Source organism: Bufo bufo, chromosome 9, assembly GCF_905171765.1.
Source record: "Bufo bufo chromosome 9, aBufBuf1.1, whole genome shotgun sequence".
NCBI classification, from domain to species: domain Eukaryota; kingdom Metazoa; phylum Chordata; class Amphibia; order Anura; family Bufonidae; genus Bufo; species Bufo bufo.
Genome location: NC_053397.1, coordinates 22375289 through 22447377, shown reverse-complemented (window position 1 = coordinate 22447377; position 72089 = coordinate 22375289).

The window sequence follows — 72089 nt, the reverse complement described above, 5'->3', positions numbered from 1 at the left end:
CCGGGGTCCCATTAAATTGTGGCCTACTCCTGTGGTGGTTGATATGATGCCTGATTCTCTGATGTGGAACCTCTCTCCTCTGTTTGGGTGAAGGGGTCAAAGTAACTAAATGGTGGCTTCTCCTGTGGTGGCTGATATGATGCCAGAATATGTGCTGTGGGGCCTCTCTCCTCTTCCTGGGTGCAGGGGTCAAAGTAACTCAATGGTGGCTTCTCCTGTGGTGGCTGATATGATGCCAGAATATGTGCTGTGGTGCCTCTCTCCTCTTCCTGGGTGCGGGGGTCAAAGTAACTCAATGGTGGCTTCTCCTGTGGTGGCTGATATGATGCCAGAATATGTGCTGTGGGGCCTCTCTCCTCTTCCTGGGTGCAGGGGTCAAAGTAACTCAATGGTGGCTTCTCCTGTGGTGGTTAGTATGATGCCAGAATATGTGCTGTGGGGCCTCTCTCCTCTTCCTGGGTGCAGGGGTCAAAGTAACTCAATGGTGGCTTCTCCTGTGGTGGCTGATATGATGCCAGAATATGTGCTGTGGTGCCTCTCTCCTCTTCCTGGGTGCGGGGGTCAAAGTAACTCAATGGTGGCTTCTCCTGTGGTGGCTGATATGATGCCAGAATATGTGCTGTGGGGCCTCTCTCCTCTTCCTGGGTGCAGGGGTCAAAGTAACTCAATGGTGGCTTCTCCTGTGCTGATTGATATAAAGCTGATGGTTGTGCCATCTGACATGGTTGCCAGGGTCTGATTCAATGGGGGCCTACTCCTGTGGTGGGTGATCTAAATGCCTGATTCTCTGCTGTGAAACCTCTCTCCTCCGTCTGGGTGTAGGGGTCAAAGTCTTTCAAAGTCGCCTTCTCCTGTGCTGATTGATATGAAGCTGATGGTTGTGCCATCTGACATGGTTGCCGGGGTCCCATTAAATTGTGGCCTACTCCTGTGGTGGTTGATATGATGCCTGATTCTCTGATGTGGAACCTCTCTCCTCTGTTTGGGTGAAGGGGTCAAAGTAACTAAATGGTGGCTTCTCCTGTGGTGGCTGATATGATGCCAGAATATGTGCTGTGGGGCCTCTCTCCTCTTCCTGGGTGCAGGGGTCAAAGTAACTCAATGGTGGCTTCTCCTGTGGTGGCTGATATGATGCCAGAATATGTGCTGTGGTGCCTCTCTCCTCTGTCTGGGTCCAAAGGCCTAAATCACTGAAAGAGGCCTTCTCCTGTGGTGTGTGATATGATGCCTGAATATGTGCTGTGGTGCCTCTCTCCTCTTCCTGGGTGCGGGGGTCAAAGTAACTCAATGGTGGCTTCTCCTGTGGTGGCTGATATGATGCCAGAATATGTGCTGTGGTGCCTCTCTCCTCTTCCTGGGTGCGGGGGTCAAAGTAACTCAATGGTGGCTTCTCCTGTGGTGGCTGATATGATGCCAGAATATGTGCTGTGGGGCCTCTCTCCTCTTCCTGGGTGCAGGGGTCAAAGTAACTCAATGGTGGCTTCTCCTGTGGTGGTTAGTATGATGCCAGAATATGTGCTGTGGGGCCTCTCTCCTCTTCCTGGGTGCGGGGGTCAAAGTAACTCAATGGTGGCTTCTCCTGTGGTGGCTGATATGATGCCAGAATATGTGCTGTGGTGCCTCTCTCCTCTTCCTGGGTGCGGGGGTCAAAGTAACTCAATGGTGGCTTCTCCTGTGGTGGCTGATATGATGCCAGAATATGTGCTGTGGGGCCTCTCTCCTCTTCCTGGGTGCAGGGGTCAAAGTAACTCAATGGTGGCTTCTCCTGTGCTGATTGATATAAAGCTGATGGTTGTGCCATCTGACATGGTTGCCAGGGTCTGATTCAATGGGGGCCTACTCCTGTGGTGGGTGATCTAAATGCCTGATTCTCTGCTGTGAAACCTCTCTCCTCCGTCTGGGTGTAGGGGTCAAAGTCTTTCAAAGTCGCCTTCTCCTGTGCTGATTGATATGAAGCTGATGGTTGTGCCATCTGACATGGTTGCCGGGGTCCCATTAAATTGTGGCCTACTCCTGTGGTGGTTGATATGATGCCTGATTCTCTGATGTGGAACCTCTCTCCTCTGTTTGGGTGAAGGGGTCAAAGTAACTAAATGGTGGCTTCTCCTGTGGTGGCTGATATGATGCCAGAATATGTGCTGTGGGGCCTCTCTCCTCTTCCTGGGTGCAGGGGTCAAAGTAACTCAATGGTGGCTTCTCCTGTGGTGGCTGATATGATGCCAGAATATGTGCTGTGGTGCCTCTCTCCTCTGTCTGGGTCCAAAGGCCTAAATCACTGAAAGAGGCCTTCTCCTGTGGTGTGTGATATGATGCCTGAATATGTGCTGTGGTGCCTCTCTCCTCTTCCTGGGTGCGGGGGTCAAAGTAACTCAATGGTGGCTTCTCCTGTGGTGGCTGATATGATGCCAGAATATGTGCTGTGGTGCCTCTCTCCTCTTCCTGGGTGCGGGGGTCAAAGTAACTCAATGGTGGCTTCTCCTGTGGTGGCTGATATGATGCCAGAATATGTGCTGTGGGGCCTCTCTCCTCTTCCTGGGTGCAGGGGTCAAAGTAACTCAATGGTGGCTTCTCCTGTGGTGGTTAGTATGATGCCAGAATATGTGCTGTGGGGCCTCTCTCCTCTTCCTGGGTGCGGGGGTCAAAGTAACTCAATGGTGGCTTCTCCTGTGGTGGCTGATATGATGCCAGAATATGTGCTGTGGTGCCTCTCTCCTCTTCCTGGGTGCGGGGGTCAAAGTAACTCAATGGTGGCTTCTCCTGTGGTGGCTGATATGATGCCAGAATATGTGCTGTGGGGCCTCTCTCCTCTTCCTGGGTGCAGGGGTCAAAGTAACTCAATGGTGGCTTCTCCTGTGCTGATTGATATAAAGCTGATGGTTGTGCCATCTGACATGGTTGCCAGGGTCTGATTCAATGGGGGCCTACTCCTGTGGTGGGTGATCTAAATGCCTGATTCTCTGCTGTGAAACCTCTCTCCTCCGTCTGGGTGTAGGGGTCAAAGTCTTTCAAAGTCGCCTTCTCCTGTGCTGATTGATATGAAGCTGATGGTTGTGCCATCTGACATGGTTGCCGGGGTCCCATTAAATTGTGGCCTACTCCTGTGGTGGTTGATATGATGCCTGATTCTCTGATGTGGAACCTCTCTCCTCTGTTTGGGTGAAGGGGTCAAAGTAACTAAATGGTGGCTTCTCCTGTGGTGGCTGATATGATGCCAGAATATGTGCTGTGGGGCCTCTCTCCTCTTCCTGGGTGCAGGGGTCAAAGTAACTCAATGGTGGCTTCTCCTGTGGTGGCTGATATGATGCCAGAATATGTGCTGTGGTGCCTCTCTCCTCTTCCTGGGTGCGGGGGTCAAAGTAACTCAATGGTGGCTTCTCCTGTGGTGGCTGATATGATGCCAGAATATGTGCTGTGGTGCCTCTCTCCTCTTCCTGGGTGCGGGGGTCAAAGTAACTCAATGGTGGCTTCTCCTGTGGCTGCTGATATGATGCCAGAATATGTGCTGTGGTGCCTCTCTCCTCTTCCTGGGTGCAGGGGTCAAAGTAACTAAATGGTGGCTTCTCCTGTGGTGGTTGATATGATGCCTGATTCTCTGCTGTGAAACCTCTCTCCTCCATCTGGGTGTAGGGGTCAAAGTCTTTCAAAGTCGCCTTCTCCTGTGCTGATTGATATAAAGCTGATGGTTGTGCCATCTGACATGGTTGCCAGGGTCTGATTCAATGGGGGCCTACTCCTGTGGTGGGTGATCTAAATGCCTGATTCTCTGCTGTGAAACCTCTCTCCTCCGTCTGGGTGTAGGGGTCAAAGTCTTTCAAAGTCGCCTTCTCCTGTGCTGATTGATATGAAGCTGATGGTTGTGCCATCTGACATGGTTGCCGGGGTCCCATTAAATTGGGGCCTACTCCTGTGGTGGGTGATCTAAATGCCTGATTCTCTGCTTTGAAACCTCTCTCCTCCGTCCGGGTGTAGGGGTCAAAGTCTGTCAAAGTCGCCTTCTCCTGTGCTGATTGATATAAAGCTTATGCTTGTGCCATCTGACATGGTTGCCGGGGTCTGATTCAATGGTGGCCTACTCCTGTGGTGGGTGATCTAAATGCCTGATTCTCTGCTGTGTAACCTCTCTCCTCCGTCTGGGTGTAGGGGTCAAAGTAACTAAATGGTGGCCTACTCCTGTGGTGGGTGATATAATGCCTGGTTCTCTGCTGTGGGACCTCTCTCCTTTGTCTGGGTGCTGTGGTCAAAATAATAGTAAGTGACCTTCTCCATTGGTGGGTGACTTGAAGCCTGATTCTGTGCTATGGGACCTCACTCCAATTAATATTGTTTAATTTTTATTTATTTTATGTTAACTCATCATTTCCCTATCTACATTTGTTTGCAGGGGATTTAACTACATTTTGCTGCCTTTTGCAGCCCTCTAGCCCTTTCCGGGTGTGTTTTACAGCCTTTTTAGTGCCCAAAAGTTCGGGTCCCCATTGACTTCTATGGGGTTCGGGTTCGGGATGAAGTTCGGGTCGAGTTCGGATCCCGAACCCGAACATTTTTCGAAAGTTCGGCCGAACTCGTCGAACCCGAACATCCAGGTGTTCGCTCAACTCTACTACTGGCCATTCATCATTTTCTTGTAAAAAAAAAAAAAAAGATAAATTTAAAAAATGTAATTTATTCTAGATTATCCTCTCCTTGGCAAAATAATATTTTTGTTTAGACCGCGTTCTTTCACACACAGACCGCATAGTATTTTCCCTGGGCTTTTCGGTCTGCTTGCTTTTCCTGGTTTTTCGCTACTTCAGTCTCAGACACAAATTGCTGAGGTGATAAAATTGCCGTCCCGTGATGCCCCGCGCCTCCCGCCCTCAATGAGGCGATTGTAGGCTTAAACAAATATAAAGGAGGAATGGGCAGGAATCTCACTGAATATTTGATTAAATGTATGCGGTAATTTTACTAAATTAATAAATCAGTTCAGCATTGGAAACGTGTAAAGAGGCAAGGCATTTCCAGATGTGGATTTTAGTAAAGAAAACTTTTCTGTTCCAGGAGAGAAAACGTGTTGACGTTTCTTTGAAGTGTAATCTCATTTGTTTATTTGGCTTCTAATAGCTTCCAGAAGTTTGGCTGCATATTTTATCCGTGATGTCGCTTGTGTATTATATACATATTGTAGAGAGCTTAGTGTACCATGAACTTGGGCTCCAAAGGAAAGAAAAAAATCCATTGCGTGCAACGTATTTTGGCTCAAATGTCGCATTTGCAGATTCCCCAAAAAAATTTGGAGTTTATTTTCCTTTAGGCAGACAGTAACGTATAGAGATGCAGTTTGGTGCACAGGAGGAATGTGGTAGACGCCGATGCAGGAACCTGGCTAGTGTCGATAGTTGCCAACTTTAGCCTAATGCTGACAGGTTTATCTGTGCAATTTCAGAATTGAATGTTTTTAGGTCTACTGTGCTGGTTCATTTCATACTATATTACGAGCTGAGCTGTTTTTCCTGATACATCGCTCCAACTGTTGCCAAGGAAAATGATGCAATTCTAGCTGCAGGCAGCCACCACTAGAGGGAGCTTACTAAATACTGTGCCTGTACAGAGCTTAATAATGATTTAGTGTGCAGAAAATGAAGTGGTTTAGGAGGATGCACATAGAGATGACTAGTTATAGCCCCTTCTAAAGCACCTCTCCTCCTGTCCTGGGATGTGGAAGTGACATTCCAATCTGTAGACTAGACTGGAAACTTGGCATTCCAGGTGGTGGATGGGACATCGGCAGATGTGGTATTTCCAAAGAGAGGCGCGTCACTTGAGGTTCCAGAGCAACCAAGCCACACAACTTCAGGATACTAAGTAGAGGTGGGACGAATCCAATTTTTTTCAAATCCGAATCCGAAAAGGTTCTCGAATATATTGAATCTTTCGAATCTCGAATCCTACGAATCCTGTACATAATTGTGTGAACGGTGTAAGAAACAAAGTCAGACCGCGTCAGTTTGTCTGAACCTCCACCTCCCAGTCACGGTCGCACCCTATATGACCGCGATCGTTAGGCCCCTGCTCCTATCACTACAGAACATATAGGGTAATACAGCGCCACATACCTCTTACATCCAGTGACGTCTCCTTTGATGTAGATGTTCTCTTTCCTCATCTTCTCCTTTCAGACCTTCAGACCAGACCACCATTTTTTTGCTATTTTTCGTCTCTGCAGTTTGACAAAAAAAATCTTAGTTTACTACTTTTCCATCATCCTCCCATCTTCTGGACAAATCATCCTAACACCCCCAATACTGTTCCGCTGTGCTCCCCAATATTATACTGTGGAAACAGATAATACCCCTGATAATACTAGTACCACACAGAGCCCCCCATATAAAATACCCCTTCTTTGTGGCCTCAGTAGATGCCCCCATAGTGCCCCCCAATAATGTGCCAATAAGAAGTGGCCCCACAGTTCCACCCAATAATGTGCCAGTAAGTGTCCCCATAGATGCCCCCCTAATCATGTGCCAGTATCAAATGCCTCTCTCCTCCCCCCATGTGCCAGTATCAAGTGCGGAGTGCCTCTCTCCTCCCCCCCATGTGCCGGTATCATAGTGCCATCTCCCCCCCAATGTGCCAGTATCATAGTGCCATCTCCCCCCCATAATGTGCCAGTATCATAGTGCCATCTCCCCCCAATGTGCCAGTATCATAGTTCCATCTCCCCCATAATGTGCCAGTATTATAGTGCCACCTCCCCCCATAATGTGCCAGTATCATAGTGCCATCTCCCCCCATAATGTGCCAGTATCATAGTGCCATCTCCCTCATAATGTGCCAGTGTCATAGTGCCTCCCCCCCAATGTGCCAGTAGTTTCATAGTGCCATCTCCCCCCATAATGTGCCAGTATCATAGTGCCATCTCCCCTCATAATGTGCCAGTATCATAGTGCCTCCCCGCCCAATGTGCCAGTAGGATCAGTGCCATCTCCCCCATAATGTGCCAGTGTCATAGTGCCTCCCCCCCAATGTGCCAGTAGTATCATAGTGCCATCTCCCCCATAATGTGCCAGTATCATAGTGCCCCCCCCCCAATGTGCCAGTAGTATCAGTGCCATCTCCCCCCATAATGTGCCAGTGTCATAGTGCCTCCCCCCCCAATGTGCCAGTAGTATCATAGTGCCATCTCCCCCCATAATGTGCCAGTATCATAGTGCCTCCCCCCCCCCAATGTGCCAGTAGTATCATAGTGCCTCTCACCTCTCCCCCTCGCCAATGTGCCAGTAACAGATAAAAACTTATCTCCGCTGCGATGCAGGCCTCTTCTGGCCTGTGTCCCGCGCTGTACGGCTCAGGTCTGTAGGCTGCGGGCCTTGTGCTGGCAGCCTATCAGAGGAACAGGGAAAGGAAACGCCTCTCCCTCCCCTGTCGCAGCAGCGAAGCGCTCATCTTGCCCTGCCGCCGCCACCACCAGTCTGGGCACCACCGGGATTCGTCGGATTCGTATCCGGTAAATTACGTCGGGATTCGAGTCCACGAATCCCACGAATCCAGCAAGATTCGAGGGATTCGTGGATTTGACGAATCCCCCGTCCCATCTCTAATACTAAGTATATCGGAAACTTTCTTCTCAAGGCAATTTGTGATTAATTAAGGTGGGTGGGTGGGTCCTTTAAGAAGAGGCAGGGGTGCATCAAGCCTTTCTGCTGCCTGAGGCAAAAACTGAAACGGCGCCTCTCCTATGCAAATTTCTTAACTTAACCCCTTTGCCAGAATGAAAGTGCTCATTGCCCATGGCCTTTCCGCTGCCCCCTTCTTGCCCCTAGCTGGTGCTGCCTGAGGCCTCACCTGGTCTCATTGGTGGTGCGCCCCTGAGTACAGGGATATTTTCAAGAAAAAAAGGCCTTCACCAACCTCTATGTCAGACAACATGGAACAGGCACGTCTTAAATATGATGCTCGTTCTGAACACCATATTTCTCAATGTATTTACACCAGACAAATGGCATGAATACAGAGATATATCTCCCCCATACAGCTCTAAATCCTCTGATTCCCTTAATATAGTACGTGATAAAACTATCTGTCTGCAGCCGCCACTAGGGGGAGGTCCCTGCACTCAAATTTATACAGTTACTATTGAATGCAATGGAAGCTGTTTAAAATCTCTGTGCTCCCCCTAATGGCAACTGCATGATAATATGTTTTCATGTCAAGAGTAGAAGAAGGAGTTCAGCGCCCCTTGGGCTTCATAGTGGTCTACCTTAATGGCAAGTATACCACAGCTTTTGAACCTCTCTCATATTGCTACCCCACACCACACCAGGGTCAGACTGGGGTTCCTTGGGTCTACCAGAGGAAATTATTCTCAGGGCCCAACCTGCACATCATCAATAAAGTGTAATAGGATTTGATGAAAGAAATAGACCTTAGTGGCAGTTTATTGTCTCCAAAGGAGCTCCAGAACCTTTGGGGCTCGCTGTGGTATCAGACCTTGGGTCCACCGGAGGATGTTCTGGTACTCTGGTGGGCCAGTCCAATGCTGCCAGACACACCCATAAAAGATATGTCATGTAGTGCCCCAAATATTGAATTCATCTTCTATGAGGTCAAACATACCATCACTTATACCCTACTAGATGTTACATACCCTCCCCATACAATGCAAATTAGTGGAAACCAAAGCCTAATTAAACAAATACTCTAAGAGTAGATGTCTGTAACTGAGCAGGGACCTTTTGCACATTTGCAATAAAATTATTTTAAATGATGCTACTTGAAGGACTTACTCCAAGTACATTTTGCGATTTGCTTGCTTCTTCATATGTTTTCTATTAAGGAAGTCTGTGGTTGCCTTCCTGAATCTGCTGAACTGGAAAAACACAGCTAATATGGTGTGATCTGGAGTAAGCTTTGATGGGGGGGGGGGAGGCGCTTTACAAATAAATCTCCAGATGTCATGTGTTTTACATTCGTATCTCAATGTCTTTTCTATAAATGTCTTTTGAATATTCCATTGAAGGAACACATAGGAAAGTAGCATTGGGAACAATCTGGACCATGTTCTCCTGAAGTTCCTCAGGAGAACATTAGCATTTTCTTCAGCCTTTTGGCTGGAAATCTTATGGCCTGGAGAATTACCTTTGATCTAGGACACAGAAATAACACATTATACCATATAATTCATTAAAGGGACTCTGTCACCACTTTCTAACCCCCCCTTTTAAAAGTATTGTTATCTCCATGGCGCCCCTGTGATTACAAAGGTGTTGTTAGAAGATAAATTCGCCGTCTCCTTTTGATAAAAAGAGCTTTTATCTAACCTGTCAATCTTCTTGATAAGGTGCCCAGGGCGTTTCTGTTGGTTTCAAGCTGCCGCCCGCCGCCGCCGCTGTTGGTGCCCAGCTCCTCCCCTGATGCTTTCAGCGCCGCCTGAATATAATGAAATACGCCTCCGGCTCTCGCTCAGTGCCCCCTCCTTTTAAAAGATCCCGCGCGTGCGCACAGGCCTGTGCCTGATGCGCCCGTGCGGACATTTACAATCAGCCTCATGAGCGAAGTGCGCATGCGCGCACTTCGCTCAACCTCCTCATCAGACGAGCACTGCAGCCGGCCGGCTGCAGTGCTCGTCTGATGAGGAGGTTGAGCGAATATTTTTAAGGTGTTGTGTTATTTGGAAAGTTGAAAGAAGGATTTAGGCTACTTTCACACTCGCGTTTTGGCTTTCCGTTTGTGAGATCCGTTCAGGGCTCTCACAAGCGGTCCAAAACGGATCAGTTTTGCCCTAATGCATTCTGAATGGGAAAGGATTCGCTCAGAACGCATCAGTTTGCCTCCGTTCCGTCTCCATTCCGCTCTGAAGGAGAACACCAAAACTCTGCAGCGTTTTTCTGTCCGCCTGACGAAACTGAGCCAAACGGATCCGTCCTGGCACACAATGTAAGTCAATGGGGACGGATCAGTTTGATTTGGCTGCTTTGCCGAATTTATTTCAGCACGAAGCGCATTTCTTTGTAAGTAGTGAGCGCAATGACTGGGAACGGCGATTGCGCGGCCCTCTATCATTGACCGCGGCACCTGAGATTAATGCTAAGGCCTTTCAGGGGTTGATCATTAAAAAAATTAATTAAATTGTACTTACCTTATCCATTTGGGCGCGAAGAGGCCACCGAAGATCCAGCGCGATATCTCGCACAGTGCATGATGACGTCATCATGCTGGGCGGCGTGGCGACGTCATATGTCACTGTGCACGAGATTTCTTAAAGCAAGAAGCCCGCGGTGGCCTCTTCGCCCTCAAATGGATGAGGCGAGTATGATTGTTTTTATTTTTACCGCCATTTCAGGGAAAATTGATTCGTTACCACAAAGCACTTGGAAATTTGGCTTTGGGACAAATCGAATTTACCTTGAAATTCACATCGAAGTCCACCACGGATACTTCGATTTACTCAACACTAAAATCAATCATAAAAAAAAAAAGAAGTGTATTTATTTATTTTATGCACTTATATATATATAAATAAACAGGGAAAAAAGAATTGTAACAGTTTATGAGGAGCGACGTCAGGCAGCCTTACGTTCCAGGCTTTATATTTGGGATGCTCATCACATAAAAAAAAACTAAAAAAAAATGAGTCAGTGGAAATAACTGGAGAAGAAAAGAAAATATTAAAATAAGACCCATTCATCTATATTCAACTGCCTACTCCATGTACATCACATTCCTGGTTTTATGGCTCTTTCCAGACTAAAGAATTCATTTGGAATTAGAAGTAGCCACCCCCTCCATTTTTTCCAGCGATTTACTGTAAATAGATTTAAGAACAGAAATACAAAATACTATGATATATATTTCAAAATATAGACGTAGGCACGTTGAATTTTTCAGGTGTAGCAGAGCTCACTTTGTCATTTAGCACTTTTAAAGAGGTAGTCTGGGGGTTAAATAAATTATGCTAAGAGGAGGGATTTGCTGTAAAATAAAAATAAAAATTAAAAAGAGAACATTATGTGCTTGGTAAATCCCCCGCTGTTCCAGCGCCAATGTTCCACTGATTCCCAATGATCTTTGCTTATTTTCCTGCAGCCATGACATATTGTGCATCCACGTGACCGCTGCAGCCAATCACTGACCATAGTGTTCCCATGTCATACGGCCAGTAACTGGCTGCACAGGTCGTGTAGATGTATGGTGCGTCATCACTGATGGAAAATGAACAATGACCGCTATGTGGCAGGAGGATGCATTGCAGTAACTAGACGTGGCCACCACCAAGTGGATGAAGCTGTGTAGTTCTGGTGTCTGGTTGCGGCACCTGAGCTTCTGAAACTAACTGATTGGTGTGAGTGTTGGGAATCGAAAAGCCCCCAGAACTGATTATACTGCCCACCTGTGGGCAAGAACAAATTGACTAGGGTACTTAGGCCTCATGCACACGACCGTTGTTTTATTCCGTGTCCGTTGTGCCGTTTTTCGTGATTTTCTGCGGACCCATTGGCTTTCCATGGGTCCATTGAAAACTCGGCTAATGCACCGTTTGTCATCCGCGTCCGTGATCCGTGGTTCCAGTCTGTCCAAAAAATATAACCTGTCCTATTATTTTCGCAGAAAATGGTTCGCGGACCCATTCAAGTCAATGGGACCACTAAAAAACACGGAGGCACACAAGATTGTCATCCGTGAGTCCGTTTTTTTTCCTATCATTTGCACGGCAAACCTGTCTTACATTTTTTTTTACTTTCCTTCATGTCTGGTGGTCCTCCAAAAATAAAGGAAGACACACGAAAACGGAAACGGATCACGGAACAACGAAACCCCATTTTGCGGAACGGAACACAACAACGGTCGTGTGCATGAGGCCTTAGACTAATGAACAGAGATGAGAGAATTGATGAAACACAAATCGGATTCTACCAGAATTTTGTAAGAAATTTGAGTTGAATCCGAATTTTTGGTGATTCGATTTTTGAGGGAGAAAAATATTGTAAGGGTACTTTCACACTTGCGGCAGAGAATTCCGTCGCCGGAACTGCCTGCCGGATCCCACAATACGGACGCAGATCCGTCTGACAAATGCATTAAAACACTGGATCCGTCTCTCCGGTGTCATCCGGAAAAACAGATCCGGTATTAATTTCTTTCGCATTTTAAAAGGTCTGCGCATGCGCTGATGGGAATGCCGGATCTGTTTTGCCGGAACATTTAATGCCGGATCTGTTTTGCCGGAACATTTAATGCCGGATATGTTTTGCCGGAACATTTAATGCCGGATCCAGCACTAATACACTTCAATGTAAATTAATGCCGGCATTCCGGCAAGTGTTCAGTATTTTGGGCCGGAGATAAAACTGCAGCATGCTGCGGTATTTTGTCCGTCCAAAAAACTTAAGAGGGACTGAACTGATGCATCCTGAACGGATTGCTCTCCATTCAGAATGCATTAGGATAAGGCCTCATGCACACGGCCGTTTTTGTGGTCCGCATCCGAGCCGCATTTTTCGCGGCTCGGGTGCTGACCCATTCACTTCAATGGGGCCGCAAAAGATGCGGACAGCACTCCATGTGCTGTCTGCATCCGTTGCACTGTTCCGTGGCCCCGCAAAAAATATGTCCTATTCTTGTCCATTCTGCGGCTCAAAATAGGCATTTCTACAATGGGCTGCCCCGTTCTGTTCCGCAAATTTTGGAAGGCACACGGGCGGCTTCCATTTTTTGTGGATCCGCAATTTGCGGACCGCAAAAAAACGGAACGGTTGTCAAAAATGCTAGTGTGAAAGTACCTTTATTAATAAAAAAAAAATGCAAAAAGTGACAAATCAGAGAGAAAAAATATGAGTCCTAGGAGACCTCAGAGTGTCATACACAATTTTTTAGACCATCTAAGCCACTTTCGATTCAGGTAGATCAATCCTGGATCGTATGGGTTAACAGAATTCTGAGTGAGCAGTTCATCTCTCGTAAGAAACAGAACTATAGAAATATCTTTTTGGGTCACAAAAAGTGGTGGGAGCGGCCATGGATAGGCCATCAGTATCTGACCGATGGGGTCCAACACCCGGGACCCCCGCCGATCAGCTGTTTGAGAAGGCACCGTCACACGCCTTTTTTCAGCTCACCAAGCACAGTGCCATCCATTGTATAGTGGCTGTGCTTGGTATCACAGCCCAGCTCCATTCTCTTCAATGGGCATGAGCTGCACCTAGGCAATGTGACCGATGAACGTGACCTAGGCTAAACGGAGAGAAGGCCACAGTGCTACCTGAGGGCCTGTACCTTCTCCAACAGCTGATCAGTAGGGTCCCTGAGTGTCAGACCCCCTCCGATCAAATACTGCTGACCTATCTGCAGAATAGGTCATCAGTATAAAAGTCCCGGAAAACGCCTTTAGGGCTCATGCACATGGACATATTTTCTTTCCGTGTTCGTTCCTTTTTTTTTGCGGACCATATGCCGAACCATTCATTTCAATGGGTCCCCCAAAAAATGGAAGTTACTCCGTGTGCATTCCGTCCCCGTATGTCAGTTCCGCAAAAAAATGGAACATGTCCTATTATTATCTGCATGATGGATAAGCATAGGACTGTTCTATTAGGGGCCAGCTGTTCCGTTCCACAAAATACGGAATGCACACGGACGTCGTCTGTATTTTTTGCGGATCCGTGTTTTGCAGACCGCAAAATACATACGGTCGTGTGCATGAGCCCTTAAAGTGAATAGTTCAGTCCCTACTGCCTAGAACAGGGATCAGTAACCTCCAGCGGAAGGGAAACTACAACTCCCAGCATGCGACATTCATTTCTACGGGAGTTCCGAGTACAGACAAGCAAGTGTGCATGCTGGGAGTTGTAGTTTCACCACAGCTGGAGGTTGCTGATCCCTGGCCTAGAACAACATGAGAGTACGTACGGTATATATGTCGTGTCTCAGAAAAGCATGATGTTCGCAGAATTCAACCCCAAAGAGTCAAACATGACAAATCCAGCTCTGCTGCTCTCGCGCATGTAAAAAGCAATGTATTCCATTATTCGGTATTGTGTGCGCGTGCCAGCCGGGGATGGATTATAACAGCACGAAGCGGATACGTGTTTGTACCCTCGTGGCCGACAATCAATTTTCGTCAGATTGATTTGAAAACCCAGCTCCAAAGGGGCTATTTATCTGCGCAGAAATGATTGTTCACACAGCTTGGCGGATTCCTAATCACATGTAAATTATACAAAATAGAAGCAGTTTATGCAGATCCCGAGGACCTCCCCCAGAACAGCAATTATATAAAAGGCGACGTAAATAACATGCCGGGTAATGAACTTGTTATGATAACCGATTGACAATGAAACTCATAATGCATCTGTTAAGTGGGAAGATCAGGTAAAATCACGAGAAGCGGAATCTTCTCAATTTCCTTGTAATGTGGCAAATTACACACAAAAAATGGCAGCAGCAGTCGATGCACAATGCATGTCTATGATTAACTATGGGGGACGGCGCAGCGCCTTCCTAGGTAATTAAAAATGACAAATAATTGACTCATTGTAAAGTAGCGATTATTAGAGGACATACGGAGAGAAATCTATAGGCTCCATATCATCGAATACAACTGGTGCCTCTTAGTTCTGCTCGCTGATAATCGTAGACGGGCGCAGTGCTGGGAAATATTGCATTAAACGCCACCTACGAGGCACTGATGCTGCGATTAAAGGGGAATTCCCCAATTTTGAGGGATTGTCCTAAAGAGGGTGTGATTACCAGTAAACTGTTTAAACAACAAGTCAATGGTTCACACATTTTTGTTACATTGTTACAGTCTCAACACATTCAGCAACCCTTTTAATGGGAGAGTGAGTTCTGGCCGCTCATATTACCTGCAGCGGCCACTAGAGGACAAATGTAGCATTACATTTGGCCATTCCATTAAACTTGTAAGTCCTCCAAAGCAGTTCTCCACTTTCACTCATAAATGGACTCCCAGTTTGGCATCAAGTCTATAACATCGATCTGCCCTTATAGGCATATACGGGACTTCACAAAATAGCCAATCACAGGATTGACATCTGTTTGTTCTTTGATACTGAAATCCGTATGTAATGGCCTACAGCCAAAGGTAGGTCAGCCTGAGGGCCACACATAAGTCTCTAGTTGAGGAATTCTGCTCGGCATGTATTCCCATAGTGAAAGGGAGTGGGTTCTCTCACTGTGTGACTGGCTACCAGGGAGAACTGAGGGAGGAAGGGGTGGATCTACTGGGAGACAGATAAAATAACACCAAGGGAATGCAGGTCAGCATGCACGCCAAGCACACTCTGCTTTTAACCCCGTCTGGTGCCATTACAGCTTTCATCGGATCCAGGGATGCAAGTACCAACATGCACGCTGAGCCCACCATATACTTCTCCTGGAGCCAAATGGCTACTGGTAGGTTCTATATAAGCAGACTCAGTTTTATACTGACTTTAAAACCAGCCTCCAGGACAGATTGACTGGTCAGGTGTGCATGACTCGAAGGAGATCGCCACGCCTCCAATATATACTACAAAGAAAAAATGTGGGGGATTGAGTCAGCACAACCTGTATGTAGGTGCACATCACTATGGCGAAATACATATACAAACGGAAATACAAATGTGATCGCACTCTGCATCCAGCATTCTGCCCTGCCTCCATGCTGGATTAGGCATTGGTGTACATTTTGGCCAAAGCGTAATAAGCCACTCACCACGTCAAGGTCGCCTCTATGGAGTGGTCCCTAACACTAGTTCTTACCTGTTTATGGGCCATGACAGCCACACAAAGTCCAGGGAATGCAGGTCAGCATGCACGCCAAGCACACTCTGCTTTTAACCCCATCCGGTGCCATTACAGCTTTCATCGGATCCAGGGATGCAAGTACCAACATGCACGCTGAGCCCACTATATACTTCTCCTGTAGCCAAATGGCTACTGGTAGGTTCTATTTAAGCAGACTCAGTTTTATACTTACTTTAAAACCAGCCTCCAGGACAGATTGACTGGTCAGGTGTGCATGACTGCATGGAGATCGCCACGCCTCCAATATATACTACAAAGAAAAAATGTGGGGGATTGAGTCAGCACAACCTGTATGTAGGTGCACATCACTATGGCGAAATACATATACAAACGGAAAATACAAATGTGACAGCACTCTGCATCCAGCACTCTGCCCTGCCTCCATGCTGGATGAGGCATTGGTGTACATTTTGGCCAAAGCGTAATAAGCCACTCCACACGTCAAGGTCGCCTCTATTGAGTGGTCCCTAACACTAGTTCCTACCTGTTTATGGGCCATGACAGCCACACAAAGTCCAGGGAATGCAGGTCAGCGTGCACGCCAAACACACTCTGCTTTTAACCCCGTCCGGTGCCATTACAGCTTTTATCGGATCCAGGGATGCAAGTACCAACATGCACTGGGCAACCACTTTCATTTTTCTTTGTGCATCTATCTTTAAGTCTCATACACTTGACTAAGGTTAAGGTCTTCAAGAGTGGTCCAATATGTGGGGAATCAAATGTGGCCTATAAGCCATAGGCTGTAGACCGATGATCTATGTAGAAAAAAACAATATCTACACGGTGAGAGAGGAGACTGACCGAAAGAAATAAGAGAAGAAAGGGTGGTCCTTCTGAGTGACCAAGTGATAGATATGGCTGACAAAGTGGCTGTCAGGACCAGAAGGCAGGAATTTGGAGCAGAAACCCAAGAAAAAAACTCAACACATAAAGTTGCCCATGCACATTAGAGCAAATGAGGTCAAACCCATCAATGTAATTTATGTGTATAGTGGTTGTGCCAGCCCGCCAGATAAATAATGCCAGGGGAGAAAAGGATGGGGCACCTTGAATTTTAACAGAGATGTCTGGTAGCAGCTTACACCTGCACTCTCTGTCAAATGAGCTATAGAAGGTGTATTCCATTTTAAGAGTTACATTTTTATTGTTGTCCCAAAGATTTAAAGGGCACCTGTCACAGGATCAACACTATTAACTCAAGCATACTGCCTGGTAAGGTTGATCCTGCTGATTAAAATGCTGCCTTTCTCGTGAAAATTGGTTGCAGAGTTCCTGAGAAAAAAGACTTTTGATCTTTAGGCAACTGAGAGCGTTAATGCACTGAGGGGAGGGGCCTAGGCTTTTGGTGTACCCTTGCTGTCCAGTTATGGCCACACCCCTCAGTGCATTGAAGCGTTCATCTGATTAAAGCATAATAGTATTTTTTATCGGGAACACCACAGTCGGTTTTCACAAGACAGGTATCATTTTAATCAGCAGAATCAACCCTACTAGGCAGTATGATCCTCCAGACAGGTGCAACATTAACCCTCTAACTAAGTTACAACATGGCTCAGGCTTAGTTGCAGTTTCTGGTTTGTCTCGGATGACTAATATTATTCCAGCTGTTTCATCCGCCTCTCCCATTCGCAAGCCTGAGTCTAGTCTGATCACTATAAATAAAATTACTCTGCCCGGCGCATAAAGCAAAATTAAACATTTAGCCGCTCGTGGGCTTCACCGACGAAGACTGCTAGAAGCCGAGTGCCCACAATATGTTTGGGATCGTAGTTCATCTCCATCAAATCTGATCGCTGCCGAGAATGACATCCAAGTGCCACCTTGATGACTCAATTTATTACCCGTCATGAAGGCTTCTGAAATATGGAGCCTAAAAGCATCGTATCAGCAGCCACAAAGGCTAAACAGGCGAAGCCCCACAAATATGTACAAGCCATAAAACAAGCAGTCGGGAGATAGAAGAGAAAATAATTCAGCTTTAACGGCCATTCAAACGACTGAGGTAACGAAATGTTTATCTAATGCCTCCTTCCAGTTTGGTTCCACCACGGCTGGTCTTCGGTAACTCCCTCATTTAACATCTTGAACTTTGATGTAGAAAACAGAGACATTATTCAGATACTTAAATAGATGGAAAAAAAAAATTCCCTTCCTGTTGACTCTCGACCATAAAAGACATTTTACACGTATTTTCCACGTTATGATTACTAAATAGAAACTGCCAGATGCTCTGAAATATTTGAGAGCGAAAAAAATATTCTCGCTAAAAATCAGATCAGTAAGCAGAAACGTATGCTCGAAGCAATATCCAGACTAACTTAAGAGGATTTATTTGGTGCCTATCCCATGAATACATTTCCATCGAGGGCGTAGCAATTTTTTGAAAAAGCTTATTTAATGATATGGTGCAAATAACATAGATGCAATGTATAGTAATCTACAGCAAGTGAGTCATTACTAGGCTTCCTTCCAAGGATTCAGTACATCGTCCTAGACCCAGCCAAGGTGTACAAACTTGTTGGTGCTCCAGCCCCTTGGGTGAGGGTCAGGCTGGCCCACCAGAATAGCAGAGAAGCCCCACCAATGAGGATAGGCTTTGACATAGCAATGGGGACCTAGTGCAACAGAGCCCTGAAGGTCCAGCAGATGACAACACCATGAAGGTAGTCTTCATACGTGATGTGAACACAACCTTAGGGGGAAACGTGCCAAGGTCCCTAAATGACCTTGGGAAATCCATATTTTAGTCCAAGAAAATCCCTTTAAAAGTTAATTCCCATCTCAATATTTATGACATGTCGCAGGGAACCACTCTGGGAAATGCTCCTGTCTCCAGAATGGGACACCTATAGTGAACCTGGGGGGACCGGCCACCCTCCATTCCCCGCTATGGGAGTTCCAAAAATACCTGGTCTCCTGCTTTACTATTTCCAGCAGTCCCCTATCGGTGAATGGAAACCTAGTGCAACAGAGCCCTGAAGGTCCAACAGATGACAACACCATGAACTTAGTCTTTATAGGTAATGTAAACACAACCTTAGGGAAAAACATGCCAGGATCCCTAAATGACCTTGGGGAATCCAATTTTTAGTCCCAGAAAATCCCTTTAAAAGTGGATTCTCATCACAGTGGTTCCTAGCATTGTTGCTAGGAACCACTCTGGGAAATGCTTCTGTCTCCAGAACAGGCCACCTGAAGTGAAGCTGGGGGGACTGGCCTGGCCACCCTTCATTTTCTGGAAAAATACCCAGGCTCCGACTGTTTTCAGCAGCCCCATGGCAGTGAATGGAGAGGTGGCCTCACTAGCGCAACTTGCTCTCTGTTTAATAGCCAAGTATGCTAACTTTGCTATCTTCAAAAGCCCAATTACAGTGAATGAAAAGGATGTCGCACATGTATGGTGTGTTCTCCCTTACTTCCAGGGTCCTGCTCTGGAGATAGGAGCTGGTCCCAGAGGTGGGACCCACATCTATATGACATTTGTGACATATCTTAGCAATGTGCCATAAATGTTGAGATGGAATGGGACAATCCTTTCAAGCTAGGCTACCTAGGAGTTGGCCACAATCTTTCCTGCGTTTGTAAGGTCTCCTAGAGGTTCTCACCTCTCCAGAGACAATACATCCGTGTCTAATCCACTATATAAACCATACAAACCAAAGTAAAAGATCAAACTAGTGAAATATAAAAATCTAAAGTTTAACTCTCCTTAAGTTCCTCCCACTGCAAATGTGACAAATGTTTAATCTTCATCTATAATATATATATATTGTGTGTGGGTGAAGACTAATAATCATTCCAAATAATAGCTTTTAATTTGATGAAAATGTAAGCTGCCAATCAGACGTAGGCTGCCCGGGGATATCTGTCACCAGAACACAGAGAGGTATTTTATAGAAACAATACTGAGTTTATTATAAAATCATTAGGAACGTCTCTTGATGAGAAATGTAGGAAAAAGTTTGAGCCGCACATTCAATGCAAGACATTTATTTTGGAAAGGTGATTATGAGGAGCGCATATTTGCAGTCCATTTCCTCCATAGGCATATTTTTCCAAAATCTAGAGTCTATATACAGTATATATATATCATTAAGATGAGTTCTCATTAACCACTTCAGCCCCCAGTGCTTAAACACCCTGAAAGACCAGGCCACTTTTTACACTTCTGACCTACACTACTTTCACCGTTTATTGCTCGGTCATGCAACTTACCACCCAAATGAATTTTACCTCCTTTTCTTCTCACTAATAGAGCTTTCATTTGGTGGTATTTCATTGCTGCTGACATTTTTACTTTTTTTGTTATTAATCGAAATTTAACGATTTTTTTGCAAAAAAATGACATTTTTCACTTTCAGTTGTAAAATTTTGCAAAAAAAACGAGATCCATATAGAAATTTTGCTCTAAATTTATAGTTCTACATGTCTTTGATAAAAAAATAATGTTTGGGTAAAAAAAAAAAATGGTTTGGGTAAAAGTTATAGCGTTTACAAACTATGGTACAAAAATGTGAATTTCCGCTTTTTGAAGCAGCTCTGACTTTCTGAGCACCTGTCATGTTTCCTGAGGTTCTACAATGGCCAGACAGTACAAACACCCCACAAATGACCCCATTTCGGAAAGTACACACCCTAAGGTATTCGCTGATGGGCATAGTGAGTTCATAGAACTTTTTATTTTTTGTCACAAGTTAGCGGAAAATGATGATTTTTTTTATTTATTTTTTTCTTACAAAGTCTCATATTCCACTAACTTGTGACAAAAAATAAAAACTTCTATGAACTCACTATGCCCATCACGAAATACCTTGGGGTCTCTTCTTTCCAAAATGGGGTCACTTGTGGGGTAGTTATACTGCCCTGGCATTCTAGGGGCCCAAATGTGTGGTAAGGAGTTTGAAATCAAATTCTGAAAAAAATGACCTGTCAAATCCGAAAGGTGCTCTTTGGAATATGGGCCCCTTTGCCCACCTAGGCTGCAAAAAAGTGTCACACATCTGGTATCTCCGTACTCAGGAGAAGGTGGGGAATGTGTTTTGGGATGTCATTTTATATATACCCATGCTGGGTGAGAGAAATATCTTGGCAAAAGACAACTTTTCCCATTTTTTTATACAAAGTTGGCATTTGACCAAGATATTTATCTCACCCAGCATGGGTATATATAAAATGACACCCCAAAACACATTCCCCACCTTCTCCTGAGTACGGAGATACCAGATGTGTGACACTTTTTTGCAGCCTAGGTGGGCAAAGGGGCCCATATTCCAAAGAGCACCTTTCGGATTTGACAGTTCATTTTTTTCAGAATTTGATTTCAAACTCCTTACCACACATTTGGGCCCCTAGAATGCCAGGGCAGTATAACTACCCCACAAGTGACCCCATTTTGGAAAGAAGACACCCCAAGGTATTCCGTGAGGGGCATGGCGAGTTCCTAGAATTTTTTTTATTTTTTGTCACAAGTTAGTGGAAAATGATGATTTATTTATTTTTTTTTTTTTTCATACAAAGTCTCATATTCCACTAACTTGTGACAAAAAATAAAAACTTCCATGAACTCACTATGCCCATCAGCGAATACCTTGGGGTCTCTTCTTTCCAAAATGGGGTCACTTGTGGGGTAGTTATACTGCCCTGGCATTCTAGGGGCCCAAATGTGTGGTGAGGAGTTTGAAATCAAATTCAGTAAAAAATGACCTATGAAATCCAAAAGGTGCTCTTTGGAATGTGGGCCCCTTTGCCCACCTAGGCTGCAAAAAAGTGTCACACATCTGGTATCCCCGTACTCAGGAGAAGTTGAGGAATGTGTTTTGGGGTGTCTTTTTACATATACCCATGCTGGGTGAGATAAATATCTTGGTCAAAAGCCAACTTTGTATAAAAAAATGGGAAAAGTGTCTTTTGCCAAGATATTTCTCTCACCCAGCATGGGTATATGTAAAATGACACCCCCAAAACACATTCCCCACCTTCTCCTGAGTACGGAGATACCAGATGTGTGACACTTTTTTGCAGCCTAGGTGGGCAAAGGGGCCCATATTCCAAAGAGCACCTTTCGGATTTGACAGGTCATTTTTTCAGAATTTGATTTCAAACTCCTTACCACACATTTGGGCCCCTAGAATGCCAGGGCAGTATAACTACCCACAAGTGACCCCATTTTGGAAAGAAGACACCCCAAGGTATTCCGTGAGGGGCATGGCGAGTTCCTAGAATTTTTTATTTTTTGTCACAAGTTAGTGGAAAATGATGATTTTTTTTTTTTTTTTTTTTTTTCATACAAAGTCTCATATTCCACTAACTTGTGACAAAAAATAAAAACTTCCATGAACTCACTATGCCCATCAGCGAATACCTTGGGGTCTCTTCTTTCCAAAATGGGGTCACTTGTGGGGTAGTTATACTGCCCTGGCATTCTAGGGGCCCAAATGTGTGGTAAGGAGTTTGAAATCAAATTCAGTAAAAAATGACCTATAAAATCCAAAAGGTGCTCTTTGGAATGTGGGCCCCTTTGCCCACCTAGGCTGCAAAAAAGTGTCACACATCTGGTATCCCCGTACTCAGGAGAAGTTGAGGAATGTGTTTTGGGGTGTCTTTTTACATATACCCATGCTGGGTGAGATAAATATCTTGGTCAAATGCCAACTTTGTATAAAAAAATGGGAAAAGTTGTCTTTTGCCAAGATATTTCTCTCACCCAGCATGGGTATATGTAAATGACACCCCAAAACACATTCCCCACCTTCTCCTGAGTACGGAGATACCAGATGTGTGACACTTTTTTGCAGCCTAGGTGGGCAAAGGGGCCATATTCCAAAGAGCACCTTTCGGATTTGACAGGTCATTTTTTTCAGAATTTGATTTCAAACTCCTTACCACACATTTGGGCCCCTAGAATGCCAGGGCAGTATAACTACCCCACAAGTGACCCCATTTTGGAAAGAAGAGACCCCAAGGTATTCGCTGATGGGCATAGTGAGTTCATGGAAATTTTTATTTTTTGTCACAAGTTAGTGGAATATGAGACTTTGTATGAAAAAAAAAAAAAAAAAAAATCATCATTTTCCACTAACTTGTGACAAAAAATAAAAAATTCTAGGAACTTGCCATGCCCCTCACGAATACCTTGGGGTCTCTTCTTTCCAAAATGGGGTCACTTGTGGGGTAGTTATACTGCCCTGGCATTTTCCAGGGCCCTAATGTCTGGTAAGTAGGTAAATGACCTGTGAAATCCGAAAGGTGCTCTTTGGAATGTGGGCCCCTTTGCCCACCTAGGCTGCAAAAAAGTGTCACACATCTGGTATCTCCGTACTCAGGAGAAGGTGGGGAATGTGTTTTGGGGTGTCATTTTACATATACCCATGCTGGGTGAGAGAAATATCTTGGCAAAAGACAACTTTTCCCATTTTTTTTTATACAAAGTTGGCATTTGACCAAGATATTTATCTCACCCAGCATGGGTATATGTAAAATGACACCCCAAAACATATTCCCCAACTTCTGCTGAATCCGGAGATACCACATGTGTGACACTTTTTTGCAGCCTAGGTGGGCAAAGGTGCCCAAATTCCTTTTAGGAGGGCATTTTTAGACATTTGGATACCAGACTTCTTCTCACGCTTTGGGGCCCCTAAAATGCCAGGGCAGTATAAATACCCCACATGTGACCCCATTTTGGAAAGAAGACACCCCAAGGTATTCAATGAGGGGCATGGCGAGTTCATTGAAAAAAAAATTTTGGCACAAGTTAGCGGAAATAGATTTTTTTGATTTTGTTCTCACAAAGTCTCCCTTTCCGCTAACTTGGGACAAAAATTTCAATCTTTCATGGACTCAATATGCCCCTCAGCGAATACCTTGGGGTGTCTTCTTTCCAAAATGGTGTTATTTGTGGGGTGTTTGTACTGCCCTGGCATTTGAGGGTCTCCGCAATCATTACATGTATGGCCAGCATTAGGAGTTTCTGCTATTCTCCTTATATTGAGCATACGGGTAATGAGATTTTTTTTTTTCCGTTCAGCCTCTGGGCTGAAAGAAAAAAATGAACGGCACAGATTTCTTCATTCGCATCGATCAATGTGGATGAAAAAATCTCTGCCAAAAAAAGAAAAAGGAGGGGAAAGGCGTCTGCCAGGACATAGGAGCTCCGCCCAACATCCATACCCACTTCAGCTCGTATGCCCTGGCAAACCAGATTTCTCCATTCACATCAATCGATGTGGATGAATAAATCATTGCCGGGATTTTTTTTTTTATATATACAAAGTGTTTGCCAAAGTATATGAACACCGCCACCTCCTCAGCTCATATGCCTCGGCAAACGTATCTTTTACTGCAGAGGAGAAATCTCGTCTTGCAGCGCCGCATACACCGACTTGCGTGTAATCTGACAGCAGCGCAATGCTTCTGTCCGAATGCACATCAGTGCTGCAGCTAGTCGATCGGTTGGTCCACCTGAAAGGTAAAAAAAACAAAACAAAAAAGAAAAAACCAGGCCGCAAAGCAATAACTTTATTAACTGTTGAACAGAACATAGAAACTTTTTTTAAACTTTTTTAACTGAACATTTAACTTTTTTACTTACCGGTATTTTTTTTTTTGTTTCGTTTTTTTTACCTTTTATAGAACAAACCTCTCCTTCCCCATGGGACAATGTGCAAAGCACAAATCGCCCAAAGATGTGGCGAAGTACGTTATGCACTTTATCCCAGGTGAAAGGAGAGGTTTGCAGCAGCTGTGAGTGAATGGGCCCTAATAGCCCTGTGTGCCTGTCCTGGTGAGATGTGATCCCTATGCTAGGTGTACCTGTGTGTGGTACTTCCGGAAACACTCTCCATAGCATAGGGCAGGGTGGTCAGCACAGTCAGGACAGAAATAGCGGGTGTCACGCCTTATTCCACTCCTGCTACAGACACGACATCTTTTTCGGGGTGACGGTTGGGTTGAGGTACCAGGAACGACACTGGGGAAATGTCGCTCGTGTAGACGGCTAACTACACTGGTGGATGGGGCCACGGAACCTCCTGGGTAAAGGAGGTTCTCGATGATCTCTTCCTGGAATTTGAGGAAGGATCCTGTTCTCCCAGCCTTACTGTAGAGAACAAAACTATTGTAGAGCGCCAATTGAATTAAATATACAGACACCTTCTTATACCAGCGTCTGGTTCTGCGGGAAACTAAATACGGAGACAACATCTGGTCATTGAAGTCCACCCCTCCCATGAGCGCATTATAGTCGTGGACACAGAGGGGCTTTTCAATGACACGGGTTGCTCGCTCAATTTGGATTGTCGTGTCTGCGTGAATGGAGGAGAGCATGTAAACGTCACGCTTGTCTCTCCATTTCACCGCGAGCAGTTCTTCGTTACACAAGGCAGCCCTCTGCCCCCTTGCAAGACGGGTGGTTACAAGCCGTTGGGGGAAGCCCACGCGACTAGTTCGCGCGGTGCCACAGGCGCAAATCCGTTCTAGAAACAAATGCCTAAAGAGGGCCACACTTGTGTAGAAATTGTCCACATAAAGATGGTACCCCTTGCCGAATAAGGGTGACACCAAGTCCCAGACTGTCTTCCCACTGCTCCCCAGGTAGTCAGGGCAACCGACCGGCTCCAGGGTCTGATCTTTTCCCTCATAGATCCGAAATTTGTGGGTATAGCCTGTGGCCCTTTCACAGAGCTTATACAATTTGACCCCATACCGGGCACGCTTGCTTGGGATGTATTGTTTGAAGCCAAGGCGCCCGGTAAAATGTATTAGGGACTCGTCTACGCAGATGTTTTGCTCAGGGGTATACAAATCTGCAAATTTCAGGTTGAAATGGTCTATGAGGGGCCGAATTTTGTGGAGCCGGTCAAAAGCAGGGTGGCCTCTGGGACGGGAGGTGGTATTGTCGCTAAAATGCAGAAAACGTAGGATGGTCTCAAATCGTGTCCTGGACATAGCAGCAGAGAACATGGGCATGTGATGAATTGGGTGCGTTGACCAATATGACCGCAATTCATGCTTTTTTGTCAGGCCCATGTTGAGGAGAAGGCCCAAAAAAATTTTAATTTCGGAAACTTGGACTGGTTTCCACCGGAAAGGCTGGGCATAATAGCTTCCCGGGTTAGCGGTTATAAATTGTGTGGCATACTGGTTGGTCTCTGCCACGACTAAGTCCAAGAGCTCTGCAGTCAAGAACAGCTCAAAAAATCCCAGGGCCGTACTGATCTGAGCCGTCTCAACCCGAACTCCAGACTGGGCGGTGAAAGGGGGGAACTACTGGTGCGGCTGAAGTTGGTGACTGCCAATCAGGATTTGCCAGCACCTCAGGGACTCTAGGGGCTCTACGGGCCCGTCTTTGCGGTGGCTGCGACGGGGTAACTATTGCACGTGCCACCGTACCAGCTTCAACTGCCCTTCTGGTGCTCGCTACTTCACCATGTTGTACGGCAGTGCTGGTACTAGGTCCAGGGAGGGCTGCGCTGCTGGTGTATGCCTCACCACGTGATCCGGCAGCGACAGCCCCACTCTGCTGCTCTTGAAGCGGATCCTGCGTAACCTGTGGTCTAGCGACATGGGGCCGGGTACGCCTGGTGCTGCCAGGGACCTCCACCTCCTCGTCCGAACTTTGGGTCAGAGAGCCACTGCTTTCCACAGGTTCATATTCTGACCCGCTAGATTCGTCAGATGAGGGTTCCCACTCCTCATCCGACTGGGTCAGAATCCTGTAGGCCTCTTCAGAAGAATACCCCCTGTTTGACATTTTGGACTACTAAATTTAGGGGTATTCCCTGAGACTACCCAAGAAAAAAAGCAAACCTGTCTTACAAAGGGGAGGCTAGCGAAGTACCGGAGGCCGCTGCGGTTGATAAAAAATATCAAAACTGATTTTTTTATCGCCGCAGTGCGTGTAAAATGAATGTGCAGTGATCAAAAAATATATATTTTTTGTCACTGTGGTGGGGCGGGCGTGGGTGAACGCACGTGTGGGCGACCGATCAGGCCTGATCGGGCAAACACTGCGTTTTGGGTGGAGGGCGAGCTAAGGTGACACTAATACTATTATAGATCTGACCGTGATCAGTTTTGATCACTTACAGATACTATAAAAGTACAAATGCTGATTAGCGATACGCTAAACAGCGAATAAAAGTGACTGCGGTGCGGTGGGGTGGGCGCTAACTGACGCTAACTACCTAACCAAGGGGCCTAAACTATCCCTAAAACCTAACAGCCAATACTAGTGAAAGGAAAAAAAGTGATCAGTGTAAACTGTCACTTTTTTTCCTTTCACTAGTGATTGACAGGGGCGATCAAAGGGGTGATCAAAGGGTTAATTGGGGTGCAGGTGGGTGATCTGGGGCTAAGGTGTAGTGTTGGTGCTACTCACAGTTCAGTCTGCTCCTGTGCTGGATCCAACCGACGAAAAGGACCAGCACAGGAGCAGACAAGCCATATAACAGATCATATTTACTAATATGATCTGTTATATGACTTTGGATTGGATTTTTTGAAAATCGCCAGCCTGCCAGCCAATGATCGTTGCTGGCAGGCTGGTGACGAAATACTTCTTTTAATTTTGCCGACCCGCGATGCGCATGCGCGGGCCGGCTTTGAGCGAAGTCTCGCGTCTCGCGAGATGACGCGTATATGCGTGACTCTGCGCAGCGCTGCCACCTCCGGAACGCAATCCTGCGTTAGGCGGTCCGGAGGTGGTTAAAGGGGTTGTCCAGTAGAAAATATTCAAAATTTTTCAAACTAGCAATTGCTTGTAATTAAAATGTATTATAGCCACTGAGCAATCTAATATAATGTATCTGTATGGCCTCTTTTACACGGGCGAGCTTTCCGCGCGGGTGCAATGCGTGAGGTGAGCGCATTGCACCCGCACTGAATCCGGACCCATTCATTTCTATGGGGCTGTGCACATGAGCGGTGATTTTCACACATCGCTTGCGCGTTGCGTGAAAATCGCAGCATGCTCTATATTGTGCGTTTTTCACGCAATGCAGGCCCCATAGAAGTGAATAGGGCTGCGTGAAAATCGCAAGCATCCGCAAGCAAGTACGGATGCAGTGCGATTTTTACGCATGGTTGCTAGGAGACGATCGGGATGGGGACCCGATCATTATATTATTTTCCCTTATAACATGGTTATAAGGGAAAATAATAGCATTCTTAATACAGAATGCATACTAAAATAGGGCTGGAGGGGTAAAAATAAATAAAAAAATAATTTAACTCACCTTAATCGACTTGTTCGCGCAGCCCTTCTTCTCTTCTTTCTTCTTCTTTGCTGTGCAGGAGGAAAAGGACCTGTGGTGACGTCACTGCGCTCATCACATGGTCCGTCACATGATCCATCACCATGGTGATGGATCATGTGAAGGACCATGTGATGAATGCAGTGATGTCACCACAGGTTCTTTACCCAGGTCCTGAAGAAAGAAGAGAAGCCGGGCTGTGCAAACAAGTGAATTAAGGTAAGTTACATTTTATTTTTATTTTTATTTAACCCCTCCAGCCCTATTTTACTAAGCATTCTGTATTAAGAATGCTATTATTTTCCCTTATACCCATGTTATAAGGGAAAATAATTACATCTACACAACCTTGAATCCAAACCTGAACTTCAGTGAAGAAGTTCGGGTCTGGGTACCATATTCACTACCACAAACGCATTGCACCCGCGCGATAAAAACTGAACAACGGAACGCAATCGCAGTCAAAACTGACAGAAAGTGCGTACCTACACGCGTGGGTTTGCCGCAATGCACTCGGGACGCATCCGGCCCAAATCCGTGACGCCCGTGTGAAAGAGGCCTATAGCTCTATCTGCTGTTTGTCCTTTTCCTGATTTCTCTGTGCATGCTGAGTTCCATCCTTCAACTGCCACCAGCCATATCTACTGTTAGAAGCTGTAACAGTCACTAGAAATGACTGGGCCCCAAAGCAAATTTTTGAATGGGCCCCACCTACCCTAGTAACTTCTTCGCAACCCCCACTGTGGCTAGTAAAGATCCCTCTCTCAGATGAGGCCTGGCAGCCGCTCCCTGCATTTACAACAGTGTCTCTATAAATAATGTCATTTTGTAATACTGTTGAGTCCTGCTCCTGGGTGGGGCCCTTCTGGATCCAGGCCCGAAAGCAGCCGCTTCCCCTGCCTCCCATATACCCTGTTTCCTCCGAAAATAAGACAGTGTCTTATATGAATTTTTGCTCCCAAAGATGCGCTAGGTCTTATTTTCAGGGATGTCTTATTTTTCCATGACACAGGGGGATCAGAGGGAAAAATCTAAATGACGCAGGGGAATCAGAGGGGGAGATTACCATTTTAGTACCCCCTTCTGATCCTCCTGTGTCATTTTAAGTGATCCCCCTCCCCTGTGCCAGCGGACAGTGGATTATTTAGTCTCTCCTCCCCTCCCACCTTCACCAGACATTCCCCCACCACTTTATCAGACATTCCCCCCCCCATACCTCAGTCACCCATGTGTGTCCGTGCCGGCCAGATTCCACACAATGTGCCCGACTCCTGCCCTGCGCGACTCAGTGTCTAATTGTGAGTCAGCCAGACTCCGTCAGGGCAGAGCGAACAGCAGGCGGCAGCTTGTCCTGGTGGCGGCGCGTGCTCTCTGATTTAAAGAGACTTCGCACTGCCTGAACAGCTCTGGCAGCGCCGCGGCCAATCAGTGAGCTGCGTGGCGGCGCCCGCCGCTACGGTCCAGGGGAGCCAGACGCCTTACAGTAGCTTTGGGGGCCTTATATTCCACGGGGGGCCTTATTATCGGTGAGGCCTTAATATCGGGGAGGTCTTATTTTCGGGGGGATGCCTTAGGCTACTTTCACACCTGCGTTAGGTGCGGATCCGTCTGGTATCTGCACAGACGGATCCGCACCTATGATGCAAACGCTTAGATCCGTTCAGAACGGATCCGTTTGCATTACCATGAACAAAAAAAATAAATTTTGCATTATCATGAACATTTTTATTTATTTTTTGTTCATGGTAATGCAAACGGATCCGTTCTGAACGGATCTAAGCGTTTGCATTATAGGTGCGGATCCGTCCGTGCAGATACCAGACGGATCCGCACCTAACGCAGGTGTGAAAGTAGCCTTACATTGTAAGTCTGGACGGATCCGTTTGCCTCCGCACGGCCAGGCGGACACCCGAACGCTGCAAGCTGCGTTCAGGTGTCCGCCTGCTGAGCGGAGCGGAGGACAAACGGTGCCAAACTGATGCATTCTGAGCGGATCCGCATCCACTCAGAATGCATTAGGGCTGGACGGATCCGTTCGGGGCCGCTTGTGAGAGCCTTCAAACGGAACTCACAAGCGGAGCCCCGAACGCTAGTGTGAAAGTAGCCTTATATTACAGCGAGAGGCAAAACTGGAAGTAGGTCTTATTTTCGGGGATGTCTTATTTTCGGAGAAACATGGTAGCTACGTCACTGGTGAGTCTCCATCTTTCGGCCCAGGGTTTATTTTCTTACTCTCCAGCATGGACATGGTCAGCTGATCCTCTTCAGCCAATCGCTGTCTTTCATGGACAGGTCACTGCTGAAGAGGATCAGGTGACAATGTCCATGCTGGGGAGGAAAAGAACAAACCCCTCCTTCCTCCTGTGCCACCTCTGTCTTCTCACTGTCCTCCTGGCAATGTCCATCAGGCAGTGTCGGCATTAGGGGGGGGAAACTGGGCAATTGCCCAGGGCCCCCATTGTCTAAGGGGCCCCCTGCTGCAGTGCTGCTGTTCCGCTGAACATCCGAGGAAGCAAACGGGCGGTGTACGGTCTCCTCCCTCACATATAAGAGAAATCATTACCCTAGTGCTGACAGGACCTGCCATAGTGTCAGATGCAGGAGGCGGAGCTCAGCAGAGAAGAGGGGATGAAGGACCTGCGATGACCTCACCATCATGTGACCAGAACAGGAGGCGGAGCTCAGCAGTGCAGTAAAGTAATAAAGAAGAAGACCAGCCATGCATGTGAAGAAGTATGGATTCAATGTAAGTGCTAGTTAAATGCTGGGAGTTGTAGTCCTCTCCTCCTATACCCCCTGTTATGTAATATCAGAGTACTTTACAAGAGGAGGTATGAGGAGAGGACTACAACTCCCAGCATGTCCAGATTGTTATGTAATATCAGAGTACATTACAAGAGGAGGTATAAGAGGAGAGGATTACAACTCTCAGCATGTCCAGGCCATTATTATATAATATCAGGGTACATTACAACAGCCTGGATATGCTGGGAGTTGTATACCTCATCTTATAATGTACTCTGATATTACATAATAACTGCTTGGACATGCTGGGAGTTGTAGTCTTCTCTTATACCTCCCCCTGTAATGTGCTCTGACATTAAATAATAATGGCTTAGACATGCTGGGAGTTATAGTCCTCTCCTGTTATACCTCCTGCAGTAATGTGCTCTGAATTAGGGCCGGGACGATGGATAGGGGAGGGTAGTCATCCGCCTAGGACACCACTTCGCTACGGGGGGGGGGCGCACTCCTAGCGGTACAACTTCACAAGCCTCAGGCCACTAGGCCTCAAGTATGTGAGGCGTTAGAACAGAGCAAGAAGCTGCAATGACATCACTGCAAACTCCTGTTCTGGGTCTCGCAGGATGACGTCATCACGTGATACCCGGAGCAGGAGTGGTGATGTCATTAGGACCGCATGCATCGGGACGCAGCAACACAAGCCACTGATAACACTGTGGTCTGCATCGCAGACAGGGCGGGGGGCACCAGGGATGGGGGGGAGGAGATCATTATATATACTTGGCACTACTGGGGAGGAATGGAGGAGCACTATATACATACTGGTACTACGGGGTACATTATATATATATTGGCACTATGGGGGGAAGCATTATATATTGGAACTAGTGGGGGGCACTACAGGGGGACATTAGAGCCACTGGGAGCATTATGGTTATATTATTACTACTAGGGTACTGTAGGGGCGTTAGAATTATATGACGCAATATGGAGGGCATTGCTACTAATGGTGGCTATCTTGGGGAGTATTATCACTATTGGGGGCACCATTACTAATGAGTGCAGTCTGGGTGTATAGTATAGTGTTTGTGGACATGGGGGGGAGCAGAACAGGCACAGTATTGGGGGTAACTTCAAGAGGTTCTCCGGGTTTGTTCATATTGATGACCTATCTTTAGGATAGGTCATCAATATTAGATCGGCGGGGGTCTGACACCCGGCACCCCTGACGATCAGCTGTGCGCACGCGCCGTCTCCCTCCTCTCTTCCTGCTCTGCTGTATGTCTATGGGACAGCAGCAGTGAACAGCACGCCACGTCTCCTCAAACAGCTGATCGGCGGGGGTGTCAGACGTCAGACTGTGTTTTTAGCACATTATTACAAGATGTGGGCCCCCTCTTTTAATTTTGCCCAGGGCCACATTTTGTCTAAAACCTGCCATCAGGACCCGGCTGGAACATACTTCCACCAATATGTTACGCTCTCTATATGACGTCTATAGGGTAAAATGTTCAATTACAGTCGTCCACCATGGGACATGTTCAGCACTCGCCCTTTCCAGGCGGTCAGGGACAGACTCTGGCTGTTCTCACTTCCTCTCAGTCCTGAGGCCCTGTGTTTTGTCCTGGGAGCAGTCAGTAGCCGGGGTCTGCTTTCTGTCTGTCAGTGCTGCATGCTATGCCGGTTATGCAGACCACGGCGATACGAGTTTCTCCCCAGAGCTCGCACTTAGGGTGGCAGACGGCATAACTTCAGATAAAACTTCCTCTTCCCGAAGATCGATACAACTGGGAATGGAGTCTGTGTTTCTGCAGTGAACTAAAATCACACGGAGTACTCTACCTCAGCGGCAACAGCTTCAAGAATGGATAATTTGTGATTGGAATTTAAAGGGGTTGTCCCACGAAAAATATTCTACAGTTTTCAAACCAGCCCCTGGATCTGAATACTTTAGTATTTGCCTGTAATTCGAAATTTTACATTGTCTCTGAGATATTCAATAAAATGTATCTGTATAGCGCCACCTGCTGTTTCTTTTTTACTCCTTTTTCTTGGCCAGCTCACAGAGATGGTCGAACATGCTCAGTTTCATCCTTCAACTGCCTGCTGAGTTGTGATAGGGCGAGAGCTGCAGCAGAATGGACACGCCCCCTAAGCTGCACCAAAAAAGACACTCCCCTTGAGCTGTCAACTTGATATAAATCTAGCAGAGCAATAAATGGGGAGATCTCTGGATCCATGTGCAACGGGCGGCCTCCCCCCAGGGCCCTCTCTATAACGCATCCCAGGTGTAGAAAATTCCGAGTTGTATAGTGCGGCCTAAAATGTCTCTTTATGTGTGTCACGGTGCTCCTACCTGGATACGGCTTCCACCCAGGTTTTGGCTCCGAAGCAATAAATAGGGGGAATAATTGAGGGATTTGAAGAAATAACTTGAGTCCAGACCTTGAGATGAAGTTCAACAGCAGCTTTACTTTGAATAAGCGGTCTCCAGAACGGTTTACAGGCTGTCATGCCCTGCTCGGACGGTGTGCGGAGGTCTGTCAGATTGGCAGCACGTGTCTAACCATTTGTTTTGTTTTGTTTTGGAATCATGCTGGATCCGCCTTCCTTCAGGTGCTCTGGGTGGGGTCATTGGCTTAAATTGCCTTCACTCCCAGAGGGCCGCGCGGGTTATAGAATTCAGTCTGGCCTTCAAGGAAGGAAGGATTGTCTGTTCCAGCTCAGATAAGTTTGGTTTCTGTTTTTGTTATTTGCGGTCTAGGCTGTTTGTGTGTCTTCTGCCCCTTCTCCCCTTTCACCATCCCAGGGATTCTAGGGTGTTTGCAGTCCAGGCACGAGGACACATTATTCCTACCATCTAGGTCTGAATGTGGGCTTAGCAGCGTAGGGACAGAAGTCAGGGATGTGCTAGGAGGTGACCATTCCCCAGCATCTCGCCTAGACACTTGTTTATTTGGTTGTCTGTATATCTGAGATACTGTCCGCCGTGACACAGGCTTTGTCTTGGTTCCAGCAGGCTTTAGCATGAAACTGGCAGGCAAACTCAACTCTGCCATATCTCTGTTTCTCTCTGCTGTACTGACAGGGTGACTGGATAACTCAGCTTCTTCTTGATGCTGCACTTCACTCTGTAGTCTGACTTAACTTCAACCGAGAAATTAATCTCCTGGCTCTTGAGGCTTTAGGCTTTTGCCTCCATGGCCAACAGAGCTTAGGGTGCCCTGGCTGGCGTGGGCACTTCCAGCAGAGACGTGCCTCTGCACACCCTTCCCTTGTCTAGGGAAGATCTAAACTGAACTAACTGGAACTAACTGGTCCCCACCCTTCCTGCAGGAAGTAGGACTAGCCCACTTCTCTCCGGGGGGAGTTAGAATGGAATGGAAAGTTCCATTCTATCTAAGTACAGCTCTGCCATATTTTCTGCCACCTGCTGGTGAACCAGGCATGTTACATGAACATAACAGTTGCAAACAAATTAGGAATGCACAGTGTGGAGGACCTGGATGGCATTGGTGTTAGCCCAATAAAGACAGTAGCAGGGTGCAGGAGTGGTGACACCACTCTGGTGTGTTACACATGTGAGGTACAGGGCTGGTTCTAACTTTGTTATAATGAGATTATCATGTACTATACAATTTCTGATTTTCATTTTTCACATTAGTCATGAGACAACACTGCAAGAGTTATCTCAGAAATTGATGTCAGAAAGGTTTGGGTTCCACCTCAGGGACACGCTCCTTACTGCAGATCAAGACCCTTGATGTGAAGAAGAGCACGCCCAGCTAATTTCGAAAGTTATAAGGGAAAAAAATAGCATTCTGAATAGAGAATGCTAAGTAAATTAGGGATCGAGCGGTTAAAAATTTTTTTTTAACTCACCTCATCTACTTGTTCGCGAAGCCCGGCTCGTCTTCATGATAAAACTGCTCAGTTATTTTCCAGTATTGAGCCCCTGTGACGGAACTCTATGCCGGAAAAGAAAAACGCTAGTGTGAAAGTACCCTAACCTTCTTAAGGGTTTCCAGCAGAGGACAATCCAGGGACCCCCTATTTCCAGGTAATTTGGTTATTTTAGCGGGATTCCCCTTTAAATTTACCAAGTTCAATAAAACACAGGAATTTTAGGGAATGAAATGGATCCACGAACTTAGCTATTGAATCACTTCTACCTCTTTAAGCAGAACGATGTGGAGCTGGAGCGGCATTAAATGAGGATCATTAAAAAGGAGGGGGGTATTTTTTTTTGTTATATCCATTCAAACTGGGAGCCAAAGTCATATTGTAGAGCGTCTGCTCCGTGCTGCGAACAAATGTAATAGCAGAAACAAAAAAAAGCAGATCTTTTATTATTGTTCAGCGCTCAGTTTCAGTCTGAATGGCTGGCAGCAGAGGAGATTATTTCGCCAAGTAAAGCCGTACTGCAGTATATTGGCTGAGGGTCAGCAGGTTTAATAGCAAATACCATCATTGATTGAGTCAAGAGGGCGCACACCACCCTCCGGGCAGATACTTCACAAACATTTCCACATATTTCCACCCCAAAAATGGAATTTAATTTTTTTTTGAAATTTTTTGTGGAAATCTTTAAACGTGTATGTCGACAGGTCTTTTTTTTTTTCCCCCATCATGTATAACGGGAAAAAACGGAACCGTTATAAAAGTGCCGATAGACGTGTCTTAGGACGAAGCAAACGGAATGCCTCTTAAAGGCTTCCATTTTGCATTCCGTCCTAAAATTCCGTTATATTCCACTATAAGGGCCCATGCACACCAATTTTTTTTCCGTTCCGTTTTTTTACAGGTCAGGATGCGGAACCATTCTCTACAATGGGTCCTTAAAAAAAAAAAAAACGGAAATGACTAGGTGAGCATTCAGTTTCCCTATGTCCGCATGTCAGTTCCGCAAAAAGATAGAACATGTCCTATTCTTGTCTGTTTTGCGGACAAGGACAGGCATTGTTAGGCCTCCTGCACACGGCCGTTGTTTGGGTCCACGTGCGAGCCGCCGTTTTTTTGCGGCTCAGATGCGGACCCATTCACTTCAATGGGGCTGTCCGCATCCTTTGCTCTGTTCCGCGGCCGCCCCAAAAAATATAGAACATGCCCTATTCTTGTCCGTTTTGCGGACAAGAATAGGCATTTCCACAATGGGCCGCCCGTTCCGTTCCGCAAATTGCGGAAGGCACACGGGCGGCTTCCGTTTTTTGCGGATCCGCGGTTTGCGGACCGCAAAAAACGGAACGGTCGTGTTCATGAGGCCTTACAAAGGATCCACAAAAAAAAAACAGATGCAATACGGATGTCATCCGTTCCGTTCGGACATGTTCTATTTTTTTGGCGGTCCCCAATGCATGGGCACTGGGCAGCGTCCATGCAGCGGCTAAGACAGATCGAGACCCTTTCTACTTGATTCAAGTGAAGCGGGGAGCACGCGGCCGTTGCCCGCATATTGCAACGGCCGCGGGCATGAGGCCTAACTCTGTTATCAGGGCACACTATAACGGAATTTATAACGCGAATGCGAACCCGCCCTAACTTATCAAGAGTGCGCTCCATGCGCCTACCTATATGACCATCTAGTCAATCCTTTATGTGAAGGATCAGACTCCATTGGTACCTTGTACATATTATTGTGGTATGGGCCCCTTTAGCTTAAAGGGCCCCTGTGCAACTGAACAGATTGCACCAATAGTATTTCTGCCCTCGGACTAGAAGTGTCACTCATTAGCTGATCCCCATTTTGACACATTTAGGGGGTCACAGGCCCGCTAGGCCCATTAGGACCCATCACATGTCTATTTTAGTAAACACGTATAGGCGCGGTAGACGCCGCATTTGTGTGAGGGGAAGCGCCAGCACCACTACAAAAGGTGGGAGCAGGGAGCTCCCGGGTGACGCGGTCTTCAGCTTCAGCTCGGCTGACGTCACTTCCGGGATTCTCCTGCTCCCATTCTTGCTCCGGCGTCGGCGTGGATACGCGATCCCCCGATACTTCCTCCGGTGGGTAAGTATAGGGCGTGCAGCCGAAGCGAGGGGCCGTACATCGTTACACACGGAGGGTAAGTGGGGCGGGGGGGCGGCACGGCGCTGACACCAGCCAGACAGGTTCACACTCACCAGCGGCAGCCGGATCCTGGCACGCACGCCCGATCCTTGCGCCGCATCCACCCGCCTCCTCACATGTGTTCTTTCCACAGGTCGTCGCTAGTGGCAGTCCGGCATCCCTCACTATAGCAGCGCTTACTGTGGGTGTGTTACAGGTATTGTCTGGGGATGTTAGGGCCGTGGCACTGCAATTCTGGGATTTGATCATAAAGTACATCTTCCTTTACTGGGCGCCAGTCTCGGTAAAAAATGAAAAAAAAAATAAATAAAAAATAAATAAAATAAAATAAAGGGGGGAGTATCTGCCTGTGGGGGAGGGGGGGGAAGAGGAAATATGGGCGAAGGTGACATTATCCTGCTGCATGATAGGTCGTGTAGGGGAAATATTCATAGGGGGCAGTACGGCCCGGGTATCTGCAACAATCAGCTGCACCCCCCCATCGCTGGGGCGCCAGTCGCGCATCACCATGTATTGTCAGGCTCACGTGTCTGTCAGTCCCCTCTGAGTACCCAAATACGCTTAGCGCACGCGGGGCGCGTGTTGCAGTTGGCTCAAGCACGCATGCTGGGTCAAGTAATGGTAAACGTGGATCAACGGTCAATGTTTTAAAAGCGGTCCGTGACGTGTAGCGCTTTGGGGCGAAGGGGGTTGGGCTCCAATGGTCAAATGATCGTGGTTAGGATGGTTACCTTCAAAGCTACATCCGTGTGTCTGCATTTACTTTTGTCCTATACGCCATTCACTACTAGAGCAGCGTTCGCTGTTGCATTACATTAATACTCTGCTCACTTCAGATTGCATTCATACGGCTGCTCCATACCATGCTCCGCATATTCACTCAGAGCTGTGCCCATACTATGTTTTAGGCTCCACTCACATCCAGAGCTGCATTTACCCACTTGTTCTTACATCATGTGGTATACTCCGTTTCCACCTAAAGCTGCATTTCTTTCATTACTTCATAAGGGTCACTCCGTATTCTTACTAGGGCTATCAGCGCACTGCTCTGATACTGCTCTTCCAATAAACATAGCTGCTCTTTTCAGGCTTACGTTTCTTTCCTCGGTGGTTTGTTACATTCCTTAGGCCTACCTTTTTCGGTGTGTTCTTTAAATCCGGTTGGCATTCACTCAGACTGGTCTTCTTTACTTCTGGTTCGTATTCACTCAGATTGATCCCCCGCCCCAGTTAACCAAATAGCTCCCTAGCGGATAGTGGGCCAATAGGAGTAAGTTCCTACTATGTTTTCACAGCTGTTCATTTTGGTTGTCATGACAAGGGTCTTTGCTTAGCGAAACGCATGCCTCTGGCTTGGTTTCTCCCATCTGTTCAATTTTGCGGTCGGTTAATGTTTCGTTTATGCAAGTGGTTCGGATCACTAATGTCATGCATTTTCCATTAGGTCTGGCTCACGTTTTAAAGTACTTATCGTCACTGTAAAGTCATCCAGGTCAGTCTCTTGGCTTCAGGGGGCCTCGTGGCTTAGGGGGCCTGATGACCGTTCGTTAGGGGCACATATATGCGAGTCCCCAAGTCATACTGGAGCTGCATAAGTGGTCCAAAAAAAAAAAAAATTAAAATATAATTAAAAATCCGCCATTAGAATATCTCTCGCATGGCTCCGCCATTAGTCTCTCACGCATGACTTCTCCGTTGTAGTGTTGCACATATGGCTCCACCATTAGAGTCTCCCACGCATGGCTTCTCCGTTTCCAGGTTACACATATGACTCCGCCATGAGTCTCACGCTTGGCTCCGCCATTAGTCTCTCACGCATGGCTCTCCGGTTAGTTTCACACACATGACTCCGCCATTAGAGCCTCCCACGCATGGCTTCGCCATTAGTTTCTCACCATGGCTTCTTCAGGTTTTTGGTTACACATATGACACCGCCATTAGTCTCTCGCACGGCTTCCCCATTTTAGGTTTACACATATGACTCCGGCATTAGTCTCTCACACATGGCTTAGCCATTAGTCTCTCACGTATGGCTTCTCCATTTTAGGTTTACACACATGACTCCGCCATCAGAGCCTCTCACGCATGGCTTCTCCGTTTAGGTTTACACATATGACTTCGCCACTAGTCTCTCACGCATGGCTCCGCCATTAGAGTCTCTCACGTATGGCTTTCCCCTTTTAGTGGTACATATGACTCCGCCATTAGAGTCTCTCACGCATGGCTCCGCCATTAGAGTCTCTCACGTATGGCTTTCCCCTTTTAGTGGTACATATGACTCTGCCATTAGAGTCTCTCACGCGTGGCTCAGCCATTAGAGTCTCTCACGCATGGCTTCCCCCCTTTTAGTGTTACATATGACTCCGCCATTAGAGTCTCTCACGCATGGCTTAGCCATTAGAGTCTCTCACGCATGGCTTCCCCCCTTTTAGTGTTACATATGACTCCGCCATTAGAGTCTCTCACGCATGGCTTAGCCATTAGAGTCTCTCACGCATGGCTTCCCCCCTTTTAGTGTTACATATGACTCCGCCATTAGAGTCTCTCACGCATGGCTTAGCCATCTGAGTCTCTCACGCATGGCTTCCCCCCCTTAGTGTTACATATGGCTTAGCCTTTATAGTCTCTCACGTATGGCTTAGCCATTAGAGTCTCTCACGCATGGCTTCTCCATTTTAGTGTTACACGTATGACTCCGCCAGTAGTCTCTCAAGCATGGCTTCTCCGTTTTAGTGTTACACATATGACTCCGCCATTAGTCTCTCACGCATGGCTTCTCCGGTTTAGTTTAGACATATGACTCCGCCATTAGTCTCGCACGCTTGGCTTCTCCTTTTCAGTGTTACACATGTCTCCGCCATTAGAGTCTCTCACGCATGGCTCCGCCATTAGAGTCTCTCACGTATGGCTTCTCCGTTCAAATTTTACACACAACAACGCCATTCGAGGCCGGCTGTGCAGTCCCACAACAAGTAAGTCCCATGTCTTTTCTGCCTTCAGACCCGCTCGCATGGCTCGGCAATCTGTGGTTCGCAAAACAAATTTCTCGTGGTGGCTCGCACGTGTGATTCGTGCCAACAGAGTCTCACGCACGTTATTGTTTTCCCTGACTGTTATTTTCTAGGTTGTTGGGTTTTATTGTTTTCTTTATTAGCAGTCATCCCAAGCCTGCCTTGCGGACATCATCTTCTCCCAGGCATGCTTACTTCAGCTACAAACTCGGGCTGAGGGTGTTGGTGTCCGGCCTAAGTCCTGAGTATCGGTCCATCTTCCAGTAGAAGGTACAGTAATAAGGCGCAGCTTACGAAGTCTGTCATGTCTTCTGACACGACCAGTCCTATCACGACTACAGGCGCAGCATACACAGTTCATCACGACCTTAAGCATTTTTCTGTCACAACTGCAGGCATCGTGTACGTTCTGCCCGCATTACAGGCAACATTAGCTCGTTAATCAAATAGCCATGTATTCCGGTGGATGGTTCCCCAGGCCTGGTGGGTCACACATTTCACTTAAATTACTACTACAGTAAGACGGCAGACACCATGTTCTGACTCATGGGCCCTTAATAGGAAGTGTGGCCTGGGGAATAAGTAGAGGTAAAGTATTTTGCCACCAGGAACAGTGGGTGCCCGATCAGGGCCCTGGGCGGATGGTTGGAATTCATCTATGCCCTACCAACAGATTCACCATTATTTGTTTCAGTCTGCAGCTCTCAGGATTCAGACCTTCTCGTAATATGGTCATACGTTAGTCAACATAGGAGTAAATCGTTTCTGGTTACGGGCCACTCTTTCAATTACATCGCATTAACCATCTCCAAGAACGAGGTGGCGGTTCACATGACAAAGAGGTAAGGTAGATGGTAGTCACTGTGACATATACAGTATATTCCGCACCTCCATCGTGAAAGGTCTTTTTCCGTTCAAAATCGGGTGTCGTAACGGTATGTATATATTTATTCTAAACAAGGGCTGCTCTTTTTGGCCCCTTAGGGCTGCCATACCGCGGCAGTCGTGGCGTGATTCTACTGCTTGTCATGGACTGGGGTAGATAGGTTGGGTTCACCTTTCTGATGGCCTGTCCGACCACAGGTATCAAGCAAATATATTGCTGCATTTGTGGGAGGGGAGGCGGATTACAGGGCTAATTTCACGCACCTGTGGGCCCAGGCTGGCTGACCGCCGGGCTGATTATACGTACCTGTGGGCCCAGGCTGGCTGATTACTAGGTAGTACTGTAAGTCCGTAACATGAGTCCTTTGTACCATCCGTGTCTCACGCGTCATTTTTGGCCCCTTTAGGCTTTCCTTACACAAGCAGTTCCGCCACACCCCCACTGCTAAAGTTAGGACTCATCATCTGCTAGCCGATCCGATCACAAGTATAGGCGCGGTAGACGCCGCATTTGTGTGAGGGGAGGCGCCAGCACCACTACAAAAGGTGGGAGCAGGGAGCTCCCGGGTGACGCGGTCTTCAGCTTCAGCTCACCCTCCCACCCACAGCCCTCAACTCACACATCCTCCTTCCAAGGTGGCCCCCTTTAGGCTTTCCTTACACAAGCAGTTCCGCCACACCCCCACTGCTAAGGTTAGGACTCATCATCTGCTAGCCGATCCGATCACAATTGTAACACTCAAGAAATGACAATTCTATGCAGTCTCTCTCTTATTCCTTCTAGAAATTTGTAAGTTGTCCACAGGGTGTTACTCCTCCCTTCTCAGAGGGGTTTATCCCTACACAGTCGGGCATTGCCAGCACTGATTAGACAGTGTGAGATGGTGCAAGGAACACCCCCATACACACACAAAACTGGCAACACCGAGTCGTCGATTTATTTCTAAGTTGTTAATAGGAATAAAAGAGGAACAACACAATAGAGTTCTAAAGCAAGATGACCCAGAATTGTTATGTTAGGGTCCATTCACACGTCCGTTGTTTCTTTCCTGATCTGTTCCGTTTTTTGCGGAACAGATCTGGACCAGATCTGGACCCATTCATTTTCAATGGGTCCTGAAAAAAATCAGACATTGAGCTGTCCGATTTTTTTTCAGGACCCATTGAAAATGAATGGGTCCAGATCTGGTCCAGATCTGTTCCGCAAAAAACGGAACAGATCAGGAAAGAAACAACGGACGTGTGAATAAGGCCTTAATTATGGTGTATAAAATATATTCATTACAGGTGACCTGTAGAGCTGGCAGGTCCTCCTTAAAGGGGTTGCCCTAGGGTTTAATACTGATAACATATCCTCGGTATGTGACTGTTGGGGGACTCCCGGCAATCAGCTGTTTGAAGACACTCTTTTTAGGCCAGTGATATCACATTCAACCTAGACGCACCTCAGGATAGGTCATCTGGGAATGATCGGCTGGGGGGGGGGGGGGGGCCGATGCCTGGCATCCCTACAGATCCCTCGCAGCTTGTAAGCACAGCGCCATCCTTTGGATAGTGTCTGTGCTTGGTATTGCAGCTCAGTCTAAAGCTGTGCTTTAGGCGATGACCAATGAACGTGACATCACAGTGGGAGCGCCGATCAGCAGAGTTCCCGGGAGGTGGACCCCCACCCAACAGATACTGACGACTTATGTGGAGCATAGGTCATCAGTTTTAGGGCTCATGCACCCGGCCGTGGCCGTATTGCAGCCCGCATATACACCGGCCGTGTGCACCCCGCATCACGGATGCGGACCCCCGGGAGATGCAGTGCGGTGCGGAACAGAGGCACGGCTCGGAAGCAACTGAAGCCCTACGGAGTGCTTCTGTGGGTTTTCCGTCCGCGCCTCCGCACCGCAAAAAAGTAGCGCATGCACTACTTTTTTGCAGTGCGGACCGTCGGATGCGGATCGTGGACCACATTCAAGTGAATGGGTTCGCGATCCGCATGCGGTGGCCCCGCTGTCAGCGCCCGTGCATGGGGCACCACAATTTGTGATCCGCAGCACTGGCCCGGCCAGCACATGGTCGTGTGCATGAGCCCTTAAACAACCGCTCTAGGCCTATTGCCCCCGTGGCCGTATTGCGGACCGCATTTGGATGGATCTGCAATACACGGGCGCCGTTCAGTGTGCATTCCGCATCACGGATGCGGACCCATTCACTTCAATGGTTCCGTAAATATCCGGAGATGCGGAATGGTGCGGATCGAAAGTATAGAATGGGACCCTATGGAAGCACTACGGAGTGCCTTCGTTGGGTTTCGTCGCGTACTTCCGTTCCGCAAAAAGATAGAACATGTCCTATCTTTTCGTGGAACGGCCGGATCGCGGACCCATTAAAGTGAATGGGTCCGCGATCCGCTTCGGCTGCCCCACGGTGGGCGTTGGTGCATTGGGGCCCGCAACACAGCCACGGGGAGCACACGTTCGTGTGCAGGAGGCCTTAAACATTCGGACACTCTCTTTAAAGGGGTTGTAGAGAAGAAGACACTCCTTTAAAATCAATTCTCCTATCCAGCCTGGATAGGCTTAGAAGTGGAATATTCCCTGCATTCCCATAAGCGGTGGGAAGGGATGATTTCCAGGAAGTCTTCTATATACAATGTAGCATTTCATACACATCTATTTACATTTCTCCCAGATGAAAACAATCCCGGGAATGTGTCCCCCCCCCCCCCAACCTCACCCCATAGAGGAAAAGCCCAAACTTATCTGCTGGGCCCATTTACCCGTCATTCTCTGGCTTTAAAACAGTGAGAGTAAAAAAAAAATTGTTTTTTTTGTTCTACTCCTTTGTCAGAAAGAACATTAAAGTCTGTGGGGTCAAGACCAATGTCAAATAAACAGTTTTACTGTTTTGCATTTTTTTTTAAGGTGGAAATTGTAGATGAGACAAACGTCTCTCTCTCTCTCTCTCTCTGCACAATGTGCCCTCTGGTTCCCTGACATGATTGATGACCCGTCCAAACAATCTGTGTTTGTACAGCTTTAAACCCGCCATACGGTTCAGTTTTTCGGAGGTATCTGTGATTACACAAACAGAACGTATGGAGAGGTAGAGCCTTCGTCCTACAAACACGCCATTGTCTCCCTTCTATTCACAGAGCAAAAAGAGCTTCTTTTTTTTTTTTTTTTACATTTTTTTTTCTTTTTTTTTTTTATATTTCAGGGCATAATTATGACTTCCCAAATGCAAATGAGGGTCATGGCGCAAACCTTGAAGAAGGTCAAATATTTCCGAGACCTCTGCATTCGTTTTTTTATTTTTGTATTATTATCTGAACTCTGTTCTCTCTGTACCAGCTGCAGTATGTAATTATTCCCACTGAAACAGCTAATAAAGGAGATTCTGGATGCAAGGACACTTCGGTTTTTCGGTTTCTTTTCCTTTGCCTTTTGTGCTTGTATGTGACGTGGACGCATTGTTTTCTCAGTATGAGAAGCGCATTATAATAAGGATGGATACAGTTGTTTTTTTTGGGGAGGGGGGAGGACCCAGAGTGGATCCTGTCCTAGATATAAAATACGTCCTTGTATGAATCTTCTTCCTGGTGTCCATTACTTTTTCCAGTAAAATAAATAAATAAAATGTATTCAATAAATAAATTAATTACTGAAAAATGACGAATAACGTTTTTGTTTACCTTAGCTTTTATGTTACGGAATTGCGTTGTGGCTGCTTTTTTTTTTTTATTCAGAAACAGCGCCAGGTTGAGTGTGGTATTGCAGCTAAGGCCTATTACCGGAAATAGAGCTGCAATACCGCATACAACCCATAGACAGGTGTGGCGCTGTTTCTGCAAGACAGTATAAGCCTTGATTATCGATGCTATGGTACATTTATTGGAGATATATTTTCACATGCGACAGTATAACGTTTCGGCAAAAATGCCTTCGTCAGATACAATGCCGCAGTCAGAGAAGGAAGAGAACAAGGTAAAGGGAAGCAGGTGAGATGTGCATGAACTGTGCATGCACATCTCACCTGCGTCCCTTCACCTTGTTCTCTTCCTTCTCTGACTGCGGCATTGTATCTGACGAAGGCATTTTTGCCGAAACGTTATACTGTCGCATGTGAAAATATGTTTCCAATAAATGTACCATAGCATCGATAATCAAGGCTGCTGTTGATTTTGTTATATCTACTGGGGTGGAACCCTACAGTCAGCCTCCATACAGAGTGCGCTGAATACAGATTTAACTCTGCAAGACAGTAGCCATGTTTTTTTGTTTTTTTTATCCTGAACAACCCATTCAGGCCCCATGCACACGGCCGTATCTGTTTGGAGTCATTTTTTGCAGACCCATTGACTTCAATGGTCATAGGACATGCTCTGTCTTTTTGCGGAAAGGACATACGGATGAGGAAAGCACACGGATCGTCCAAGAGCTCTCGGCATCCGTATGTCCATTTCAGAAAAAAGACAGACTATGTCCGCGAAAGGCGGACCGCGGAACCCATTGAAAACAATGGGTCTGCAAATAAAATTCAGACAGTCAGTATTTCGCGGATCTGTTATTTGCGGACCGCGAAACGGATTTGATCGTGTAAATGGGACATTGACGGGGTTTTTCATTTTTAGACAATCTCTTTTTGTAAGAAGAGTCACTTTAGAATAAATTTGGGGAATTGAGTCAGCACAACCTGTATGTAGGTGCACATCACCATGGCGAAATACATATACAAACGGAAAATACAAATGTGATAGCACTCTATATCCAGCATTCTGCCCTGACTCCATGCTGGATGAGGCATTGGTGTACATTTTGGCCAAAGCGTAATAAGCCACTCACCACGTCAAGGTCGCCTCTATTTGAGTGGTCCCTAACACTAGTTCCTACCTGTTTATGACAGCCACACAAAGTCCAGGGAATGCAGGTCAGGTTAAAAGCAGAGTGTGCGTGGCGTGCACGCTGACCTGCATTCCCTGGACTTTGTGTGGCTGTCATGGCCTATAAACAGGTAGGAACTAGTGTTAGGGACCACTCAAATAGAGGCGACCTTGACGTGGTGAGTGGCTTATTACGCTTTGGCCAAAATGTACACCAATGCCTCATCCAGCATGGAGTCAGGGCAGAATGCTGGATATAGAGTGCTATCACATTTGTATTTTCCGTTTGTATATGTATTTCGCCATAGTGATGTGCACCTACATACAGGTTGTGCTGACTCAATTCCCCGAATTTTTTCTTTGTAGTATGTATTGGAGGCGTGGCGATCTCCTTGGAGTCATGCACACCTGACCAGTCAATCTGTCCTGGAGGCTGGTTTTAAAGTCAGTATAAAACTGAGTCTGCTTATATAGAACCTACCAGTAGCCATTTGGCTCCAGGAGAAGTATATGGTGGGCTCAGCGTGCATGTTGGTACTTGCATCCCTGGATCCGATGAAAGCTGTAATGGCACCGGACGGGGTTAAAAGCAGAGTGTGCTTGGCGTGCACGCTGACCTGCATTCCCTGGACTTTGTGTGGCTGTCATGGCCCATAAACAGGTAGGAACTAGTGTTAGGGACCACTCAAATAGAGGCGACCTTGACGTGGTGAGTGGCTTATTATGCTTTGGCCAAAATGTACACCAATGCCTCATCCAGCATGGAGTCAGGGCAGAATGCTGGATATAGAGTGCTATCACATTTGTATTTTCACTTTAGAATAAATTGATTGCAGGATTGCTCTACCGATCAGCTGAATATCGCGTGAGCCTATAGGAACAGTTTGTCTGGCACTGTAGACTCCGCCCATCAAATAGGCCCCTCCTTAAAGTGTAACTGTCATTGTTAAAGCGGATCCTGTTGCAGATATTGCTCCAAAGGCTCCACATTTAGGCATCTTTCACACGGGCGTTGCGGGAAAAGGCGCGGGTGCGTTGCGGGAACATGCACGATTTTTTCGCGCGAGTGCAAAACATTGTAATGCGTTTTGCACTCGCGTGAGAAAAATCGCGCATGTTTGGTACCCAAGCCCAAACTTCTTCACAGAAGTTCGGGCTTGGGATCGGTGTTCTGTAGATTGTATTATTTTCCCTTATAAACTTCTTTCGGTAAGTTTGATTTCCATTTACTATTCTTTGTACGGGCAGATGCAGGACTGGTGCAAGGATTTTTGCCACCCTAGGCAAAAGCTAATTTGGCTGCCCCCTTGACTCCGCCTATTGACCACGCCCTTTGACCCACCCCCTTTTTGTTGCCCACCTATTTATGCAGACTGTACCCTTTATTGTGGTAAGGCCACTTTTTCTCCCTCCAGCTACATACCATGTCATCCACAGATCCCCACAAGTGTCATCCACAGATCCCCACGAGTGTCATCCACAGATCCCCACGAGTGTCATCCACAGATCCCCACAAGTGTCATCCACAGATCCCCACAAGTGTCATCCACAGATCCCCACAAGTGTCATCCACAGATCCCCACAAGTGTCATCCACAGATCCCCACAAGTGTCATCCACAGATCCCCACAAGTGTCATCCACAGATCCCCACAAGTGTCATCCACAGATCCCCCTCACGTGCCATCCACAGATCCCCACGAGTGTCATCCACAGATCCCCTCCCCGCCCAGCGCCGCCTCCTAGCTAATTTATTCACTTCACTTGCCTCTGTGTAATCTCGCACAGGCGCACTGGCAGAGGCATCGTCGAACGAGGTCTGCTGGAAGACGGCGCATGCGCACTTCACTCGATGATGCCTCTGCCAGGGCCTCCAGCAAGAGTGCGCTCTACGCGGTGGCCTACTTTGCTTATGGGTGTGCCCGGCCCTGGGCAGATGGGTTCAATATGGGCTGGTTTGGAACCCTAAACCCCAGCAGCATAACGCCCCGCTGGTGGTTTTTCGGCCCATTACAAGTTCCCTTTAAAGTTTATAACCCCCATTCTACAAACAATATATGAAAATGGTTCCGATCACAGCGTTTACCTAAACATGGAAGGAGGAGAAGCGGTTAAACAATTAAAAATACGTATTTGTGATATTTCAAACCCATTAGGCTTATTGCCGTCATACAATTACCTATAGAATCTCACTTGCATGGTGTTTCAAAGATCAAAGTTAGCAGAAAGTCAGCATGTAATTAGTTTCCTGCTTTGGAGCATTAGGTAGAATTACTGCAAAGAGGCAAAACTATCGTCTCATAGGGACCCTTAGGGGATTTATAATGATCATAGACAAATATATGCATACAATATCAGTTGGTGTGCTAAAATTTAATTTTAGTGAGGAAAAGCGGTGGAAGATGATCACAATACATGGGGTTGTTCTTATTTTAATATTTGAGGATGTTATTATTAGAGAATTGTATCAAAAGATATGTCACCAGGGAGAATGTATCATTTATAAATCACTAATGAGTAGAAAACTGTTTCGCTTGAAGGTAAAAAGACATTATCTGTTCTCTGTATGCATTGCTTATCAAACACAAAGAAATGATGACTTGAAAAAATAAAGGCATGCGAAGATTGTTTTACTTGTGTTCCAGATAAACAACGCAATGGATGGCAAAAGAAGCCGAGCGAGCACAAGGAGCACTGCCAGCCACTGTCAGCAGAGCAAATCCGTGGAACTTTTGCAGAGGCTTAACAAAGTTGATAATAATATTAGATTTGGCACCTACGATGTTTTATAGAAAGACATTGCAGGCTAGGTCAAGCTGGAAAAAGCGTTTAGATACTTTTGCAACCAATTTATTTTATACCTCCAATACGACTAAAATGATAAATGTGCAGTGCCCACATTTGAGGTGGCCTCAACTCTACCCCGGGACCTCCGAGGTGTCACCTGTGTTGCTCAGCTCCAGAAGGGATGGTAAGGCTACTTTCACACTTGCGGCAGAGTGATCCGGCAAGCAGTTCCATCGCCGGAACTGCCTGCCGGATCCGGCAAAACGTATGTCAACTGATGGCATTTGTAAGACTGATCAGGATCCTGAACAGTCTTAAAAATGCCTGATCAGTCAGAAAAATGCATTGAAATGCCGGATCCGTCTTTCCGGTGTCATCCGGCAAAACAGATCCGGCATTTATTTTTTTACCGACATTCCGGTATTTTGAATGCCGGATGCGTCACTAATACATTCCTATGGGAAAAAATGCCGGATCCGGCATTCAGGCAAGTCTTCAGTTTTTTGGGCCGGAGATAAAACCGTAGCATGCTGCAGTTTTATCTTTTGCCTGATCAGTCAAAATGACTGAACGGAAGACATCCTGATGCATCCTGAACGCTCTCCATTCAGAATGCATGGGGATATACCTGATCAGTTCTTTTCTGGCTTTGAGCCCTTTTGACGGAACTCAGTGCCGGAAAAGAAAAACGCTAGTGTGAAAGTACCCTAAGGCATGGTGCATCCTATTGGAAAATATGTCCACAGAGTCAGTATTTGCAGTAAACCAGAGTGCTTCTTTACTGGAGGAACTCAAGTGCAAAACAATGCAGGCAGTGCACAGAGCTGACTTCTCCAGTCTCCTCCTAGGCAGAAGAAGATTTCATGCTGAGGAAAGGCCTGAGCTAGCTGGTGGCCCAGGATCTGTGGCTCAATCGTCTGGCTGGTTCGCTAGTTAGAGATCTGATGACCAAGGATCTGGGGCAATATCCCCATCACAGTGTCTTCTTCTGGTCGCTCATGTAGTCGAGCAGAGTCTCTTCTACTAAGTACTGGTCTCTACCTGCAGACAGCTAAGGGCTCTAACTGCTCTCTTTATATACAGTTTTTAGCTGAACTATAACCTTCTAGTGGGAGCGTAGAGTGGAGAAGCACAGCTTAGCCAAAAACAATGTTACAATTTTAGTCTGTCATAGACTTGTATAGAGCTTCAATGCAAGGCTATGGTAATGAATAAGCAGTTTTCCAGGCATGAACAAGTCTTCAGACATAAATAACAGAGCTAAACCAGACAGCCAGAAGGTCAGTGCGTCTGTATTTTTGCCTCAAAACTTTTCATAGATAGAAAGTCATAAAGTCTCTCAGGATTAGCTGTGCCTTAACCCTATCCACAGCTCAGTGCAGCTATATTGTAATAAAAGTGCATGATATAATACAATAAATATATAAATGCAGTTCAACAATATGAAACAGTATAAGTGCACACATTGACCTAAAACACTGTGCAAGTTAACGCTTCAAAGTGCAATAAAGTAGGGAGATTATGGCTTTACATAGTAGCAATAAGGGCAAATGTACATAAATGTCCATAGTCCAAAGTACCCTTGCTTTAGTGTTTATTAAAAATCTACACAATCTATACAGAACTACAGACTAAACTTATAAGGGACATGGAGGGTCTTAGTTATGCAAAAAATAATTAAGAATTGAATTTATTTAGTCTCGAGAAGAGACATCTAAGGGCTCTTTCACACTTGCGTTGTTCTTTTCCGGCATAAAGTTCCTTCGTCGGGGCTCTATGCCGGAAGAATCCTGATCAGTTTTATCCCCATGCATTCTGAATGGAGAGAAATCCGTTCAGGATGCATCAGGATGTCTTCAGTTCCGGAACGGAACGTTTTTTGGCCAGAGAAAATACCGCAGCATGCTGCGCTTTTTGCTCCGGTCACAAATCCTGAACACTTGCGGCAAGGCCGGATCCGGAATTAATGCCCATTGAAAGGCATTAATCCGGATCTGACCTTAAGCTAAACGTCGTTTCGGCGCATTACCGGATCCGACGTTTAGCTTTTTCTGAATGGTTACCATGGCTGCCGGGACGCTAAAGTCCTGGCAGCCATGGTAAAGTATAGTGGGGAGCGGGGGAGCAGTATACTTACCGTCCGTGCGGCTCCCGGGGCGCTTCAGAGTGACGTCAGGGCGCCCCACGCGCATGGGTGACGTGATCACATGGATCACGTCATCCATGCGCATGGGGCGCTCTGACGTCATTCTGGAGCGCTCCGGGAGCCGCACGGACGGTAAGTATACTGCTCTCCCGCTCCCCACTACTACTATGGCAGCCAGGACTTTAATAGCGTCTTGGCTGCCATAGTAACACTGAACGCATTTTGAAGACGGATCCGTCTTCAAATGCTTTCAGTTCACTTGCGGTGTTACGGATCCGGCGGGCACCTCCGGCAACGGAAGTGCATGCCGGATCACAACAACGCAAGTGTGAAAGAGCCCTAAGGGGGACATGATTAACCTATACAAATATATAAATGGGCCATATCAAAAATACGGTGAAAAACTGTTCCAGGTAAAATGCCCTCAAAAGACAAGGGGGCACTGCCTCCGACTGGAGAATAAAAAGTTCAGTCTCCAGAAGCTCCAAAGCTTCTTTACTGTAAGAACTGTGAATCTGTGGAATAGACACCTCAGGACGTGGTCACAGCAGGAACAGTGGACGGGTTTATACAAGGGTTTCGATGAATTCTTAAAAGTAAACAACATTAATGCTTATGGAAACGTGTAGAAATCTGAGTCTCACTTCCTTCTGGGATTCGCGTCCCCACCTATCCCTTGGTTGAACTTGATGGACTTATGTCTTTTTTCAACCATCTTAACTATGTAACTATGTAACTATACACATCTCCATGGTTACTGACTACAAACAAAACCTGTGTAGTCAGACTTCCTGTCCCCTACATACTTTTTTTTAGGCTAGTGAGAAGTAAAGGGCAGTTAGATGACAATATGACTGCAACATCCGACTACACAAGGTTTGTGTGTAGTCTGTTACCATAGAAACATATGGGTCTGGACAAAACTTGTAGATAAAACAGCAAATGGGAAATCCCTCACCATTTCAGCACAGCAACTTCATTGGTCCCAGGCAGTCTCTGTTTACTTCCCTGAGCAATGACGTGTCATACATGTGCTATTGTGCATGTGACCTCTACAGCCAATATAGCACGAGACCACTGACACCACTTTTTTGCTGCATGTATGACAATTCACTGCTTAGAGAAGTAAACAAGGGCTGACTGTGGCCACCGGAGTGGAATCCCTCAAAATGGAGGTGCATCTAACCTTTTTTGTATCTACAAGTTTTGTCCAGACATATATGTTTCCATGGTAACAGACTACACATAACTTTGTGTAGTCAGATGTTGTGGTCATATTGTCATTCAGCTTCCCTCTACTTCTTGCTAACCTAACAAATGTACATAGGGGATAGATAAAAGGGAATCTGACTGTAGGATCAGACTACACAGGGCTTGTTCGTAGTCTGTAACCATAGTAACACAAAGCATTATTTAGATGCTGTAGTCACCAAATTAAAGTAAGTTTTAAATAAAGACAGGTAATTTTTTTCAGTTACTGAAAGTATATAATATATTGGTTGCAAAAGTATACAACCCTTTTAAAGTTCGACTTATGTAGCAAGGTCTTTCTATGGAACGTCATAGGTGTCATATTTCATATTATTATTGACTTTATTAAGTGTCTGCAAAACGGAGGCTGTCAGGGACCACCGAAGAAGCAGCAATGGAGCGCCAGCGGAGTATAATTTTTTTTTATAATTATTATTATTTTACTACATTTCCTGCTTTTAGTACATGTATTAAATCCTGGATAGCCCTTTTAATAACTTATATTCTTTTCTATCTCTTTGATTTTTTGTCCTTTGATATAAAAACCTAATTCCATTATTTAAGATCTGTGCAATACATAAGAAAGTAAAGTTTATGAGCAGGAGTTTTGCTGTCTGTTGATGAAACGCTTCCCCCTGACCAAATATGCAAACAATTGGCTTTCATAAGGTAAGGTGTGCATGTCTCGATTTTCCCAAGGCCGCCCTAATGTAACCGGTTCTTTTTATATCCACTGTCTACAATATTTCACTTTATTTCTTCCTTACTTGGGAACAAGCTCCCAAGGCTCAGTGTAAACACAGATGCAACATACTGTACAGCTATTTATGTTCCCTGTGAAGCTATGTTATCCACACTTGCATACATATGGACCGTCGGGAAGCTTACAATGGATTGTGGATGTACACAGCATGCATCTGCGTGTTATAAAGTGCAAGTAACAATGTAACAATTAAACCCCTTGTTCAAAAAGTGCATGGAAAAAAAATGAAAATAGAAATAGTTCCAAAGTTTCCCATTGAAACGATTCAATTAGGAATCTTCTAGATTCCCACATGACTCAGTCTTTAGCAGACCTGGATATGTTTAGGCTGTTGCTTGGCAATAGTAAACGTGACTGGCAGGTGACAACTCAGTGTCTCCATGCTCATGAGAAGATCCAATGTTGTCACAAAAGGGTTGGAACCAGGAGAGTAGCCAAAAGGGATGCAGAAGTCATACTGTATGATAGGTGGCTACCACATAATTGGCACATGGTAATGGGGGCCCTTTTACCAATTTTGCACTGATGCCCAGGAGCTTTAAGTTGGAAGGAAACCATGTATGGTCCCATCATCTCCAAAGCCCTCATAGCAGCTACATGTCCCGCTTCTATAATTTGTCTTGTTGGCAGATCTGTTCTTGATAAATTCTGCTCTGTAAACTAAGCAAGTATCACAGAGAAAGCCCACTGAGCTGAGGGGGCCAAGTTTATTTCCTATGAATGTATGGAGACAATCTCAGTAGGGTTTCTCCTTACACAAGTACTATCATGTATCAAGCAGAGGTGTGGGAAATTAAAGGTCAATCCATATACACAAAGGTTTGCCTATCAAAAGGCAGTTCACAATGCAGGAACTACCTGGAAATTATCTCTAATGTTTGGGGATACCTGGCTGTATTTCCCTGCAGCGCCACCACAGGAGAAATGAAGCATTGCACAATGTCCATTCAAATGAAGGGTTTGTCTCTATAACATAGGACAAGACAAGTGCTCCAAAGCGAGAGACACTCTTTGTAACTGGTCTCACTCTGGTCAAGAGATGAAGTTCCTGAACAGAGAACCTTCCTCCATTAGCTCAAAATTCTCTAATAGGGTTGGAAAATGGGCTGGACAAACCCTTTAGCCCTAAGATCATGAAAGACGATGGAGGGAAGGGGAAACGAGCATTGTCCAATAATACCAGGTGGTTAGGGGTTGTACCAGAAGTAGGTCTCAGCTTAATATTTCCTATGGGTCCTCAGACCTCAGTCATAGCTTTATAATGAGCAGGGACTTAAACAAGCCTCATGTGAAGTCTGACATTCATAGCCGTGGACTATTGAAAGCCAACTCAAGACAGACCTCCATGGGTTAATGTACATTATGGACTTTTGTTGATTTTGCTCTTTTCCTTCTAAATAAAAGTCGTGAGATCCTCCGTCTCTTTATATGACTATCTATCAGTTTTGCACTTGAAGATAAAGCAATTGTGATCCCATCACATTTGAATTGAATATAGTGAAGGGACTCCGCCACCGGTATGAGTCCTTACCACTGATACAATCTATACTCACTGACTGAATTTTAAACAGGTAGGCCGAAAGTAGTTTTAATTTTAATTAAATTTCTTCATAGAAAATATTACCTCTGGTGTCACTCAACTTCTCTGTCATTGTGCTTCATGTCTGGCGTCTATCTTTAAATCCAAATGATATCGTTCAAAGAATAAGATGGAGACATTGCGGAAAATATGTCCCACCTTAAAGTGGATGTAGCAGCTGCTACTAATCAGTTTTGTTTTGCTTTAAAAATCTTGCACAAGATTACAAAAACTTAGCTGTGTGTTTCCCAAAGCAGTGCCACATCTGTCCACAGGTTGTGTGTGGTATTGCAGCAGTTCGGCCCCACTGAGCTGCAATACTAGACACAGCCCATGTGAAGGGCAGTAGGTGGAATAAACAGCCATATCTATTCGACTATATCATTAATTTAAGTTGGAGTGGCTTAACCAAAGGCAAGTCATAAATGTCTGTTTATCTGGAGAACTGTCTGGACATCAGGGGCCCCTTGACTGCCATTTTGCAAGCTAAAGTCCAGTCCTGTGCTCATAATTCTTTACTAAAGTTTACAGGAGATACAGCAATTTCCCATAGAACCCCACCCAGGGTCTGACCTACCTAGAGGCACAGTAGGTCAGTGTCTATAGGCAGGAAGGAGAGTGCCTGCTGAAGGGAAAACTCACAAATGAATATTCATATGTAAAATATGTACATTTACTGTATAGGTTAATTAGATGCTGTGAGAGTAGGAGGAGAACACCTAGCGGGTGAGAGTGAGAGGAGGATACGTTGAGGGTGAGACTGAGAGGAGGACACCTAGGGGGTAAGCATGAGAGTAGGCCACCAAGGGGATAAGAGTGAGATAAGGACGCCTGGGGGCTGAAAGTAAGAGGAGAACACCTAGCGAGTGAGAGTGAGAGGATACATTGAGGGTGAGAGTAAGAGAAGGACACCTAGGGGGTAAGCATGGGAGTAGGACACCAAGGGGATGAGAGTGAGATGAGGACACCTAAGGAGCAAGAGTAAGAGGAGGACAACTAGTGGGCGAGAAAAAAGAGGAGGACACTTAGGAGTGTGAATGAGAGGAGGACAACTAGGGGGTGAGAAAGAGAAGAGGACAATTGGGGAGTGAAAGTAAGACTAGGACAACTAGGTTGTGAAAGTAAGAGGAGGACAACTAGGGAGTAAAAACAAGAGGAGGACACCTGGGGGGGGGGGGGGAATAAAATAGGAGGATACCTAAGGGATGAGATTGAGAGCAGGACACCTACGGGAACAAGGTGGGGCTTATGTGATGGGTGACACGCAGTTGACTGCCATCCGAAATGTAGATAGATTTGATATCATCTTTAAGAATATAGATTCTTTACTGTGCAAAATACTTTTGATCAACATGCAAATGGGCAGTTAAGTGCACCGAGGGTGGGCACAAGCCACTGTGTCCAGATTCCTGCTTAGCCATCTTTCCTGGCCCTGTCAATCAAGAAGGAAAGGAATGGGCTCATAGAGGAAGCAGGAGGAGCAAGGGTGCACGGAGTGGCCTGGCCCGCCCCTGGCTCATTTGTACATGAATTTACTGTAAAGTAATTTTTCTCCACAATAAAGAAAATGATGAAAGGTATCATTACATTCAGATGAGCTAGCCCTCCAAGGCAATATGTCTGGTTTGTCAGTGAATTTCCTGGTGAAAGGCTCCCTTTGAATGTGCAAACTAATCACTAGGGTGGAGGGCAGACCTGATGGAAAGCTAGAAGTCAAAGCTTAGAATAACAGCCTAGGCTGGGTTACATGGGATACGTATGTGTGCAGAGTCGGTGTTTATAATAAGCAACTTCTAAGTGAGATTTGGCCTCGGCACCCGCTGTTCCAGTGCGAAAATGAAGGACTTGCAAAACGATTTGGCAGACGGGGAAAGTGGATCCACCTCATAGATTTGTTTTGTATTAAATAGCTGCCTAAAATCTTCAGAAACCCTTTTCCACCACAAACACAACAAAAGAAAACAATTTGACATTTCTCAGCGCACGTTCCAAGTGCTGATTGGCAATACACTCCTACCAGATGTCTTTACAACCAGCCAACAGGCTAATATTGTTGTACTGTGATCCGGCTTCCCGCGCAGCTTCATTTCACCTCTGCTACGGCTTCACTTTTACACAACGAATATTAAGATTTAAGAGAATTAGATTAATATCTCTCGTGTAATGACGACTTCCCTTTACTGACCCACAATCCGCCAGCATAGCATCAAAATAAATTTTCTCAATTAATTTATTGGCATCCTGATTACTTTTCTAAGGAAGCGCCTCAGGCGTCGCTAGCAAAAAAAATATATAATTGTTGCTAGAAAACATCAACTCCGTTTGGACAGAAAACAAAGGATGGGAAATAACAGATTTCTCCATTACAACCGACTTAACATTTATATAGGCTGGGTTAGGGGTCACCAGCTAGACCAGCAACCACCACATCTTCCTGCCAGCTCTGTTCTGCCAAGATAGATTAGTACAGCAATCAGGGCGGTGGAAGCAAAGCTAAGCAGAAATGAAAGAGTGACAGATAGTAACTTGATGGTAAGAAAGCTGGAAGGGTTAAGAATTAAGGGTTAATCTTGAGCTGAAAATGTCAAAAAAAGATCTCCCATACAGACATCACAGAAAGTGGTCAGGATCTCTCAGGAACTGCTCGGGAGGACTCAGCAGGATTGTCTCTTACATTGCTGATTATTCATTTGTATGTAATACCACATATCACCTGTAGAGGCCACTGCAGGAGAAACGTGCAGCTACTCTTAGTTTACTTCATTTGATTGTAGGGATTTAGTATCTGTGATTCACACAGATGGTTGCACAAATAGAGAGTGAATCAAGAGCTCTTTGAGATATGCATCTCATGGTATGTGATGGTCTACAACAGCTAGATTGGATTATTAAACAGCATGCATCTTAATTATTATATTTTTTTTTTAAGCTCCTCTGGCATCGGCTTATCTCCCTTGAGCAGAAAGGATTAGACACCTTCCATGTCATCTCTTGTATGAGGACATTAAATGCTTGGCTGATCACAGAGAGGTCAGTGGAGTTGGCTGAGGTTATTCTAATCGTATTTCTATTGACACCAATGTAGGAAAAGAAGCTAGCTACTTCCTTTCTGATGTTGATGGCAGGCAGCTACTTCCTGTCTAAGAAAATAAAGACAGAGTAGGTTAGGTCTACATATAATAATGAATGGGCACATATAGTCAACTTCAAATGTGAGGAAATTAAAGGTGACCAGCCTGTTGTAACATAATGAACACTTTAATTCCAGGTGCTGACCACCTAATGTAGTTGATGGTCATAGACAAATAGCCATACGTCGATCACCAGGTCCGCCCTTATGGATGTACAACCTATGAGGCAGGCGTGCATTGGCCATAGACCTTACAGGGAACTTTCCCGGTGGGCCGATTCCCAGGGGGCCATCTGGGCCCTCCTCACGGCCGGCCAGTGGAATTTTTTGGGGATGTATTTTGTGCTGCTGGTGGCAGCATTTTGTGATAGACTGTGGTATTTGGCTCTGTTGGGGTGGTATAATGTGCCACAATATGGTATTGCTGGCCCTGCCTTCCATCAACTTGGACCCAACTACAAAACAGGGTCACGTTTAGTATTTTTTTCCAGGGCCCATTTAAGTTCCCAGTCCGCCCCTGCTGTGAGGTCTCACAGGGCGCATTAGCCCAGTTACTGAAGAGGTTGAAACAGATGGCCTGGCACGTGAGGGCCAACAATACCAAAGTGCAACACAAAATATTGCCACCACAAGACCAAATGCCACAGTGCAGCACAAAATACTGCCACCTCGGCCACAGTATTCAACCGTATCACTGTCCCGAGGACAGCAATACAGCTAAATTCTGGAGGGCACCTGGCCACCCTGAAAGATCTGTGGCCAGTCTGTCCCTGTTGATATTATTTAAGCACTGTATGGTAGTATAAACCTAAAGGTGTTGTCCCATCATAAGAGCTTATCAACTATTATTATAAGTGTCTAATTGGTGTGGGTCCGACAATGGGATCTCACATAAATTAGGTGCCAGAGTGACTGTATGGTACTGCCGAAGAGAAGTCAAGTACAACGCTCTCCAGCAGTCCCATAAAGTTGAAGTTAGCATACTTCATTCAGGACTATGGCAGCTCATTGTTGGGACTGGTAAGGGTTCCAACGGTTGGACCTCAACCAATCAAATACCCGATCCATTGGTGGCTCTATACAGCACTGCAATTGTATGGCACTGTTATTTAGGCACCATACTGCATGGTATGGTGTTCCTTACATTGTATAATGGCACATCTTGTAGGGTGGCACCAACAAACGTTACCAATCAGGACCCCATTAAAATTCAGGTTGGCCCTATCAGTAACAGTGAACTTACAAAAACAAAAAACACTTAGGGCAAAAATTGCACACACTGTATATAATATACATATGTATTACCCAAACAGTTCCATATATCCATGATTGCTGCCTTTTATCCCCCACAATAAAAAAAATATCTGAATGACAGACAGCCCTCGAATTATATTCAATGTCGGAAAATAAAAGTTTCCTTTTTGGACAGCTTTGGCATATTACACAAATGCAAATGATTCCACTTTTATTACATTTCATTATTTGTATGACTTGTAGTTGTACAAGGAAGAAAGCAAACATCATATTAGAGATCCTGACAGTTTTCACAATGTATTATCAATATATGGAAATAATTGTCTGCTCTGGGATTCTATTACATTATTGTGTATCTTTTTCATGCCTAATAAATAATGATGGATGGCTTTTATTTTCATCACCACCTGCAACCATTAAGTCACCCCTTGATTGCAGAAGACACAATAATAAAAGGATTGTGTTCGGTTGCCTGCGAGAGAATAGACGCCGAGTGCTCCTGCGCTCCTGCCATTTTGTCGGATGAGGGGCAGAGATGGGTGTTTGATATAGATATTATGCACAAAGATGACATCATGACATTATATTTCATTTCTTATCCTATTTTATTCACCATTTTTCTCACCATTTAAGCTCTTATGTAGACCTCCAAATAAAATTATCCGATCCCGATAGCCTATGGTCAGGCACGATAATACTACAAAAGACCCCTAAAGGTCCACCAGAATACATAATTTGGTGGATTATCCTTTTTATCCTTTTTAAGAGGGTAAACAAATGAGCTTGTAACAAGCTCCGTCTCTGATGCCACCAGATGTAAGGCAGCTATCCTATAAGTAAATTTTTTTACCTTTTAAACAGGCTTTGAGATGTGACTTGGATAATAAGTAAGCCAGCATCTCATCTGCAGACAGCTGTTTTGGGTTAATTGCCCCTCATAGTGCAGAACAGAGAGTACTGGCTTAACTGGGTCAGAGGGCTAAGTCAGGATTCAGGGGATACTATATCTCTTATGGAGAGTGCCTAAATGATGTGAGGGGTCTTACAGGTCGGGCAATGCTCCTCTGGAATTCTGGGAAGAGGGTTTGTAAATGAACTCTTAGCAAGATCTGCCTCTAATGCAAGGTATCTATCCTATAAGTCAATGTTTGACTTTTAAACAGGCCTTGAGACATGACTTGGATAATAATTAAGCCAGCACCTCATCTGCAGACAGCTGTTTCAAGATGTTTGCCCCTCAACAGTGCAGAGCAGAGAGCACTGGCTTAGCTGGGTGAGAGGCCTAGGTCAGGTTTTGGGGAAACATTGACTTATAGGATACCTACCTTACATCTGGTGGCATTAGAAACAGAGCTTGCTAAGAGATTCCCAGAATTTCAGAGGAGTGTTGCCTAGTATAAAAGACTTCTCAGTCCTCACGCCATTTAGGCGTTCTCCATAAGGAGATATAGTATCCCCTGGATGCCGTTTAAGGGATAATTCATAAATAACCTATTAGACGATGATATGGTAATAACTCATTTCTTTAAGGGATAATTTGCATAAAGTATCATCTTAATGCCAATTTAACATGTAACTTACCCTCTTCCTGCATTTCACTTTCCCCTCTCATAGCATGAAATCAAAGAGATAATCATTGGGGAAGAGATACTGCATCTACATCCCCCTCCTTCCCCTTTCTCCATGTCTTCTACACTCTATTACACTAATGGGATTTTTTAGTGAGAGCAGAGAGAGAAAAGGGAGCTAAAGGCAAGGTGTTGTTAATAAAGTTGCCACTTTCCCCACAATGAGATACAGTGAAACTTTCCAAAAGACCTCCTCCTATAGAAGACCACCCATCGACTAGACCAGATTGTCCTGTGACAGATTTTAGTTTCTTTTACACCAATACCATGTGTGATCGCCATCTTCTCTGAGAGGGACACGTGTCTACAAGACCATTGTTCAATGCAATTTTGGGAGGTCATAGAAGCGTCGCCATATTATAGGTGTCCAAGTTTTATTACAAATTTTTTTTGAACAAACTGTGCTAATATTTGCACAATATGAAATATGGCAATCACTAAGACTTATGTACTTGTCTAATTTTTCTTACTCCTTCTATGTTTGCATATTCAAAAGATATTTTTGAGTTCATCCAGCACATTGGCCTCCCCCCACATAACAGGTGCTGGTTATTGCTCCAAACTTTCAGTCCACCAATTTCCTCACACTTGTCTTGCTTCATAACACTTCCCTGGTTGTAAACTATAATGTCTGTGAGCGGAGGTAAACAGCGGAACATTGAAATCAATCTTTTTGATTTCCAATGTCATGACAGTGTAAGTAATATGGAGCAGAAACTGCCAACATTCAGTAAACTAGAATGAAAAATGTTTACACACTCGTCTTTGGAAATGGCTACGGCTATATGACAACATCTCGCGGATTCCGAGCCCTCGCTTCCTTGTGTAATATATTTCCCTTGTGTCTTTTTCTTTTTGCTGTTGTATTAAATGCAGTTGGGGAGGTTTAGGTGAAGAAAAGTACAAAATACGATGAAACTTTAGAATTATGTTTTGCAAAATCAAAGAAACCATCAAGGAGACAATGATTTTTCTGCCCTCCCTACTTGTACATTTTTAATAAAAAGTTATTTACTTAAAAAAGCCATACTTAAAGGGGTTGTGCAGCCTGTAGTATTGATGACCCATCATATCTGCAGCTGTTTGAAGAGGAAGTAGTGCTCATGCGAGTGCTACTTACTCTTCAAGATTATATTGCGCGTCGTCTCGGAAGTCTTGGCGGCCCTAACCCCAACTCTACTGGACCACCGCAGGGGAAATTATTAGACAACCCTCCAGAATAAGAGAAGGTCCTTGTAGCCCCTCTGGCTAAAGATGGCTATAAACTTGAGATAATTTTTAGCCAATATCTCCATTTTCGCCATAAACAGGCATCTTCTTCATGTGTTGTGAAAGGGAGAAGGGGGAAAGCCACTAAGTCACACCTTTGGCGGGCCATGTTATATCCATAAGAACAAGAGTAGAGTGAATTTAAAAAAAATTCTAATCGAGTATGCTTCAGCTAAAGTGACCAAATTATTCTGGCCTAGAAAATTGGACTCGAAACAAAAGTGTCCCAATTGCCACGAAAACACTCTCTTTTATCTTTTACTATTTCTCTCTCTCTCTCTCTCTCCTCAATTCTCCCAAATGGAACTACACAAAATTTGGGTTTGTTAAAATCACAACTTTTTGAAAAATGTTTCTCCCCCGACACCTGCCATCAAGGAAGATCCATGAGACACTCATAAACATTAGATGGCCAGCCAATCCCACCGAAACCAGAGGGACTCTCGTTGCATGACCTAACAGAGCCGTGGGCAAGGCGACAACGATGTACAATGTTGACATGGTTTCGAAGAATGGTCGGAATTATGCAAGTCTTTGCAAAATCTGAATATGAAAAGCGTCCAATGCCTGCAGTTTGAGATTCACCTCTAATCACTACAGTTAAAACTGGATGAATTTGTAGTTCAGCTTGAGTGAAATTTAATTAGACAGTGATGAAGAGAGGGAACTATGTGTCTGCTTCGAGACTGTTGATTATTAACATCCCCCACTGCTCCCTTTAATAAGAAGCTCTGTGTCATGGAGCCGGGTACAGTACACATCTGTTTTTCCTTCCTTTTGGGTAATATAGATAATGTTGAATCATAATTAGTAATACGGTCGCCTCATTTGCATTATGTCTCATTTGTTGCTGCTGTTGCATTTCGTTGCGGTCCTATTTAGATAGAATTTAAAGGGGACTTGTCTATTTTTAAAGAAAAGATATTTGGTAATGAATAGAAGTAAGATGCCTAGAGAGGATTCTGGTTGAGGTTGTATCCAAGCCCTGAAGCCTAATGGCGCCATTAAAGTGCCCGATGCTCGCGCAGTGTAAGCGCCGACGGATGATAACACATCCATCAGCGCTCGTTTGCACCAGCTTGATGCAAACTGAATGCGGGAAGAACGATTCTTTCCTCCCTAATTCTGTTCAATTTATTATCGGCAGCACACCACAATCACACAGGAATCTGCTGACGATAATCAGCCATCTTGCATCCTAATGAAAGCAACCATCAGCCGATGAACGAGCGCTCGACTGCTCAATTATACAAGTCAATTATAGGGAGCCTGTGTTCCTATGCCAATTAGTTCTCTGATTAGGGGGCAGTCTAGGGGGATCCAATCAGAAGGCAGAGTGAGCCGCATACCTCTGCCATACCTCACAGATGCCATGATCAAGGCATTTGAGGGATTAAATGACGGGTTCGGCAGGATCGTCATTTCCCGTCATTGCAGCCAGGTGTCTGCTGTATGATACAGCCGGCACCCGCCGCATATGGAGCGGGATCACTACAGCAGCCCGCTCCATACAATCCTTCAGCCACCGTGACATAGGTGTATAGGTATTCAGAAAATTAATTCGGAACAAATATAATTTCTTGGCTTGGCGAATTTGCTGGATACAATTTTTCAAAAATTCGCTCATCTGTACTGAATATTGATCTTCTTCAAGGTTCTCTTCTAGTTTTATGATACATTGTATCAAATGTGACCAAACTGAATCCAGTGCATCAGAAAATATCTCAGAGGGGTTTTAGGGGAGGTAATCAATATTAGATCAATGGGGATCTGACTCGAGGCAATCATACTGATCCACTTAAATGGGACTGTACTGCAGATGACTCCAGTACCAGGCACAGCCAATACTGATTATACGGTATATTTTAACAAACGGAAGCTGGGGTGTCGGTAGTTGGCATATCCTAAAAGTGACATTATATTTTACGTTAATGTTGGCTAAACCAGTCGATTTCAGTTTGACCTGCAACCTTCTAGTGTGCGTAAAAGGGTCCAAATTTTTCCCTGACAGCAGAAACAAGGATCGGGCTGTTAAATTTCAACAGGACCAATTCTTTTGTTCTTACATGAGATACGCCACTGTCAGTGGTATCTGGTAGCAGCTTACTTCCCTCTCCATACTCAGAACACATGCATTCTCAGTTGGCAAGGGTCCATCTGAGCTATCTAAGGTGTATGGATAGATCATCTATACAAAAGCTCAAGAAAAACCCTTTTAAGGGATTATCCCATGGTTAATGTCCAACGTGCCGCCCCAGGGCCCATCGGGTCCCAGTGTTAGGAATGCAGAGTGGTGATGTGGCCTGAATACTTTGTGTGTGCTCCTACCTGGAAACAGTTGCTCCCCAGAGTTAGGCTCTGTTACATCCAAAGAAGAGAGTTGTAGTTGGTGGAGAAGAAGTCAAATCCAGACTTGATGAAGTTCAACAGTTTTACTTGAATAAACTTTCATCCAGAAAATAGTTGACCTTTCTCTGGCTCCAGCAGGTTTTAGGATGCACTGGCAGGTGAACTTGAATACTTGGCTTTGTCTCACTGCTGTGCTAATCTATAGCTTCAGTCTGGTTACGGGACCTTATGACAGTTCTGTTAACTTTGAGTGGGGTGCTTTTTGTTGTTGACGCTGTAACGAACCAGCGGGTGTGGACCCAGTGTGCCACTGAGTGGCAATACTCTGGAGGGGCGTAACTAAGCAACACCAGGTCTTCACTAGCTCCTCCGGTGATGAGGATAGACTTGAGCTATGGTAGTTGCCAGGGGCGACACCAGAGCGTAAACCGAGTCAGTGGCAGCTGGTCCAGCAGACCAGAAGATACAAACAATGGTACCTGCAGAGTCAGACAGCAATACCGACACAGATACAGATGCAGGCACTACAGACAGGCAAGGCATAACAAAGGCAGAAGCAGTTACTTGCGCCGCAAGCGATAGAAGCTAAGTGGCCCCAGACAGAGCTGCACACGGATGGCGGTTCCCCCTCCAGGGAAGCCAGGGACCCCCTTCCAGAGGCAGACATAAAACAAGAATAGAAGAAGACATGAACGGAATAACAGAAGCAGTAAGGACTGCCAGACAGATAACAGGACATGGAACAGACGCAGATAAGCTCTGCTAGGCTCAGACGCAGATAAGCTCTGCTAGGCTCTACAGGAATACAGACATGACAACGGACGCAGTTAAGCACTGCTAGGCTAGCAAGGAACAGAACAGGAACAAATAACATAATATAGGGCAGATACAGACAGAACAGGACATGGCAAAAACAAGATACTAAATACAGAATACAACAATGGGAACCTAGGTGGAACCATATAAACGGACAGATGGAAAGACGCCTTGGGTCAGCAGCAAGGAGCTACTCCAAGACTGGAACAGGACAGACAGAATAGCTAAGCCAGAACTGACCCCAGGAACAGGACACACAGGGAGAAATAGGTGCTGAACGAGTGCACCTGCAAAACCACACCTAGGCACAGGTGACTCAGGCTCTCTCTGCCAGGTACATTGCCACCTGTTGCTGAACCAGGTGCATTACATGTAATAACAGTTGCATAACAATATTATTAAGGCACAATATCAAAGGACCTGGAATCAAGTACACAAATGACATTATTTGTTAGACATCACAGAGAGTAGCAGGGTGTAGGAATGGTATTGCCTGCTCTGGGACACTACAAATGTACAACATGAAAAACAGACCTCATATAGTACATGACAATCTCTTTCTAATAAAGCTAGAACCAGCCCCGTACCTCACATGGAGACAGAGATATCACTATTAATTTCTCCAGTTGCTCTGCTAGATTTATTTCAAGATGACACCTCAGTGGGTGTGAAAGAAAACCGGCACTCCCAAAAATCTTTGCTGGTGATAGATTTATTGGTCACTCATATGACGCGCGGCGTTTCGGCACTCACAGGTGCCTTTTTCAAACAAGAAGTGAGCAGCAGTATGAGTCCACTCATACTGCTGCTCACTTCTTGTTTGAAAAAGGCACCTGTGAGTGCCGAAACGCCGCGCGTCATATGAGTGACCAATAAATCTATCACCAGCAAAGATTTTTGGGAGTGCCGGTTTTCTTTCATTATTCTGATTTTGGGATTACATCCACACGAACCGAGCACCCCTCAACCAGTACGCTGTGCCGCCTGACTTCATTACACAGTATACCTTAGTGGGTGTGTCCCTCCTCAGAGAGTTTGTCCTTTCTGCTGCAGCTCTCTCTCTCTCTCTCTCTCTCTCTCTCTATCACTTCCCTTTCTCAGGGGGCAGTTCTCTCCCTATCACAGCCCAGAGGGCATGTTCTTTTTCAGAAGCCATGATCTTTCTGCTGCAGTTCTCTCCCTATCACAGCTCAGGGGAGTGCCCTTTCTTGGGGGAAGGCATGTCCTTTCTGCAGCAGCCCTTTCCCTGTAACTGTCACTGCTTCTAACAGTAGATACATCTGGTGGCTTTTGAAGGATGTAACTGAGCATGTGTGACCACCTCACGAAGTTACTGAGGTGGACAGAGAAATAAGTAAAAGAAAAAACAGCAGGTGGCGCTATACATTCACATTATTTGTAAACTATATTACATTTTTAATTACATGTAATCACCAAAGTATTGAAAAATGTAGAATTTTTGTGGGACAGTCCCTTTAAATTCAAAGCTCGCCACATCTAAAAGCATCGCTTGTTCGCGCTCCCGTTCCCCTTTAATATACTCTAGAACTCCATAAAACCGCATCCAACAAACTGTTGAATGAAATATTTACTGTTTGCCCATTATTTCTCATCATGGCTCTCGCCGTCGTATCCACCAGAGCCCCAGCTGAGAGGCGCTCTTAGCTTCTTCCTATCAATCACCCGTGTTAATGATTTACAGGATTCCAGTTAGTTTGTACACACATCATAACTACTGTAATTATCTCTCTCGGAAAAAAAAAATGCAAAATCCAAGGAAGCCCTCTTTATACAGCAGCTTTTTACAACCTTCTTTTAATTACGCTTGCAGTATTTAAAGCCGGGACGGCAGCACTTCCCGTAATAAGCGCCGCCATCATTTGCGCGACATTTCTAAGTTCTTCGTAAAAGGAAAGAAAAAAAAAGAAAAAAGATAGACGAGCATTAATTTTGTTTAGTTAAAACAAGCTTTTGCTTTTGAACAGCAGGTGGTAATTGAAAGAAAACAAGGCCTCATTAGGAGAACGTCTGGCGCCCATGATACAAACAGAGAACACTACAAAATTCCAAACACAAGAGCCCTGGAATAAAGTGGTCATCATCTAATTAACAGAACATGTTTTAATTACCGGCTAAACCATGCAGCGCAGTGTGTCAATTTAACTGATGTGCTAAATGCCAGTTTACAATATCAGAAACAGACAAATAATTCCAATCTAATTACACGCGGCTCTATTGCACACCAGTGCCTGAAGCCCATCTCAATAAACAAGTTTTTTTTTTTTTTTATAATTCGAACCCTGAACAGCAAATACAGCGGGCGCCGTTAATTGCTACATTGTATCGTTGGGAGTTTGCCAGCTTTGACTATTAAACTAGGCTCTTGTGTGAATTGCAGTTGTTCCTCGAAGCTTTAATTAGAATAAAATGAGACAAAGATCTGCTTGTTATTGCTGCAGTTCAATAGATGTAAATAAGATAAGTGCATAATGATTTTTGTTTTGTTTAATTTTTTTATTTATTTATTTATTTATTATTTCTCTCGTTTTCCCAATTTTTTTTATTTCTCTTATTTTTTTATTTTTATTGGTTTATTCCCCGAAAGCGAACGAGCGCAGGAGTAAAAGGGAAATAGTCTGGCGGTTCAGCCAAGGTGCATAGTAGGAAAGGGATTCTCTGGGACTGGAAACAGCGCCACAGCTGTCTAGGGGTTGCGGGTGGTATTGCAACGGGTAGGTTGATTTCTATGAAGATCAAAGAATGACTACAAGCGAAATCATAATATGATAAAATAATAATAGTGACCAGCGGTTACAGTTATTAAAGATGAGTCACATGTTATGCACTAAGTGAGTCCTATTTCTTTCAATGGCGATCTATATGTTTCTGGGCCCCCAGGCAAAGCTCATGGCCCCAGCTGAAGCTGATTCGATGTGATATACGCCAGACCAGGGATCAGCAACCTCCGGCACTCCAGGTGTGGTGAAACTACGACTCCCAGTAGGCACACTTGCTTGGCTGTTTTCAGAACACCCATAGAAGTGAATGGAGCATGCTGGGAGTTGTGGTTTCACCACAGCTGGACTGCTGGAGGTTGCTGACTCCTCTAGACCTTTATACATAGGCTGGCCGTACACATAGCTGTAGGCCAAACTTGGCTGCCTAAGGCTGGGTTCACACCTAAGCGTTTTACAGCGTGTTCCTAGGCGCTGTAAAACGCTCAACAGGCAAAAACCAATGTTTCCCTATGGGCATGGTTCTCACCTGAGCGTTTTACAGCGTGTACGAATGCGCTGTAAAACGCCGTACGCCCCAAGAAGTACAGGAGCTTCTTTGGGGCGTATTGTCGCGCGTATTGTGGCAGTTTTTCATTGGATTAATCACACAAACGCGCTTACTACACGCGTTTTTACAAAATACAAAAACGCCCCAAAATACGCCTCAAAAACGCCAGATAAAAACGCCAGTAAACAGCGCATATCGAATACGCTCAGGTGTGAACCCAGCCTAAGTCGCGGGGCACTGTAATAACTTAAGAAAATAATTAAAGGGGTATTCCCTTAACTTTGGGATCCCCATTGTCATGAGCGAGGAGAGTCCCAGCAATCAGACCCCCACCAATCTAATAGTTATCCCCTATCCAGTGGATAAGGTATAACTTAATATAACCAGTATACCCCTTTAAGGAACTCAGAGCAACTAAACTAAAGAAATCTGTCATCAGGAAATTCATTGATGCACCAGGCACCATTGGCGTTGTCAAGGGGGTGCCAGAGGGGGCCACGGCCCCCTACATCATGCTCCTCAGGACAGTGATACAGATGCATGTGCTAGTGCGGTGGGGCAGTGTAAGGAGAGGCGTGTCCCTTCCCCTTCCTCTGATAGACTGCCGGCCTAATGCCTGCAGCCTATCAGAGGCCGGCGCAGGCACAATTAAGGGGGGCTCTTGTTACTGGCACATTGGGGGGGCTCTAAGCTCTTGTTACTGTGCTGGCACATGATGGGGGGCTCTTGCTGGCACATGGGGGGCTCTTACTGGCACATGGGGGGCTCTTGTTACTGGCACATAGGGGGCTCTTACTGGCACATGGAGGGGCTCTTGTTACTGGCACATGGAGGGGCTCTTGTTACTGGCACATGGAGGGGCTCTTGTTACTGGCACATGATGGGGGGGCTCCTATTACTGGCACATGATGGGGGGGCTCTTGTTACTGGCACATTGGGGGGGCTCTAAGCTCTTGTTACTGGGCTGGCACATGATGGGGGGGCTCTTGCTGGCACATGGGGGGCTCTTACTGGCACATGGGGGGCTCTTGTTATTGGCACATGGGGGGCTCTTACTGGCACATGGAGGGGCTCTTGTTACTAGCACATGGAGGGGCTCTTGTTACTGGCACATAATGGGGGGCTCTTATTACTGGCACATGATGGGGGGGCTCTTGTTACTCGCACATGATGGGGGGGCTCTTGTTACTGGCACATGATGGGGGGCTTATTATTGGCACATGATGGGTGGCTTATTACTTGCACATGATGGGGGGGCTCTTGTTACTGGCACATGATGGGGGGCTCTTGTTACTGGCACATGATGGGGGGGCTTATTACTGGAACATGATGGAGGAGCTTATTATTGGCACATGATGGGGGGCTCTTATTACTGGCACATGATGGGTGGGCGTATGACTGGCACATGATGGGGAGGCTCTTATTACTGGCACATGATGGGGGGCTTATTACTGGCACGTGATGGGGGGCTCTTATTACTGGGGTCAAACTTTAGAGCAGATCCATTCATTTAGTGGATTTAGGAGAAAGGTGAGATCCAGGGATTAATGATGAGGCACATCCTGTTAGGCAAGAACAGTGACATCACTGGAACTTTGTGTACTTGTCTAAAAACGTTCTTCACCCATATGCCATGTTTCCTGCCTGTCTCGTGTATGAAAATCCTGTACAGCTTAACAGAGGCTCTAAATACAAACCCTATTATCTGTGTACGGACGCCTCGTGGCGTGTTTACCTACGTGCACCACACCTGTGTGCTCAAGAAGATCAAACAATGACACAACGCCAGAGAAATGCCCGAGCCCTGGGAGACAAAGTACAGATATTGTAAAAACTGAACCCATTCCGAACAGAAAGGTGTCTATATGGTGCAATAATCTGTACCTATAGGACATGTAATAATACAGTTCACCTGACCTTACCTGCTGACCATGCCTGAGGCCCCCACCTTTCCCATCCTCATCATTTCTGGTCCCCAGACAGGCTGGAAGCAATGAGGTGCAATTCCACAAGTCAAGGGGTCCTCAGGGGTCACACGTCTAAAAATGGCACCCGGGAGCTGAACCTCTTCCACATGCGACCGCTGTCTTGGCTACAGAGGTCATATAAATGGGAACGGTACGTCATTGATTCCAGTCCAGCGGGGACAGCATGGATCCTTCATGGACAGACCCAACATGGATCCTTCATGGACAGCTTCACGGATGCATCACTGACCACCTGCTCACGGATTTGAGCACGGACATGTGAATGAGGCTTAATTCTTACAATGGCGGCTGTAATTCCCAGTTGAGGGGTACAGGATTAAGATACAGTGGGCCAGACTGTGTCCAGGTGGGCCAGACTGGAGCACTACACTTGTCAGCCTTCTTGATCATTTCATATTCTGGACATGCTAGTCTTCCTGTATACTGCTCTTCTTTTATTCTAGACATGCTAGTTGTCTTCCGTCCTGATCACGCTGGCCGTCACTGTATCTGTCATGGTAGACCTGTGTTCAGCTCTATTTGGTTGTCATTTTAAAAAGATCATTGACCTTAAAGGGGTTTGCCAAGATCTTTTTATTGATGACCTATACTCTGGACAGGTCATCAGTGTCTGATCGTGGGGATCAGACATCTGGGACACCGCTTGCAGTAGCGCCACGGCCTTCCCTCTGGTCTCCAAGCACAGCACCGTACATTGTATAGCTACTCAGCCCCATTCACTTCAAGACGACATGATGGCACATGGTCAAGGGCAGGCATGCTCAACCTGCGGCCCTCCAGCTGTTGTAAAACTACAACTCCCACAATGCACTGCTGTAGGCTGATAGCTGTAGACTGTTTGGGCATGCTGGGAGTTGTAGTTTTGCAACAGCTGGAGGGCCGCAGGTTGAGCATGCCTGGTCTAGGGTAAGCTGCAAAAAAGCTATGGTGTTACTGCGAGCACCGATGCCTCCTCAAACAGCTGATCAGAGGAGGTCCCACGTGACAGACCCCCACCGATCAGATACTGAAGACCTGTCCAGAGGATAGGTCATCAGTAAAAAAATCTCTGAAAACCCATCTAATGTCACCAGCATGCGTTCCTCAGCTTCATGGTGGACATATCAAATGATGGATGTCAAATCTCTCAACGTGAATATTGTCTATACGTGATTTTTTATTTAGCTTCTATAACAACCATTATTTTGCAATATTAAAATTGCAGCAAGGCTGTCTTTTAATAACATGCAGGAAATATGCCACAAATGTGGATATTCTGTTTCATCGCGTTACCAGTCACCTGAAAAAGTCATGACTCATGTAAACCCATCACAGCGTATTCTTTTATAATTGCATCGGCAAAGAAATAACTTTAAATGGAATGCGTCCTCAGAAAATGACCTGTTGTTTACAAGTTTTTATATTAATCCTTTTTTTAAAAAATGTTGCTTTTATTTTTACTTTTTCAACATCCTAAAATCATAATGTTTTCTCTCAAGCCACTAAGCATGTCATATGTGAAGGATTCTGTACTTTGTTATTTAGAGATAAGCTTTACAGCAGCCATATGGGTCATAAACACAGTAGACTGGAAGAGGCATCATTGACTTTAATGGGAGAGAGTTGTGGGCGTGCTCTGTGACCTGGGCTGAGGAGTAGATAAGCTGTGTCCATTGCTTGTTGTGAATGGTGGACTCTTTGTTATCTACACAGTCGAGTCCTATTTTTCTGACCACTTCTTAATTTTGATATCGCCAGCTCATGAAGGAAGTCATGTGTGGTGAGCTGGCTCTGTGGGTACATAAGGTGTGTGATAGTCTGCACACATATCCCTTACTGCTGTCATGGGTAAAAGGGTTGATTTTTCAGAGTTGCAGGAAGGGATGATTATTATTTCAGATCAGGTGTGGCCGTATTTCTGAATCTACGCAGTGTGTGAACTGTTCTCTTCTGTGGTGGTGAACATGTATGGTGAGTGGACAGATGGCCCCAATGTGAATAAGAGACATGCAAACTGCAGAGCAACGTGTGAAATTGATGTGGGAGGTGAGTGTCAGCTACGAAGGTGAACAAGGGCGGGCCAACATGCTGCAGTGGAGCAGCTCACCACCAAAATTAACCATGGGGTGACCTGACGTGTGTTGAACACAACAGTTTAGTGAACTCTACTGCGTATGGGGCTCCAAAGCAGACGGGTGGTCACTGCACTTCTGCTTATAAGTTGCATCAGTAGAAAAGGCTTCAATTTT